The following is a 72,089-nucleotide window of genomic DNA, read 5'->3' as shown; positions in this document are numbered from 1 at the left end:
TAATTCGATTCTTTTACCAAATCTTCTTAATTGATATTGTACCTACATGATTTTTTTTTATATTTTATTGGAAATTCTTAGACAGAGTCCGAGTGTCATACCACTACTACACGTATATGAATTCTTTGAACGGCGTTCGCATGAAAGTAATAAAAACACGTTCTTATTTGAAAAGTACCTATTGCGTTTCCAATCAAGATTTGTTCGTTGGTCATAAACGCTTAAGTATCTGAAAACGGTCCAGGGTAATGATATCACCATTTCTGTCAAGAAACGAACTTACGGTAATTTAAAACCAGTGAAAATACTTGCTTATACAAAAAAAAACTTATTAAAAAGTAAATAATGCAAATGGACAAAAAAATTATATGTTAGAGGTAAAATATCTTCATATATCGGATGTATAAAATGGCATAATATATTTCAAATAATTGGGTTATATCGGCCCTTCAAAAAGAGTTACCCTCTGATTTTAAATACACACACACACACACACACACACACACACATATATATATATATATATATATATATATATATATATATATTATATATATATATATATATATATATATATATATATATATATATATATATATATATATATATATAAAGTGTACCAAAGAACGTTGTTAAACAAGTTTAAACTACGGATGTCAGGGGCGTTCCTGAGGCTATTTCAGATATACGCACGATCAAGATGCGAAGCTGCAAGGGGGGTGTTCCCCTCCTGCTCTTGGGGGATTGGGGTTTTTCCCCCAAGAAAATTTTGAAACATTCATTGCCAAATCGTGCGTTTTGGTGTTATCTTTCAGCCACGTTTTGGCTTTTTTTTCAACAATTTCTTGCTTGCAAAAGACCAATAAAAGGAAATATTTCATTAAACATTGTCAACAGCAAATATACTTTCGACCATAATTGATTTGCTTAGTTTAAGTGTCAATACTTAAAAATCAAGAAGCCTTATTGCAAGGGAGAATAGATTCGTAGTTGCATAGGTGTGCGAGGGCGTTCACATCTATTGCTAACGGTAGTATGAGGTCCTCCCCTAGAAAATTTTGGAAATTTGTTTGCAAAAGGTGTAATTTGGTGTTGCATTTCAGGCACATTTTGGAAATGTTTATCCTCGAATTTAAGCTTGTAAAATTTAAAAAAAATAAACATTTTCAATAAACATTGCCAACTGCAAATATACTGCTGACCATAATCTTTTAAGTTTTAGTGTCAAGGCTTTAAATCAAGATGTCCTTGACTGCGAGGGAAATGTAAGGAAATGTTTGACTCTTTCTTCCTCCCCCAATTTTTTTGGATTTCATTGCAGAAGGAGCGTTTTGTTGTTATCTTTCAGCCACATTTGGCAATGTTATCCCTAAATTTTTTCCTCTAAAAAAGTAAAGGATTTAGTATGTTTTACATGTAAAACTTTCCCATGTCCGTGTATTTGTTGCGACTCTGTAAAAATATAGTGCCACGCCCACGGCCTTTGTATTTGTTTTGACGAGTCATCAAACTTGGTGCGACGTGGCGCCAAAAACTAAGCCCGTCATTATTTTCTGCTGAAACTGATTTTATTTGGGGTTTTTGGTGAACAGAAAATTAAATTCGTTTGTAATTAAACTGTAAAAGAAACACTCTTTGAATGAAACAACAGCATGCTCGCTGAGTCGCGTATACCCACTGTCATTTTCTAAAAGTGGACGTCTTGTTTTCTTGTTTACATAATTATATCCCTAACCCCCCTTAGCCCTCACTTTTTATGGCATTTTTCGAATTTTAAGAGTTTTCATTTTCTTAAGTTTGATACTGAATTATACTCACGGGCGTACCGTATGCCTAGGTATGCCCCTGGATGTAATATTGTGTTTCAATCAAAAATCAATCACTGCTTTATTAGCATATGGATGTGTTGATGGACAAGCGTCGATTTAGATTATACAAAACAATAACATGCATATTTTAAACATCACAGAATGTTCTCTGTTGTCAACATATACCGTTATGGTTCATCCGTTTTTGCAATAGTGAAAATATTTAAAACAAAAGGATATACTTTGTTAATTGATAAATCAGTAATTTTGTTTTAAACCGTTTTCTTTTGTGATAATTCAGAATTTGAGTTTATGATTCGGGATGAAACATTTTCATTCAATGCTTTTAAAAAACACAATGTCACGTGTTATCAAAATGTCATTTTCACTAATTTACTGCTAAGGAGCAACACCGTTAACATTTTATAAAGACATATACTTCCTTTTTTTGCACTGTTTCTTAAAGTTCCAGTTTGGGTTGAAATTACCGGCCGCAGTGTGGGCCTAATTAAAAACCAATCAATATAGTATTGTCAAATCATACACTGTCTTTTCTCGCAGTTTTCCATAAGATCCAGTTTTCGTTGGAATAACCTGCCGCACGTAGGTCAGGTAAAGGGAGAGTACCCCGTGTGTTTCCGGCTGTGAGTGATCAGGTTGGAGGACTGGCTGAACCGTTTGTCGCATACAGAACACTTGTGTGGTTTCTCACCTGAAATATGACGTGATCTGTTACTAGACATTACACAGGTTTATGAGTAGTGTATGATATATGGTTGTGTTATTAGACATTGATTTATATGTGATGTGGGTTTCTCACCTGAAATTTGACGACATTTGCTTGTAGATAGTGCATTGGTTTATAGTTTATGTATGATTTATGGTTGTGGGCTTTAACAAATGATATATATGTTCTTTTAATAAATGTGTCGTTTGCATAAATATGCAAAATCAAATAGAGTCATATATGGTATGTGTATGTAAACGTGAATGACACCTACGTCATCATATAGTTTGTGTACAATGTAAACTGTTGAGTAGCTCTATATATTATATTAATATACCTCACTTTTATTCACAATGCTAAACTCCTATAGGCCATCGTGACATAGAAATACTGTCAGACCCGGCGGGAATAAATTTACTGTCCAAAAAATACTGTCTCCCGCTACCTTGGTAATCACCTGCCACCAGCGGGAAAAAAATTACTGTCCAAAAAATACTGTATCCCGCTGCCATAGCAACCACGTGCGAAATGTTCGAAAAATATACTGTCCCATTTGCGCATGCGCAGTACGCAGTTTTGCATATCCGTTTTATTTGGATAATTTATATATCGATTGCAGCTGAAACTGTGCTGTACAATAGATAAATGCCATTATTTTAGCATTGACTGGAGTCATAAAAAAATTCAATTTAGTATAAACGTTTTCCGATTATGGACGACGAATTTAAGGACGCACAGAACGTGTTTTTAATATTCTGTAATGGGTATGCCGTGTGTGATCCGATGCATCAATGGCGCCTATGTTAAAATCATTTCTCCGAGAACAGGGAACGACAAAAGTACAAACAAAAAGCAAAACGCGTTCGAAATAGTATCTTACCTTTAAAATCCATAAATACTCCATTTAAGTCAATGATTGACGATTGTACATCAAGGGTCTTTAATAATTAGTTTAGCATAATTAAATTAAGACCCTTATGCCATCCTATTACAGTATTACTATATTCAAACGAGTTTATGAACACGATAAACTTTCTTCTTCGTCACACGCTACGTCATGTACTCTACATTCTTGCTGTTCAAATGAACCGGAGCAGTTTATGAAATAATAGCCGTTTGTAAAATCGGTTGAATTTGCAGATTTCTGCATACAAACATATGTTTAAACTTGCACAGTGTTGTATTTGTCTATAGTTAATGCTCTTATTGTACACGAAAATAATTTAATATATAAAAACACAACGAATGGAAAACATTCCATTACACAACGGATAAGTTAGTGGATGATAACCGTGTACAAAATGGCACATTCCGAATTCCAGTGTGGTGCTATTTTTACCATCTTATACTTTACACATCTCTATGCCGGTGGTTAAATTCAACTTTGCGCGGTGAGGTTACGTAGCGGTATACATGTATCGTGTTTATACAATCGAGTTACTTTGAAGGTTACTAAACCTGAATAATTGCAAACTTACCAAGGTGTGAAAGTTACTGAGCGGTAACTTTAACCAGCGTTTATACAATTGGGTGCTGAACCACTCAATATATTAATTGTTGTTCATTGCTGAACTTAAATGCAATGATTGAATATTAAAAGTGTATATGATTCATATAAATGGCTCCTGTTTGAATAGTTTGTTCGGTATAATAAAATAAATATTACATGTCACCCTGTCAGACATGTAATATTTATTTTATTATACCGAACAAACTTTTCAATCATGAACAAATTAAATGAACCATTAACAATTTTAATATTCAATAATTGTATTTAATTTCAGCAATGAACAACCATTAATATGTTGAGTGGTTCACATTTTCGGGCCGAGCAAAATGAACTTCGCTTTATTCGAAACCGACCTAGCAATCGATTTATCCCATCATTTTTCTTAGTCGTCAATTATTTCTTTAAAAATATATTACCGAACCAGCTTTCTGTATTTTATTTTCATCACTTGATTACGCAATTTATGACGTACTCGTGTGACATCAATTTGGTGACGAAACATTTTGGGACAACAATATGGACGTGGTAGTTATTGAACAGTAAAATATTTGTTTAAAGCATCGAACGAATCCAAAACGTATTTCGGATTGTGTGTTTGTCATGCATAAAAACAGACACTTTAAGTGTATATCGTTGTAAATTTATTGTTATTAGCATGCGTTTAAAGTTGCCATTGAGGTAAGTGTGTCGTTTATACTAAATTGATTTTTTATGACTCCTGTCAAAGCTTTAATAATGGCAGTAATCTATTCTACGCACAGTTTCAGCTGCAATCGATATTTTAATTATCCAAATACAACGGAAATGCAAAACTGCGTACTGCGCATGCGCGAATGGGACAGTATAATTTTCGAACATTCCGCACGTGATTGCTAAGGCAGCAGGATACAGTATTTTTTTGTCAGTAAATTGTTTCCCGCTGGTGGCACGTGATTGCTATGGCAGCGGGATACAGTATATTTTGGACAGTAAATTTATTCCCGCTGGGTCTGACAGTATTTCTATGCCACGATGGCCTATGGGAGTTTAGCATTGTGAATAAAAGTGAGATAATAAATTATATTATTTTATCCCACTTTTACAGCGAAATCGGTTGATTAAAGCCCCGTTTATTAAATTTCATCTATAATCAACGGCAAGGCTATAATCAATGGCACGAAATGACGTCATCAACTGCCGAACCGGGACTACTTTTTCCCACGCACCTCGTCACCTGTGTTTGCCAAGTGCATCAATAATAAAAACAATCTCAAATGTTTGTCAATCTTAATGACCTTAAAACAAAGGAAAGTAGCAAAAAAAAAACGTGTTGTTTTGTCATTTATTTTTATTAAAACCTCAAGTATTAGGTAAATTTAACACTATGCAAATAGGTTCTGTTGTTGTTGCTCCCCTTTGAAGAAGTCAGTGCGAGTTGCTCCCCTTTGACCGTAGAAAACAATCGTCTGGACCAAGAAATCCTGTGTTAATTTACAAGCTGTACTCGGATATGCATCCATCTGATTTTTCTTCAAAGCATCTTTTCTACCTGGCAATACGCACGAATGACACTGCATCCCGGTGATTCTTGCGTCAACAATTGGGTGTCAACAAGTTAGGTCAGATGCTGAAGGCCATGGCAAAAGACTCCGGCTTTCTCAAGCACAAGAGAATAACGAACCACTCAGTTCGCAAATTCCTGGTCCAAAAATTTCGAAATACAAATATCCACCCACTGAAACCATGGCAATAACAGGGCACAAAAATGGCCAGTCCTTAACCAATTATTCCAACATATCTGTTGAACAGCTGCAAAAGTGTTCATTCTTGCTCAGTCCAGTAAATGTAACAATCCAACAGTTCCTCTTGTACACCTTCACGCACCGAAACTATGGCCGAAATGCAGCCTAGACAACCACTGTCTACCGTCGAACAAGTTGATCTTGATGTTCGCCCCACCCAGTCACTTCACGGTTCACCAGCGTTCGAACAACTTTGCCTCACAATTCTTTGGTGCCACTTTCAACGTTCAAAATGTTAATGTATATAATTAGCTTAAATCCAAGTAATCTTTGTTATTTCGTCACGAAATAACCACATATTATAACAAAGAAGCAAATAATGTGCACCTCGTGATCGACTCGATAGTTTGACATCGAAAGTGAATTGTGTGTGGTGTTAGGCTACGTTGTAAACAAATGTAGTTCCTTGTATATAACAACTTAATGTCATATTGATATCATAAAACTTAAAGATTTGCAATTCAATATGATTAAAATTGTAACTAATAACGCTCGACACTTTGTTACAGAACGATATTCTGATTTAAAAAAATGATTATTTGATCAGCGGTTATTTTTGGAACGCGGAGTAATACACTGACCTTGGTTACACTACAGTCATTATCAAAGTACGACAAACACTCGTGAAAACTTATTTTGTTTAAATAAAAAAAGTTTACTGAATAAAAAGTGGGATAAATAGAATAATAGGTCAGTGTTGATTATAGATCAGGTTTATCATGCTCGGCACGAAAACGAAAAAGCACTCGCCAAGGCTCGTGCTTTTTGTTTTCTAAGCCTCGCATGATAAACCTGATCTATAATCAACACTAACCTATTATTCTCTATATACCTCACTTTTATTCACAATGCTAAACTCCCATAGGCCATCGTGACATAGAAATACTGTCAGACCTAGCGGGAAAAAGTTACTGTCCAAAAAATACTGTCGCCCGCTACCTAAGCAATCACGTGCGGATGTTCGTGAAATGACGTCATTTTTGACGAAATGATGTCATTTACACAGTTTATTTTTTCTGTGATAAGAAATTGACTGTGTTAACAAGTGTACTTTTATTATTGTTATCAAAATATTAATGCTCTCTGATTATACTCCTTTAATTGACGTTTCGGCATAATGCCTTTATCAAAACATTGGAAATGATATGTTAACTACATTTTTACGTTTTTTGACTGCACAATTTAAATAACAAAGAAAAATGTTTTTAAACGTCAAATGACGTTGTACATGATGACGTCATAAATGGCGTTATATAAAATGGCGCAAAAAAATGAAAAAATTCGCCAAAAATGAAATGACGTTAAACACTTACATATTGTGTCTTAATCTTATGTTAAATGTGTGCTTTATATATTTAATAAATTGATAATTTACAATAAAACAATCATCATCATATGTAATTATTATCTACCTAAACTTATTATCATAAATTAAATAGGGTAAATTTATTCAATGACACTAATTATTTCAATCCATATCAATGTAAAATAGCATAATAATATTTGATTAAATAATCATATATACTTGCTATTCTATATATCATATACACATTATGGACAAGATAAATTGCATAAAGTACTATTATTTTTACATTCATTTATGTTGATGATTAATATAAAATGTTTTTCACATATATTTTTTACAAGATAGTTTCCCGTAGCAGGACATCAAGTTGATTTTTTGTATTAAGTCCATTTGGTGATTGCGTTTGAAACTTCTTTATGAATTCCAATTCTTTAATAAGTCTGTAATAACGGGAACTGTCTCTTATTTGTGTTAACACGGATACACCCATATCCTGCACTCTGTGGCCAGCACCATTGAAATGTTCTGAGATTGGTTTCTCTCTTCGTAGCCGCACGTCAGCCTCGTGTTCTTTGCCACGTTCCTTTAATGATCTGCTTGTCTCTCCGACGTATACAATCTTTTGGCATTTAAACCAAAATACGCCGTACACCAAGTTATAAATGTTACAGTTTTGTTTTATTACTTCGTTTGAAATTTCACTTTTTAGGTTGTTATGAAAACCTCTTTTCAACATTTTACAGACTATACAATTAGTCTTACACGATTGTGGTATTAGTTGAAAACGTTTGTTTATTTCTTTATTTGTTTTTCCATGACCTAAAATGTCATCGATATTTCTATCTCGTCTGTATGCAACTATTGGTACGTCTGGGAATACATTTTTCATTCTGTCTGAATTATATAGTTTGTCGGTATGTTTTCGATTTATTGAGTGGATATTTGGAAGGTTGTTAGAATAAGTTATAGCTAGTGGTACTCTATTATTGGCTGCTTTATTTGTTTCTTTTTTCTTAAGTAAGTCTTTCCTATTTAAATTATCAACTCGGGATAATTCATGGTTTACAAATTTATTTGGATATCCTCTTTTCTGTAGATTTTGTTTTAGTTCTTTTTTCCGATGTCTGTATTTGTTTTCGTCCGAACATATTCTTTTTAAACGTATTTCTAATCCATAGGGTATTGCTTTCTTCACATTTGTTGGATGGTCTGAGTCATATTGGACATATTGATGTTTATATGTTGGCTTTAAGTATAAATCAGTTGTTATTTTATTATCTTCTAGTTGAATGTTTGTGTCTAAGAAGTCTATCTGTGTTGTGTTCCATCTTAATTCTACTTTGATGTTTTCATGTATTTTGTTAGCATAGTCGAAAAATTTCATGAGTTCGTCAATTCCATGTGTCCATAGTCCAAACCCATCATCTATGAAACGTTTATAGAATATTGGTTGTTTATTGTATTCAGATAATTTTACATCCCATTTTCTCATGTAACAACAGGCATAATTTCTCCCAAGTTTCGATCCAAAAGCTACTCCCTCTTTGTGTCTGTATTCTTGTCCACAAAATTCGATCACATTATTTTCGAAAACAGTTTCAATCATTTCAGTCACCGCTTCAGTGTTGATGGTCTTAGTATAGCGTTTATTTAAAGCTTGTTTGCACACCTCTAGGCCCTCTTTCTTTGGAATCGATCGGTATAACTTGACAACATCAAAACAGTATAAGATAATTCCTTTTGGTAATGGTGCAGTTATTTCCCTCTCTATAGCGTTTAAAAAGGCTGTGGTGTCTCTTATATAGCTTGGTGTTTCTATAACATAGGTTTCTAGCTTCTTTTCTGCTACCTCTGCCATTCTTTCAGTACTTGTTCCAATGCCCTTTACGATTGTTCTATACGGGTTGCCTTTTTTTATGTATTTTTGGATTTCCTTTGAGTTTCCCTCTTGATGGATATTTGGGTATCAAGTATTGTTGTAAGTTCTTTGAGATAATGCCGTTTTTAAAAAGTTTATTTGCTAGTTGCTTCAACTTTTTGTTTGCATTTTCAAGTCCATTCCCATTAGTTTTTTCATATGATGTGCTGTCATTAAGTTCGTTCCGGAGTTTTTCTACATATTCATTTGCGTCTGTTATTACTATTCCAGAACCTTTGTCTGCAGGCCTTATAATTATACTGGAATCATTTAGTAACGTGTGCAATGCTTGTTTTTCTTGTCTAGTGATATTTGACTGTCCATTTTCTTTTATGCCATTTAGAATATCACTTTTAACTGCTTCTATATAAGCATCTAGCCACTTTTCTCTACCAGGTTCAGGAGTAAAACGGCTTTCTTTCTTTATCTTATATTCCTCCTTTTCATTTTTCCTTTCTTGATTTTCATCACTATGGAAATACTCTGCGAGTCGCATCCGTCTCTCCCATTCTGCTAGGTCCCTGTGTATCTTAGATAAATCTACGTGTTTTTTAGACGGTACAAAAGATATTCCTTTGGATAATAGACTTGTTTCTGCTTCTGTTTACTTTCTTGAAGACAGATTTGTAACTGTGTCAAGACTATTATTATTTGTTTCAATTGTGTATTTTTTTGCTGGTTTATTTTCACCCTTGTTTTTAGTTCTTTTATCATTTGATTTAAGTTTTTGTGTATCAGATTCTTGCATTTTTCTATTTTTCTTATATTGATAGTTCATTTTATGTCCTCTTTCTTCAAAATTGCAACAGGACTCCATTGTAAACCAATCTATTTGAACTTCCCTATTCATTCTCTCATATTCAGGAAGGTATTGATGTTTGTTTTGGTCAAATTTTATATGCAGTAAAGTGAAACGCTGCATTCTTAATCCTAGGAATATTTTTCGTTTTGTTTTAACTTCATTAAGTGGTTGGAAAAGTAGTTTACTTGTAATATTTTGGTCGTCAGCAAATATGCATATTTCACTTAAAAATAGGGTTGCTGCTGCATATATTTCGGCTTCAGTTGCCCACGATTCAACTTTTCCGTCACTAAATGAATGATTTTCTATATGTTTTATGATACTTCTATCTACGTATTCTTTGTAAACATCTTTTAAGTCCTTCATATGGTTATTAAATTTTTGTCTAACTATTTCGTGCTTGTTGTCATTGTTATATATTTCTTTTGCAATACATCTGTAGAAACAGTTCCCATCCATTTGTATGGAACTTTCTTGAAAATTGTCTATTGTTACTAATGAAGATAAAAAGTCTAACTTACAGTTTAACAGCTTGTAGAATTTTTCATTCTTTTTCTGTGTAAGTTCAGCTAGCTTCCGTTTTGAAAACAGTTTATGGTCCTCATTGTTTAAATCTTTTAAAATATTAATGGTTGTTCATTGCTGAAATTAAATACAATTAAAATTGATCATGGTTCATATAAATTGTTAATGTTTTAATAGTTTTTTCGGTATATTAAAAAAAAATTACATGTCTTGGCCTCGGTTTACAGTATTTCCTCAAGTTGACAAATTTACTTTCACCCTGTCAGACATTTAATATTTATATACTGAACAAAAGTAATAACACAAATAATATAAATCAGAGGTAACGTCAATGTTCTTATGAGAAAATGATTTATTGAATATTAGCAAAACAGGTACATAGAAAGAGCAAACAAACAGACTACCGGTGTGAATGTACGTATGTTTCTTCATGTCTTACTACTGGTGGAATCGTTTGCCGCAGTATGAGCATTGATACGGCCTCGTATCGCTATGGATCAGCAGGTGCGTGTTCCGCGTGGACGAACGGTAGGACAAAAGAGAACTGTACATGTTATTTGAAAGGAACTATGCCTCACACTAATAACTGCAATAGAACATTTATAAAAAATATGCAAGCATTCTTATGAATGTACATTATTAGAAATGATAATTCTGTTTTTTTTTCAGACCACAAAGATATTGTATTTTGAACAAGTTGTTTAGGCCTATTACGAATAATAGTATATTTAATTACGAATTATGTGTTGGTTGTTTATGTGTGAGTTGGGTGTGTACGTGTGAGTTCGGTGAGGAGGTGTGAGTTGGGTATGTACCTATGAGTTGGCTGTGTTGGATGTGTACGTGCAAGGTGGGTGTGCTGGGTGGTACATGTGAGTTGGGTGTTCTGGTAGGTACGTGTGAGTTGGGTGTGCTGGGTGGTACATGCGAGTTGGGTGTGCTGGGTGGTACGTGCGAGTTTGGTGTGCAGGGTGGTATGTGTGAGTTGGGTGTGCTGGATAGAACGTGTGAGTTGAGTGTGCTTGGTGGTTTGTGGGAGTTCGGTGTGCTTGGTGGTACGTATGAGTTGGGTGTGCTGGGTGGTACATGGGAGTTGGGTGTGCTGGATGGTACGTGCGTGTTGGGTGTGCTGGGTGGTACGTGTGAGTGGGTCTGCTGGTTGGTTCGTGTGAGTTGGGTGTGTTGGGTGTGTTGGTGTGAGTTGAGTGTGTACGTGCGAGTTTGGAATGCTGGGTGGTACGCTTGAGATGGGTGTGCTAGGTGGTACGTGTGAGTTGGGTGTGCTGCGTGGTACATTTGAGTTGGGTGTGATGGGTTAAGTGTGTTGGGTGGTACATGTGACTTGGGTGTGCTGGGTGGTACATGTGAATTGGGTGTGCTGGGTGGTACATATGAGTTTGGTGTGCTGGGTTGTACATGTGAGTTGGGTGTGCTAGATGGTACGTGTGAGTTGGATGTGCTGTGTGGTACGTATGAGTTCGGTGTGCTGGGTGGAACATGTAAGTTGTGTTGGCTGGGTGGTACGTGCGAGTTGAGTGTGCTGGGTGGTTCCTGTAAGTTGGGTGTGTTGGGTGTGTACGTTTGAGTTGGGTGAGTTGGGGTTATACATGTGAGTTGGGTGTGTAAGTGTCATTTGGGTGAGTCGGGTGTGAACGTGTAAGTTTGGTGTATACGTGTGTGTCGGGTATGTACGTGTGAATTGGGTGTGTACGTGTCAGTTGGGTGTGTACATGTTAGATGGGTGAGTTGGGTGTGTACGTGTCAGTTGGGTGTGTTTTTGTGTACGTGTGAGTTTGGTGAGTTGGGTGTGTACGTGTACATGTTAGATGGGTGAGTTGGGTGTGTACGTGTCAGTTGGGTGTGTTTTTGTGTACCTGTGAGTTTGGTGTGTACGAGTTAGCTGGGTGTGTACGTGTTAGTTGGGTGTGTACGTGTGAGTTTGGTGTGTACATGTGAGTTGGGTGGAGTATGTGTTAGCTGGGTGTGTACACGTACCTGTGAGCTGGATGTGTACATGTGAGTTAGGTGTGTACTTGTGAGTTGAGTGTTCTGAGTGTGTACATGTAAGTTGGGTGTGTATGTGTGAGTTGGGTGTGTACGTGCGAGCAGGGTGTGTTGGGTGTATACATGTAAGTTTAGAGAGTTGGGTGTGTGCGTGTGAGTTGGGTGTGTACGTGAGAGTCGGGTGTGTACGTGTGAGTTGAGAGTGTTGGGGTTGTACCTGTGAGTTTGGTGTGTACAAGTGAGTTTGGTGTGTACATTTGAGTTGGGTGCGTACACATGAGTTGGGTGTGTACGTGTGAGTTGGGTGTGTACGTTTGAGTTGGGTGTGTACGTGTGATTCGGGTGTGTATGTGTGAGTTGGGTGTGTATGTTCGACTTGGGTGTGTACGTGTGAGTTGTGTGTTAAGTGTGTACTTGTTAGTTGGGTGTGTATGTGTGAGCTGGATGAGTTGGGTGTACCTGTGATCTGGGTGATTTGAGTGTGTACATGTGAGCTGGGTGAGTTGGGTGTGTACGTGTGAGTTGGGTGTGTACGTTTGAGTTGGGTGTGTACGTGTGATTCGGGTGTGTACGTGTGAGTTGGTGTGTATGTTCGAGTTGGGTGTGTACGTGTGAGTTGTGTGTTAAGTGTGTACTTGTTAGTTGGGTGTGTATGTGTGAGCTGCGTGAGTTGGGTGTACATGTGATCTGGGTGATTTGAGTGTGTACATGTGAGCTGGGTGAGTTAGGTGTGTATGTGTGAGCTGGGTGAGTTGGGTGTGTATGTGTGAGCTTGTTGAGTTAGGTGTACCTGTGAGCTGGGTGAGTTGTGTGTGTATATTTGAGCTGGGTGAGTTGGGTGTACCTATGAACTGGGTGTGTATGTGTACGTGTGAGTTGTGGGTGTGGACGTGTGAACTGGGTTATTTGGGTGTATACGTGTGAGCTGGGTGAGTTGGGTGTGTATGTGTGAGCTGGATGAGTTGGGTGTGTACGTGTGAGCTGGGTGAGTTGGGTGTGGACGTGTGAGTTGGGTGAGCTTGGTGTGTATGTGTGAGTTAGGTGAGCTTGGTGTGTATGTGTGAGTTGGGTGTGTAAATGTGAGCTGGGTGAGTTGGGTGTGTATGTGTGAGTTGGGTGTGTACGTGTGTGTTGTGGGTTTACGTGTGTGTTTAGGGGTGTAGGTGTAAGAAGGTGGTGTTTAAGTGTGTGTTGGGGTTGTACGTTTGTGTTGGGGGTGCGTATATGTGTGTTGGGGGTGTGCACGTATGTGTTTGGGTGTACTTGTGTGTTGGGTGTATACATGTGTTGGGTGTGTACGTTTGTGTTAAGGGTGTATATGTGTGTTGGGTGTATGTGTGTGAAGGTGATGTACATATGTGTTGGGGGTGTACATGTGGGTGTGCATGTGTGTGAAGGTGGTGTTTATGTGGGTGATGGGGGTGTACGTGTGTGTTCGTTGTGTAGGTTTGTGTTGGGGGGTCTACATGTGTGTTTGGAGTGTACCTGTGTGAAGGAGGTGTAGACATGTGTGTTGGGGGCTTACATGTGTGTTGGGTGTGTATGTGTGTGTTGGGGTGTACGTGTGTTGTGGGGGTGTACGCGTGTGTTGGGGTGTACATGTGTGTTTGGGGTGTACGTGTGTGTTGAGGGTGTACGTTTGTGTTGGGTGTGTGTGAAGGTGGTATGTGTTTGTTGGGGGTATACGTGTGTGTTGGGGGGGTGTTGGGGGTGTTATGAGTGTGTTGGGGATGTGTACGAGCCCAATGCACCAAGTCCAAGTCCGATGCACCAAGTCCGAGTCCGATGCACCCAGTCTGATGCACCCAGTCAAAATCCGATGCACTCAGTTCGAGTCAGATGCAACAGACCGAGTCAAATGCACTCTGTCCGAGTCCGATGCACCGAGTACGATGCACCCAGTCCGAGCCCGATGCACCCAGCCCGAGTCTGATGCATTTAGTCCGAGTAAGATGCACCCAGTCCGATGCACCCAGTCGGAGTCCGTTGCACCCAGTCCGAGTCCGTTGCACCCAGTCCGAGTCCGATGCACCCAGTCCTAGTCCGATGCACCCAGTCCTAGTCCAATGCACCCAGTCCGAGTCCGATGCACCCAGTCCGAGTCCGATGCACCGAGTCCGATGCACCGAGTCCGATGCACCGAGTCCGATGCACCGAGTCCGATGCACCCTGTCCGAGTCCGATGCACCAAGTCCGAGTCCGATGCACCAAGTCCGAGTCCGATGCACCCAGTCCGATGCACCCAGTGAGAGTCCGATGTAACCAGTCCGAGTACGATGCACCCAGTCCGAGTCGGATGCACCCAGTCTGAGTCGGATGCACCCAGTCCGAGTCCGATGCACCCAGTTCGACTCCGAGTGTACATGTTCATTGCATCCAGTCCGAGTGTACATGCCCAGTGTGTGTGTAGGTGTTTGGGCGAGGTTGCAAGTCAATACGAAATGAGGCGCTATTAAGCAATTTATCCCCGTTATGACCATGAAATACTTTCGGCCCTATCTGGGAATCCTTCCAACACCACATTGTTGCGCTGTCGGAAGGGTGGTGGGAAGGCGACTTCTCTTGTTCTCAGACAAGAGGAACGGTCACAAGTCCGTGAAAACGCCGAGTGCCACCCACGAACTTTCAAGCCTACCAGACAAAAACTTGATGTAAAATGATTTTTGCCATATGGCTATAAACTGTGCTACTCAATGTTTCGTTGAACATTAATTGCACTTGATACACTTCTTTCGTTGAGACTTACAAGCAGTGGCTAGTAAACTCAAAGCAGTTACTAGCTTTTGACTACACACGCCTTTTGTACAAGAGCTCGTTATGGTATAACTTGTCTTTCAGTGAGGCACATCAACCGCAACTTTGAAAAATAACAAGACTTAATATTTCACTTGTAGAAAAGACAAAACAAACGCACACTATATAAATGACGTTTAGCGATTAATTTGACTTTTGCATAATAGCCTTAACATTGAAATCAAGAGCCGCAATATGTTTATAACATGAGTTAGTTCGGAGAAGAATAGGTACCTTGATAATCATGTCGTGTTTGCAAGTGATTTTCTCGATGTCTGTTTCACAAGAACAGTAATATGACTTCTAGAGAATACACTTCTTTGAAATATCAGAAGCAAACATGCAGATAGGTGTCAAAGATACGTTGTGAGTGCACAAACATATTGTGGTAAAGTGACTTCTCTTGTAATCAAGCAGGAGAAACGGTCACGAGTCTGTACACAAATGCTGAGTGACACCAACGAACAAATTGTGTTTCAATCAAATCATAGCACAACTACACTCTGCAGCTTGTATAAAACGTGTTTGTAAAACCAAAGTAGTTTAGAGCAAAACGCTTTTACTTCTTCGAGGGAGAAAAAATCTGGGTGCAAGTCCCGGCTCTGGATGCAACACAAATACTCGCTGCTCAGTAGCAATATTCAGCATCCTATCCTTAACCATGATGCTTAACGGGTGGGTACAAATACCACTAGGCTCTATTTCGAGTTGCTGAGCATGCAATTGCAATGTACTCATAAAGTTATACCAAGAGCATAGGTTCGATTTCGCTTAACCAAAGTAGACAATCAATTTCCATGATTCGTAGCATAAAGCGCTATGTCTACCTGGGGACCAAAAGCCACAAGGTTCGATTTTGAGTAGCTGTACTAATGATTGTAATGTACCAGCAATTATTCGCTAATCGGTATGTAACAAAATTATTTGACCAATCTATATTATAACAAACACAGTCCAAATTGAACGTTCGAACATTTGCTGATAACAGGTAGGTAATAGCTGAATCAAATTCTGAAATGATTCATATTCCTACACAGTTAATTCTTTCGCGGGACCAAATACCCATAGGTTCGATTTCGAGTTGCTAATATTTAATTAAATTAATATCAACACGACTTGTACCTGAATTTTACATGTTAAGTAAATCACTCAGAGTGAATACATGTGTACAATTCAAAATGGTCTTTTCACAATGAACATTGCTTGTCACCATAGGATGACATATGCCCCCTTTTTCTACATTTTTCTAAACCTAAACGCAAAGTGTTGTTACACATGTTTCGAAATCTAATCGCAAAGTGTGACGGAATTTCAGACGGACAGTTCAATCACTATATGCCCACCTTCGGGGACATGAAAACGGAATACTATGCGATCAACTATAAACATGTCTTTTTTAATATTTAAACATGTATATGCAGCTATATGTATTATAAAAATGTAATACATGTTTGTTTAGTAAGAACGTTAAGAACTTGTTGGTGTGTTTACTATTTACATGTAATTTTTAATTGTCCATTCTTTATCAGTATAGTATAACAGTTCATATTCCATCAGTATTATATGTACGTTATCAGTATTATATGTACGTTATCAGTATTATATGTACGTTATCAGTATTATATGTACGTTTTTCTTATATTTTTTACCGCAGTGTAGTATCTGGTAGTCGTTGAGTTTTAAAATGATCTGTAAGATACGGTTAAAGAGGTGTACGACAGTCTCCAAAATAGCGCTTTTTCTATGCGATAGAGATATTGATAAGATTTACTTTATTAAAATGTAGAGCTTAAGATCATTTGTTTATAATACTTCAAATAGTCATATTTATTAATGTGTAAGGTTTTATATTTATTGAAGTCGGAAAGATCAAGACCATTCAAAAACTTATTTCCTTGTTCGTTTCAAGATTTAAAAGCAATACCCAGCTAGCACGTAACGTTCAAATAACGTTACGCTTAAGTTCTATTTAGGTTATGATCACAGAACGTTTTCAGAACGTTGTAACAAAAATCAAACTATCAGTATTTGTAACTTATTTTAGTTATATGAAATATATATTATGTAAGTCACATTTAAACAGTATATTTGTACGATCCTATGATATATTGGTGGACTTTAAAGTGTAACGTTCTTGTCACGTTCTTACAACGATTTTGTCGGAACGTTATCGGGAAACCAAATTTCAACGTTGCATTCCTAACGTTCGCAGAACGTTATAAGAACGTTATAATAACTTAAAATTAAATGCATGTTTTCTTATTATTTCCCATGAAAAACAAAACAAAACTTTCTTAAAGCATTTTAAATTGTAAGGGTTTATGTTTGATTTCGATTAGATAAAAAAGTAATATTAATAAATGAAATACATAATACACGTCTTAACAAATGTAATATTGAAATAAGTTGTAAACTGCACAAAATTAAAACACAGATAAAAAAGGCCTTTGATGCAATGTCACTTAGCGTCTTTACGGACATTGGGCGGAATCGCTAGCAAGATATTTCGGAGTCGAAACTTTTGTGAAAAGTGGCAGCTAGTGCTCAATTAAGTCTGGCGCCTATAAACAACAACAATCAATAATATAACATCTTATTTTAAACTCAAAATAGAAGCTATATTTAGGTTCGTTTGAGGTTATATTGTAACGTTATTCCGCAACGTTTCGGGAACTTTAAAGGAACCATACATTTTAACGTTAGGAGAACGTTGCAGTGCAACGTTTCTGGAACGTTTGGGCTAACTTAGGGTAACGTTCTAAGAACGTTTTTGTGCTAGCTGGGTAGTTGTTTTTGTGGAAAACACATGTTAATAAGTTATTAAACTCTGGAGCTCCTAGAAGCAAGGTACACAGTTCTGTATACACAAGAAATGTTTTAAACTATTAACATAATATAGATATAAAGGTTGTTTCTTGCTGACCTTCGCCGTTGTCACAGAGTTGTCTTCCGTCGCTAGTATCGGGTTAAAGATGGCGGACTGTTTCACATGGGCAGCCTGAAACCATTGTCAATATATATATAATTTTAACATCATACGCCTCTATTCAATAATAAATTACTTGCATAATTTAAACTGAATCATTAATAATTTATTGCATCATTAACAGCTTCTAAATCTAGAAATTAGCCACAGGCGTGACTTAAAAGTTATACCCCCTACAGACACAGACATAGCACCCATGCCCATGGCTAAGTTCATGGGCACAGAACTCTGGTAAAAGATGATAATTGCAAAGAAATGTTGTGTATTTTACTTCTACAATTCATGGTGAAGATATATTTTCAAATTTCAAAGTAATCGTTTGAAAGATGTATACACGTGTATGTAGTTCTCGCCACAAACATAATTATGCGAAAATCCGACATATCGATTCAAACTAAGTTTGCGCGGGTATTGAGAGTCATCTTTGTCAAAAGAACGTTATTGAGAGATCAACATAAATGTATTTCACAATCATAGTTGTTCACTGTTGTTACTGGTTTACATAATTATAATTGTGCGTGCAATACAAACAGTACTTACCATATTGGTAATGTTCGTGTGGGTTGTTCCTTTCTGATCGACCGCTGCAGACGATTGATTCACCTTTGAGAACTTTAGAGCACTAATGGACTTCTCTCTGTCGTCATCGGCACGATATCTGGCGAGTTGAGAGCCGTCGTCTAATACTCATGTTTCTACCTTTGTCAGGGTGTATGTCACAATTTCCGAGACCGGTATAGATGAACTCTCAAATGGAGCTCTAATAGCTTCTTGAATGGTGACACCGGGATAGTTTCCTAGCATCAGGGCTTCAAAGCTTAGTGTTGGCTTCTTTGAACCTAGCCTTGACGGCAATGGCGGTTGTGGTAGCACGTGCCCGATGCAAGGCCTGTTACGTGGTTTGGTTTCGACAAAAACTGGGTTAATTTTCAATCCAGAATGGGACAACAGGTGGTCGATTTTTCTACGTGCTGTATATGCTTTACCTGTTAACATATAAAGAAATTTTAAAGAACTTCCAAAAAAATGCAAGTGATTGTTTCAACTGTAATAGCTAATAATTATTAGAACACACATAATTGAAAATTATACGACTATCTGTAGATATATCGTGATAAATTTATAATGAAATATAATATAACTGCTAAAATGCAAATATGTAAATGTAAATGTAAAACCTGTTCTCAAATAATCATCCAATTCCAATCTGCACAAAGTGTAGTAGTTATCGAGGCCAAACCGGCAACATATTCATCAAAAGTGATCCCTCGATTTTTCTGGATTTTTATCTCGTGATATATTTTTCTCTTGCCTCCGGAGCATATTTAGCTTGAAGTTCCAAAAGCTGTCGTAGTCTGACAGTCGGCTCTTCAGAGAGATTTCGAAGTTCAAAGAAATAACGTTTGTTTTCCATAGGTTTTGTTTTGGGTCTGTCTCGTGCAATAATGCGATTGCGACTAAGACGTAATGAACGTCAGTGGCGGCAGTTTAATCTTTTATTAGTTGTACAGTTTGTCATTTTCTTTAATGTTATTTGAACTTTTGAAATATGACACCGTGTGCATGTTCTTGTGATTAGGGCGTTCGCTTACGGTGCGGGGAGGTCGAATATTCAAGTTGCACAACGGGCTCGTACTGGCATGGCCGGCATAACGAATATAAATCGGCGATAAAGATGTTCATCTTTAAACTTGTCTCTATTAGCTAAAACTTGGTGGCCTTTACTCGGACAAGGCTTTCGCTTGGATTGATAATAAGCTAAACAAACACTTAACGTGGCATCGCTTAATTAGTGTGACCAATTAAGTTCCGCATAACCATTCTTGGAATGTTACAAGATATTACTGACAATTAATTACAGGCAATCTGTATAACTTGTGCAAACATATATGAAAGTTCATATGAGTTCCACATTGGGAAAATGGGCCTTAATGCATGTGCGTAAAGTATCGTCCCAAATAAGCCTGCGAATTCCGAACAGGCTAATCAGGGACGACCTTTGCCATCTAGACCGGATTTTCCTTTATGGGAGACTTTCTTTAAACAAAGCGTTCCATTAAATTGGAAACAGTCGACCCTGATTAGCCTGTTCGGACTTCACAAGAAAATCTGGTACGACAGTTAGCGCACGAGTATTAAGCCCCGTTTTCCCAGAGCGAGGCTTATATAGATATACAACTTCCCCCTACTTGACAAGTTCAACCTAACTTCGTTGGTTTAATAGTTCGCAATTTTCAGACATGTGATTTAAAATGTGTAAATTGGCACATATTTTCATTAATTAAAACAATGCTTTTCCCTCGTGGCACGCATATATTTATGAAGTAAAATGATTTTCTTTGAACTCGTAAAGAACAAAAAGATCATGAATACAATGCCACAAAACTATTTTTGCAACAAGATTCAAACTTTCTGGTTCAACAAATCGCTATCTTTAGGTTACACTACACTAAATAAATGAGTCAACTAAGGCTTTAGTTCTCAATATTCTATCGATATCTTTAACAAATTCAATGCAAAAGCAATGACTTCACTCATAATTGCACCATATTGCCCTCATAACCTGCTCTTTCTAAAATAGAGTTCCAAGCCGATTTGATTAAAAAAATAGAAATAAGATAGGTCACGCGATACGTAAGAAAGAACTCGACGCGAATTAAAATTCACTGTTTTAAGGCCTTAGTTTTACCGGCTTCTTTCGAGTTGAAGATATACCTGCAACTGTCGAGGTCTCATTATGTAGTCTACAACGTTTAAGAAAAATGACCCATCCCACGGTAGTTACGTTTAGAAATCATTTTCAAACTATGCTGAGATATAAAACGGACACACCAATGCGACTTAATTTATGCTAACACGTATTCACTAAAGCCTTATAATAAAAACAGCAATTTTATTGAACGGACCAACACCATATTCGAAATCGTTCATGATATCACAACAACACATGGTCAATGGTTATTTCATGTAGATTAAAGGAAAAAGTAATGTATAGAGAGTTAATAAAGCAAACAAGGAAAACTTCCCTCACACCTGGCTGACATGTGTGTAATGTTGATCGAAACAATTATTTAACCTGGCCGAAATATCCTGAGAACAAATTATCTGGACAAGTTTCATGATGATTGCGCACATAATGTTAAATACGGTTGAACGATGGAACTATTTATTTTTCGTGGAATGTCCTCGTGTCCGTTTCCTAAGTATATTTGTAACGCACTTTTTTAGATTCAAGAAGAACTTTTATCTTTTCGGAAAAAAAAATCAGGAGAGTCTGTCAGAAACTACGAATAATAAGTAAGTACATGGTAACCCATGTGATAGCGAAATATCTTGTACAACATCATATTATCATAAAATATAAATGGTTCATATTCACGTACAAAAAAGCTTTCGTTTTTTAGATATCACGTCTGCATACATTAACGTTAGACCAAAAAATTGACCCACCAACACCGACTTTACATCGTTGTCCTTTTTTGCGGGTTCTTGTCGCCACTGTGTATCTACGGGAATGCTTAATGATGTGATGGATCATTCATCAATGTACGCAATCCGAAAAGTGCCATCTATAATCTCGCACTTCTTTCATCAAGAGCGACACACGACACACGAAGCGATACACGATATTTTGCGCGACACACGAAGCGACACACGACATTTTACGCGATACACGAAGCGACGCGCGAGAATGTACCACAAAATATCGCCCTTGTGTAGGTAGCCCAAAAGGCGATATATCGTGGTTAATATCGCGTTTCGCTTCGTGTATCGCGCAAAATATCATGTGTCGCTTTGAGTATCACACAAAGTATCGTGTGTCGCTCTGAGTATCGCGCAAATATCGTGTGTCGCTTCGTGTGTCGCGCAAAATATCGTGTATCGCTTCGTGTGCCGTGTGTCGCCCTTGATGAAAGAAGTGCGAGATTAGCAAACTATATATCCCCATATAGTCGGGTCATTTTTTCCTGTTACTACCGACCGTTGTAAAACAAAAAGTGTTATTATAACGTCTAAGTAGTATCATAATCTCGTGTATCGCGCAAAATATCGTGTGTCGCTTTGTATGTCGCGCAAAATATCATGTGTCGTTTTGAGTATCGAGCAAAATATCGTGTATCGCTTTGTGTGTCGCGCAAGATATCGTGTATCGCTTCGTGTTTCGTGTGTCGCCCTTGATGAAAGAAGGGCGAGATTATAGATGGCACTATCCGGATTCCGTATCAATGAGATTGGTGAACGACATTGATTACCGGTAAGTCGCATGAATATGCGACACTCAGTTGTGTATTGGTTAATACCACGGTTATTGGAAATTCGCAATATTTGTGCAAGACTCATACTATCATATACTATCCGATATCGTAAAACGCGCAACGGTTAAAGGGGCCTTTTCACAGATTTTGGCATTTTTTAACTTATTCATTGAATGCTTTATATCGATAAATGTAAACATTGGATCGTAAAAGCTCCAGTAAAAAATCAAGAATAAAATTATAAAAAAGGAAAAGAACATTGACCGGACCAGGTTTCAAACCAGTGACCCCTGGAGTCCTGCCAGAGTCCTGAAGTAAAAACGCTTTAGCCTACTGAGCTATTCCGCAGAGTACACATACTGAACGTATTTTATACCTTATATAAGGAATCTTCGTAGTTTCACAAAATTTAACGACAAAAACAGAACTCTCCAAATTATTCAATCGTTTCGCGTTGCAACGCTTTATAACTTTTAGGTTTTAAATTCGTCAAAAGATGCATATAAAGGCTATATTAGACCATGGTAAATGTTCAGTATTACTGTTTCCTCACAAATATCATAACTAAAACGAAAATTTGCGAATCTGAAACAACTTTTTTCAATTTTGTCAATTTACCAAAGCGTGAAAAGATCCCTTTAAGAATAAGGTCTGAATAAGTTTAAGTATTCAGATCCGAATATCAGCAGCTGTGCCAGCTGGGAAGCCCCGTTTTGGCTTTAACAACCGCAAGCGAAACAACATACTTTTTTAAGTCTTGCACTTAGACTCAATGATCACAGAAATAACACTGAAATCCCCAAACCAAGATAATATTTGCATTTAGAGTAAGGAGTATGCACAAGAGTTAAATTGGTTGATAGAACGAGAAAGGGTAAATTATCTAAAGGATTTAAGTATAGTGTATGTCCATTAATACAGTGTCGGAGACTTTTTTCGCTTTTAATGAACTATTCGATTATCAGTATTATGTTTCGATGATAATTATGTCTCACTCATAATGAGCTTCTCCACCTTTATTCATGATTTAAATTTTGTTCATGCACGTTTATGTATGTTTTGTTTACTTGTGAGTGTGTGCGTGTGAGCATAGGGCTGGTGCGTATTTCTGCATTTTTGTTTTCTTTTTGTTGATTTCTTATGAACATATGTTGTTCTCGTGGGCCTCATATGGCGTATAAGATCGAAATAAACACCTTCCATATATTCTTTAAAAAAATGTTTTATTAAAGAGGCCTTTTACAGATTTTTGGCGTGTTTTGAAGTTTGTCATTAAATGCTTTATATTGATAAATATAAACATTGGATCTAAAAAGCTCCAGTAAACAATCAAGAATAAAATTTAAAAAAGGGAAAAAAAGTAGCCCGCATCAGGGCTCAAACCAGTAACCCCCGGAGTCCTGGAGTAAAAACCAATTTGACCGCTCGGCCATCCTGCCAAGTATGTATAAGCGACCTATTTTAAACTTTATATGAGCGATCTTCGTAGTTTCACAAAATTAAACGACAAAAAAACAGAATTCTCCAAATTATTCAATCGTTTGCGTTGCAACGCTTTATAATTTTCAAGTTTTTAAATCGTCAAAAGATGCGTATAATGGCTATATTAGATCATTGTAAATGTTCAGTATTACTGTTTCCTCACGAAAATTTGCGAATCTGAAACAACTTTTTTCAATTTTGTCAATTTACCAAAACGTGAAAAGATCCCTTTAAGTATTATTCCGTGTTTGCTGTCAAACACATTTTTATTGAAGAATACATTTCATAACGTTGCGCAACAATTAATGATGCTTACAACTGGTAGTTTTAACACACACATATAGGTTTCATTTAATTAAAGAGTACAGAAAGCTAAAAAGTGATGTTTTTTGTTGTACAACAACAATTGGTTATGTGTAACCTATTCAAAAAATAATTTCGTTCAAGATAATTCAATGTAATTCTATAAACGACAAACACACTTCGTGTGTTGTGTATGTTTATTTTTAAAATGTACAAAAATGGTGTAAAAGCACAATTTTTACACATTTTCGAGGTAATCGCTCACATTTATGTCTAATTATTGATAATGTTATGCATTAGCAAAGATTTAACGAGAAAAACTGAAGTTTAAGTTGAAATCAATTTGCTATAGGAAAACGATGTTAGGCGTTTAGACGTAATCGGTAGATTACGTCTAATTATTTGGACTAACCACACTGATGGAAAAGCATATATTTTGTGAAGTCTAACTTGTGTATTTTTCACTGCACTGAAAGCCGATATAGCAGTGGCATTTTAATAGTGAGCAATATGCTGACCTACATGTACACATGTAAGCAGTTTAAACCGATGTAAAGAATTGATACTTCCGTCTGAATTTCCGCTGTAAACTACTGAAACGATTGTTAAACTTCCTTATTGATCATATTTAAGTTAAATTTTGCTTTTGAAGATGTATTGTTTAAATTTTAAAACTGTGTGGCTTAGTATATGGATTATTTGCTCTAGTGGTAATGCTTTGATGTTATCAAACCAAGCTGTAAAGTTGTTAAAACAAGCGTTACTATAATTTATAGAGGTACGACGATGTAAGTGAGGTGTTCTTGAGCTTTTTTTTTCTAAACGATATCTCGATCTCATTATACATGTATGTGTGTGTGCGTAAGCATGTGAATGTAGTTTTCATGATGCACGCGAGCGTGGTTGTGTGTGAGTGTGCTTGTACGTGCGCGCGCGTGTGTGTGTGTGTGTGTGCGTGCGTGCGTTTTTAACAACTATGTTCCTTTACAAAATTATTTCATACGTTAATAAGTATAAATTGCAACGTAAATAGAATCAAATAGAACCATGCTTGTTTATAGAGTAGTTCTGTTTGGGGTTATCGAACAAGTTCTTGAAATAACATTGTTGTAATGTTAGGTTATAAACCTATAGCGCTGATAATTAGTGTTGAAGTTTAGTGGAATATTTACCCTGTGTGTAAATGGTTAATATCGTAACAAACTTCAACTCTAATTATCAGCGCTATAGGTATTAGTATTACTAATAAACTTCAATATCGTAACAATGTTATTGGTGTTTACATCATTAGTTATGCTCTTTAAACCATTGCACGTGCATGCCCAGACATTTCAGTTATGCATGGAAGAAACATATTTATTTCCAAATCTTCATAAAATACTTGGTCGGAACCTGTGTCCCAATAATATCTAGACCAATTCCGAAACAGGTTCACGTTGGTTAAAACACTATATCAATCAATATAAATTAAATAATATCTCTAGAAGAAACATTTATTGTCCACTCTTAATGAAACCTTTTTTTCACAGCATATGTCCCAACAATATTTATCCAAGTTTGAAACTTCGTCTTATGGGGTCAAACGATTGGTTACATTATCGTACAAACAAAGTTTTAGAAAAAACTAGAGGCCACATTTATTGCCTAATCTGCATGAAACTTGGTCGGACCATTTTTTCCTAAATATATCTCAGCCGAGTTCGAAATGTTTAAAACATGGTGTAAATAGGTCATAAGGTCTTATAAAAGAAAAAGGCTTGTGCATACTCCTAGAGGCAACATATACTGCACAAGCTGCATGAAAATTGGTCACAACATTTGTAGCGATATCCTCTCGACTGAGATCAAAAGTGGGTCTCAGCAGAATTTAAAGTTGGGTCACATTGAGTCAAGATATACCGCCATCTCTACCTGTGATATCCAACACAGAGTCTGGTGATATAGTCAAAGGTTCAGAGGGGACACCTCTCACATTGGTGCGTACGTCACAAGGAGGACACCCAGTGCATACTGTGAACTGGTACAGCGGAAATACGTATAACCCTGCGCTGTAAAGAAATATCATAGTTTTAACAGGATGCGATTTGTAGAAAAAAACACACTAAGATTAAAAGTGGTTATCATATTGCAACTGACAATACAGATTAATTATTGAGTAACATGTTACTAGAGTATTGTGTCAAGAAATGAAAATACAATTTCACTTAATTGTTACATGTACTTTTGTCTTTGCAAATCTTTGAAAGCTGTTTTATGCATTTATCATATATAGTATATATTGTCTGTTATGTTAACCTGTGATCCTAGACAATGATTCTCTATGATTGACAGTTTTTGTTTTGCCAATCATTTGTGTCAATTAAACCTATCTCATAATTGCAGTGTTTTTGCAGTTATAATGTTCATTAATTATATGTTATGTTTGTCTGTGATCCTAGTAAATGATTCTCTGTGATTTACAATATGTGTTTCGCCAATCATTTTTTTCGATTAAACCATATGATCTAACCAAACGCGTTTGTTGTCAAGTTTATTTATTACTTGCATTTGCCAGTACATTCAAGTTATTTCAGCATTTATTTTCGTGACTCCTAATATATTTAAACACCCAAATGCCATCACTGGGTAATATTTACTGCATAATGACCTATTTGTAGACCTATCTTGAGAAAAACCCTAGCACGTTATACATGCAATCCGATAAAGACCTAAGCGATCCGATAATGGCTGAATCAGTGTACATTGACATTCGCGCTGTAAACAAATATTATTTGTCGGAAATTTAAAACCGCTGGCATGTTTCAATATGAAAGACATTTATCAGTCGAGGTTTAATGGTTGAAATACTGAAAGCATTATGTATACGTTGAAATGAGACTCGGAGCCCTTTAGCTATCCGTTATACACCAATCGACTGAACTTCCGTCTGAAGGTTAGAACGGACGATGTAAAACTTCCTTATTGATCATATTTAAGTTAAATTTTGGGCTTGTGAAGATGTGTTATTCATATTTAAAAACTGTGTGGCTTTGTATATGGATTATTTGCTCAAGTGGTAACGCTTTGTTATTATCAAACAAAGTTGTAAAATTGTTAAAACAAGCGTTGTTATTATTATAGAGGCACGACGTTTTAAGTAAGAGGCACTTGTGCTATTTTGTCTAAAAGATAGCTCAAATTCATCATGCATGTATACGTGTGTGCGAACGCATGTGCGTTTAGTTTTTATGATGCACGTGCGCGTGTGTATTTATGTGTGTGTGTGTGCGATCTGTGCGTGCGTGTGCGTGCGTGCGTGTGTGTGTGTGTGTGTGTGCGCACGTGTGTGTGTGTGTGTGCGTGCGTGCGTGCGCGTTCGTGCGTGTGCGTGCGTGCTTGTGCGCATGTGCATGCGTGAACATGCGTGTGTGCGTAAAAATCACACATTTTTGTAGTGTATGTGCGCATATTTTTTATCCATGTGTGCATGAGACTGCGCTTTCTTGTTTAAACTTCAAACTATAGCCACTTTTCGGACGGTAATACCAATTTTAATCTTATTGAAATTATTTTGAAACCGATTATGATATTCAAAGTATCGGCGTATTGCAGTAGGAATCTGTAACACAAATAATTTCCTTTACAAAATTATGCCGAACGATCTTTATCAGAGGGGGTAATCACGTGACAAACAATATGGCGATGTCCACGCTGAGGCAGGTATTTTTCGCCGTTTTATACCCTTTATTACTTAAAAAAAATGCCGCTAACTTCCCAACCATATCAGCAAGAAAGTCACTAACGATTTTTTCGTATTAATATTCCTTCTATACGTCGACTTGCTCGCTGTGAAATTTCTAAGCAGGATTACCTTAGTACAGCTCCACCAATAACATTTGCAGCGAGTAAAGTTGAGATATAAAGCAAATTTTTGAATATGAAATAAATGCCTATCACTTTCTTACTGATATGGCTGGAAAGTGGGCGTCATTTACTATTTTAACAAACATAATCAAGGGTATAAAACGGCGAGAAATACCAGTCTTGTTACTCTAGAATGAACATGTATTGTCCAAGCTTCATGAAACTTTTTTTCATAGCATATATGTCCGAACAATATTTATCGAAGTTTAAAACTGGGTCTTATGGCGTCAAATACTTGGTCGAAACATTTTTCATAATGATATCTCGGCCGAGTTTGAAACTTTGTCACATGGGTTAAATAACTAGGTCACAGCGTCTTATAAAAGTGAATCGCTTGTGAATACTCCTTGGGGTTACATTCATTGCAAAATCTGCATGAAAATTGGTCACAACATATGTACCGATGAAATCTCGGAGCTCAAAAGTGGGTCTCAGCTGATTTCAAACCTGGGTAAAATTGAGTCAAGATGTAGGTCACTAAGTCAACTTTTAAACAAAACACATGTGGACACTTTAGAGGCACGAACTGTATTATGCTTAGCAAGAAAATGTGGCCAAATTATATCTCGGCTAAATCAACTAGGTCACGTGGGGTCTAATACTAGGTCACTAGGTCATATTAAAGAAAATCTTTTGAATACTATATAAGCCACAAGTATTGCCCAATCTTCATGAAACGATGCAGTTTCCATTATAAATCTATTGTGAAACCTTGTGAACACTTCCTGCTCAGAACAGTTAATTACGATGAGGTATCACGTTAGCTCCTTAGGACCTCTGGCCATCTTGTTTCTTAGAAATTGCAATAAAATGCAATGTATTGTATTTTGCTTCGGTAAATCGTCAGGTTGTCTGACCTTTGAGAGCTTTAGAGCAAGTTTTTCAAGCGGAAATAATAAGGATTAAGTCATTTTTTTACATTTTAAAATACTTTTCAGGTGTATGCTCAGCATTGACAGTCCTTATTGATAGCAAACTAACTTTATCATGCAGTATCGCTGGCGGAATTTATCCCGGATGGACAGGGCCTGCTGATGATGGGAACACGTATGCTTATTGCTATCAAGGAGATCCTACTTTTAACCCTAATCTTGGTGCTGACAAGTTAAGCCGCCTTAAATGGGCAAGCAATAAGATAGATCTACTGTTGTTAAATGTGAAGAGATCGGATGAAGGAAGATATTCATGCGTTTATGTTGGAGCATCGAGTGGAACAACGTCATTTAATCTTACCGTCGTTATACCGCCATCTCTACCTGTTATTTCCAATACAGAGTCTGATGATATAGTCAGAGGTTCAGAGGGGACACCTCTCACATTGATGTGTACATCACCAGGAGGATACCCAGTGCATACTGTGAACTGGTACCAAGGGAATACATCTGTCGTGCAATCGGGATCTCCGTCTGTGACAGAGAGCAATGGCTTGTACAATGTGTCACGATATGTAACATTCACTCCAACCAGTGCTGATGATGGAAGGATATACATTTGTCAGTCGTTTTATTCAGGCTATCCGCAACTCTTACAGTCCAGCAGTGTACGTTTTATACTTAATCGTAAGTGATGCTGCAGAGATTTGTTTCATGCTTTTGAAAGGATTTATGTTTCCATCAAATGATTATTTTAAGCCTGGTTTTCTAGGAAGTTCAAAATCCTGTTCATAACATAGGGGTATTGCATGTGGGCTTACGGTCAGTTGCAAACGGGTGGTGTTTGGTAGATGACTTTAGTTTACATTGACTTACATAATAATTAAACTAAATAAACGGCAAGCTCGGACATAGGCTTATTGTCAAGGTCAATGTAATTATTAATTAAAGAAGGAAAAGTTTTCCCTTTATACATTTAGTTTAGATTGAGATATTGCACTACAATTTTGTATGTTCGTAGTTTAAATTCAGACCTATGTCGTAATTGCATTTGTGGGCAAGTGGAATTAATATCAAGGTCACTTTTTTATACACTGAAAAGATGGTTTACTTTCAATTCATTTCGTTGGTAGAGTTTACACATACCTAGCGTAGGATTTCATTTGGGGTCAGCTAGGTCAAGGTAACTGTGACTAAGAATAGAACAATGGTTTCTCAAAAATAACTTAAGTTTTGTGAGGCTGAGCGCTCGAAAACCGATTCAAACCCCCAGTGCTTAGCATTGACCGTTCCAAGGCGATGACCTCAGCTTTTTTCTTCTAAGTGTGTTTGTTGTTTCGTATTGTGCCGTACTGGTTTGGCAATTGGTCACTTGCCATAAATAAAGGAACACGAACGTGTGTATAATAGGAACGCAATACTGATGGAGAAAATGGAGTTTCACTTCTTGATATTGATGCAGTTATTGGGCGTATATGTTGTATGTGGGTTGCTTATATGCATACCTATCATGGGAGTTCCGTTGCGGCCTGTCAGGTTAAGGTCAATGTACTGTTATTAAAGTAAACACAATGTATCATCTCAATCTCGTATGTTTGGATAGAGATATTGTGATATTGTGCTGATATAGCTTATATATATTCCTAGCTTGGGATTCCATTTAGGACCAGTTAGGTCAAGATCAAGGTCACTTTTTCCAAACGAAAACTGTACACTTTCACAAGCTTGAGTTTTTAGGTGGGTATTATTATGAAATGTGTACCTTAGTAGCTTACACCTGGCTGGTGATTGCCTTTGGGACCATCTGTATCAACGGCAAGGTCACTGTTACAAATATAGTTTTTCCTCTAAATAACTTTAGTTTGGATAGAGGTGTTGTGCTGATTTGTTTTTTCGTGTAGTTCACTTATATGCAGACTTAAATTTGAATTGCTCTATAATGTGAATTAATATCTTCAATGTTGAAAACATGTTTACTGGCGTGTCCATGTTTCTTGTTCTATCATAACATCTCAAGAAACGCATTTAAATGTATGACTAGTAATAATGAGTCTTCTTTTTATATGACTTTTCAGTAAACAATTCACGATACCGTTTATTCTTATCAATGAACTTAGTGGTCATGTACAAAATTGGAATATTTCTCTATAAAAAACAATCAAACGCAACGAAATTATTTCCCATTCGTTGCAAAGCTATCCTCAAGTAACAAAATACTAATCGGCGTGGTATTCACAGGCGCGATATATCATTAATATGTGTTAGTGTGCAAAGGAATATAGTCACATCTTATGCATCAGGTATATTATATTTTTTCTCTAAATTTTCGGATTCTGTATTGTAGGTTTATTTTTGAGTATCGAAATTTTCGGAATCGAAATGAATCAATTTATGTTTGCAGTGTCCAAAAACTTAGAGTTATTATTGTTCATAATTATCACATACGCACGTATTTTGATAAACACACAAACCATTACAGAGCGACCACATATTTCCCCTATACTGTCCCAAACAGCCGTTGAAGGGTCCTCACATACGTTACCATGTGAAGCTCAAAGTAAACCTCCCGCAACCTTCCGCTGGTACAAGAAAGGGCTCAATGACATCATATATCAGACGTCTGGTACGATTGCATTTAACCAGGGACCATACACGATAAGCCTAGTGAAACGGTCACACTCAGGGATATACACGTGTACAGCAGATAACACCATATTGAGCAGGGACGAAAAAGACGTTACACTGACAGTGCAGTGTAGGTAACTCTGATGTATTAGGCATATTGCTCACTTTTAAGAATTTCAATACGTATTTCAATTCTATATTATGTTTAAACTATGTACTTTCAGATCCCCCTGATGTCACAGTTGTTGTTGAGAACACAACAAGCTTGATGAGCGAATCTCGATTGATTTGTAAAGCCTCTGGTGTGCCTAATACATACACATTCCACCCGACGTGGTCACAACATTGGCCTGAGTATGGAAAGATCAGGGACTGGACTGGCAGTTTAAATACACTGACACTGAGCAATCTTACTTACGCACATTCTGGATACTACACCTGCTCTGCCACCAATGGTATACACGTGTCTGGAACTGGCCATCAATACATGCCCGGATCGGGGTATCTGCTTGTGAAAGGTAGGAGATTAAAGCATTGACACTTTCTTTCTACTGTGCACTTGTATACACAACTATGAAATACAAATATTAATATAAAAGGTCGCCATGGCGTATTGGTTATGGTATCCGATGAGCGACCGAAAGTTCACGGGAATGCTGTACAGTCATTCTGTAGACCCCCCGAAATACACCAAATACTGTTTATAGCCAGGAAACGGACTCGAGACCTTTACAATAACAATGAGGCTTAGTGTTAGACAAATGATACCTCTGAGTTTTATAAAACTGGGTCACATGGAATAAAACACTAGGTCACTAGATACCATAAAAAATGCTTGTGAAAACTATAGTTGCCACATATATATAAAAATATTGATGAAACCTGGTGAAAACATTTTTCCCTTTTATATATCTGTCGCGTTTGAAACTGAGTAGCATGAACTAACAAAAATAAGGTCACAAGGGGGAATTTAAGACAAAGCCTTTAAGCACTCTAGATGCCACAGGTTTTCAATCTATCCTCTTGGAATTTTTGATATCTCAACTGAGTGTGGTAGTGTGTCAGCGGGGTTAAAAACTAAGTATCTTGGCCTTGTGAACATTTATAAAAGTAGTGACATTTATTGCCGAATCTTCATGAAACTTTGTCAGAATATTCGTCTTATGATCGAGTTTGAAACCTGGTCACTTAGTATCAGTAGGTCAAATTAACTTAAACGCTTGCAAAGACTTTAGTGACAAAATGTGTTGGCCCATGTATCATGCAACTTTTCATATTTGTTACAATGATAACTTGGTTGAGTGCTTCTTAAAACTTCTTAAAAGCTAATCAAAACTGAGTTCACTTCCTTTGAGTACTTTTAGGCCTCTGGTTCTGTAATTTTGTTTGAATGGAGCTTACACGAGCACCTATGTTGGGATTGCATTTTGGGAATGTTCGATCAAGGTTACTATAGAAAAACAGTTTTCACTCAATACCTTTGCGTTTTGATGGAGGTTATGCGCTATAGCTGTGTTTGTAGGTAGCAACATGTCACAGATAAGCGACCTAGGACATTTAGACCCTCTTGTTTTGATATAGTAATTATTTTTTAAACTATTCCAAATTTTATATATTTGAAAGTAAATAACTATTAAGACAATTTTCAAAAATAGACAAACCTGTTAACAAGTCACTTTAAAGTCAAGATAATAATAAATAATAAGCAGGATGTGTCACAACTGTTATATAGGTACGTGTCTTGTATTTACTTTTATCTTTGATATGATAATTGATGCCGTTTTTATACTCTATTATTCACGAATAATATGTCAAACATCTTCATTTTTGTGTTAAGTGACATTCAGCTTTACTAAATACCTTGACAGTGCTGATGAACAGTATAAGTTGTTTCTCTTAAAAGTAAATTAGAGTCTTTTACTTAAACGCAAAAAAGACATAGGTACAGGAACATTACATAGTTTAACGATTTATAACCACTTAATAAACATACTTATCAATTCCGAATCAGCTGTTTACTTACTCTAGAATGAAACTGAATGCCATTGGACATTTTAAATTTCCATGAATCATTATTATTTCAGATGCACCAGTCATCACATTCCCAGCTGATACTTCACACAGAATTGCCTCTGACCTAGGGCAAAAAGTATCTTCGACTCTTTATGTTTACTCGAACAGTGGGGATGTAAATGTTTCAGTATTCAAAGTCCTGAACGACTCTAGAGGAGCATCTTCTGTAGGATCGGTCAACATCTCATATTTAACTGTACAGCTGCCTGTGTTTAACAACATAGTTCCCATGTGGGGCTTTCTGGTCAATATTTCACTGTTCATGGAGGAGGCAGAAGACTTTGGAGTGTATGAAGCAATAGTATCAAATGTGATAGGAAACAGAACCTTACGCATCAATATTGAAACACAAGGTACAGTTAATATGGATTATATATTTAATGACCCCAAGGCATCTCCGGGGTATGCAGCCATGAATATAAATTCAGGGTATATGGTATTATTGCTTGTCGATAATCTGTTGCATTTGTTACAGAATATGCACATTATGCATCGACTACCTCCGAACATTACTTTGCGCATATTAACGTATTGTGTTTCAGATTTTCGGTAAAACCTTTTTAGAAATAAAAAATAATAATAAGAAAGCTTATTACAACTAACAATATAAGTTGCGTTTTCCTGCTTGTTGAAAATCGGACCAAACAGTGATAGTTTTAAAAGTTAAAGTAATTTGTTTTCTTTTAGAAAATACAGCAACTGCTGGAAGTTTCGTTGCAAGTATAGCAGGGGGAGTAATTGGTGGCATTCTGGTCTGTGCCATTATTGTTTTGTCTATTATTTTATTATGGCGTCGAGACGAGATTCAGTGTTTTTGCAAAAGAAGAGGTAAACATATACCATATTTATTGATTATATAATCTTAAATACCATATATTGACCGATCATACTTGAAACGTCTGAAACGCTGTCGTTTGCAAACATGATTGTTGATTTAATATAGTCATTAAACTAAAAGAGACTTAACGGTCATATAAAACATGTACATACGAGCCCTAGATGATTTCTTGTACATGTTAACGGTTTACTTTCCACAGCTCTTCAAAATGAAGGCACTTACGAGGCATCACATGCAAGGCCTGATAACAATGAGCGTATGTACACACGTTTTTATTGACAATTTACGGAGTATGATTTTTTGCATTCGTTGTTATCTATATCAGATCTACTGGCTTTTATTGTGTTATAATGGATGTAGCTATATAAACAAATTGTAAAAGCATTTGGTGCATATGTTTGATGCATTGAAATAACTGCTAAGTGTTGCAACCGTCGAATAGAAGAATTAGTTATAATAATGGATTGCATCATCTAAATTTACCAAATATATTGATAGTTTTTTTAATACAATGGGAACATATACGTTCATTTCGTGTTTTCCTCTGCATTTTATCACTTCATGTTCTTTTCAGACCCGTATTCTGGGTGTCAAAATCAACCCAGGTAGGTTTTATTTTCAATTTTTATTAGTATAGGTGTAAACGTATGAAAATTGCAGATATATCTTTCTTTGTTCGTTTACATAAGTTGTTCGACGTTTTCAACAGTATTTCAGTCATGACACGCATGTCAAATAACCAACTAACAATTTTTCTAAGTTAGCTGGTTTTCCAGTATTAAGTGTACACACAAATCATATTCCAGTATCTGACAACTGCCATTCTAAATTCAAACAAAAGGCGGAGAATGTCTGTAGACAAGATTTCATTTTCAAATCCCAACATAAATTTATGTCGCCGGGCATGGGATCGAACACGCGATCCTCGGATTGTGATTTGCAGTTCAGTGCTATACCAACCGTGCAAACCAGCCCGGTGCAAAACTCACGTTATATATGATTGCTTTTTACTAAAACAATGTTCTTAGTATATCTGTATCGTTCGAACATTGCCCATGTTCAGTTCATATATTTCATATGTGTTTCGGATATTTCAGGATTGAAAGCACCTCGCATTTTGATACAAATTCGTTTCCAACGAATGGCCAGCTATACGAGCAACTACGTAAGCTTGTGTTTGAATTAACCACTGTTTAAGTCTATTTAAATAATTATTTCGAAACTTCTTTGTCCTAAGCTTTATCTATAATACATTTTTTCCGTGTTCCCTGCATTTCGCTTCAGAACAAAGCTTCAGGAAATTTTGACTTGAAATAAAATCGTTCTTGACTTTCTATTTAAAGGGAGTGATTGTCATAGTAAGTGTTCTCTTTTGAGAAATACTATCAAATCTTATGTATGGTGGTATATGTTTATTTTTGCACAAGATCTCAAATGCAACATATATAAAAATATATATTTGAGTCATTCTGGTCTGATGGTTTTAGTAAATACACTGCTGGACCTTATTCTTCACAAGTCACGTGTTCAAAATATAATCTAACATTTCATAAGGTGAAAACATTGTCATCATCTTTGAAATGGACTTCTGTTGTCTTTTAGTTCGCTTTTAATGCGAAACTGGATGGTTAAATATTGTGGTAGATGCACTCAACGTTTAGTATATGGTATGATTTAGTTTGTGTACTAATGACTATTATTTAACTTGTCCAAATAAGGAAAAGGATTTAAAACTTAAAATAACACTCGAATTGTTAAACAAGTTTGAGTTTAATAATCACAAATACTTCAATATTTGTAAATGTTTGAGTTTTAAAATAGCAATAACACACGATTGCGTGATTCCAGTTTAAGAAAATTATTTATTTAGAAAGTGTGTGCTAAGAAAATGTAAAATTGGTAATGAGAACACAATAAGTGTCTTGTAAATTTACCCCTCGTCCCATCTGGTACTCAGTGTCGAAATCTCATCTCTGAAACCAAGAAATGGCCTCAGTGGTTATTATTTTTGGAATGAAATGAAAGGTTTGTGTTGATACGTTGTTGCGGAATAAATTAAAGTTAATGATGTCATTTGCTGGCAAATAAGTAGCAAAACAACACGATCAATAACAACTCTATTGATCGCGCAAACATTGTTCATTTCGCAGTAATTGTATTTTTCTATTATTTTATGTTTTTGGTTAAATCGTGCAGAATGGTTATACAATTAGTATTATTATAATTGTACTGATGATTTTTATTATTATTATTATTATTTTTTTTTTTTTTTTTTAAATAATAATTAGGACAATTTTTCATACATTCAAACATAACGAGCATATGCTTTTAAGATGTTATATGTATAGTAATTATACTGCAGCATCTTATTACACCATATCAACACACTTCACAATATCAAAATATAACGGAGACCTACCAATACTATTGATGGGGTGGACCGTTATTTAACGTAGGGCGATGCAATATAGTGAGGTGAATCGTTAAATTATCGTCAAATAACTCAATATACACAGATGTCAGCACACAAAAAGAATCCATTAAAATAGGGTCTGTCTATCCATTAAAATTACGTCTAGTTTGTCAATGAACAGTTGAGTATGAGCTTTTAATAAGTTTATCCATACACACGTGTGTTTACATCGGCTGAAATCCCCATCACATGTTGTCGTTGTTTGCGGAATTTTCGTCTGTGGCAGACACACCCACGTAGTGTCAGAGGCCATTAATGCAGACTAATTACCTCAGAAAGTTATAATTATGTTTCATTCGTGATTACTGAACATTTAGTAACTTATATTACCAGTTGGTAGATTTACTCTTGCTTTGCATTTAAAATGCGGTTCTAAGAGTTTACTGTTAATGACGTGCATATTTTGTGATTAATTCTGTTTTAGAGTGAAAGGGTAAGGTTGACTTTTAACGGGTTTAAACTTTGCAAGACTTTGGCCGTTTCAAGGCGGTTATCCCAGCTTTGATAAGTGTTACGTTCAACGCTGTGTTGTATTATTGTCTAGTACTGTATAGGAAATTGGTCACTTGCCTTTCATAACAGACTAGTGGATGTGAAACAAAAATTACTCTCTTGATAATGTATTTTTTTATTTGGATCATAGAAATTTTACATTGTGTTGTATTTTTATTTCTGAGAACATCTTATTTGCAAATGATGATTATAATGACGAAGATGATGATGTTTATTATTTGTATAATTTTTTTATAGTATACTAGTAGTAGAAGTAATGGTAGTGTTAGTAAAAGTATTATCAGTAACATAAGCAGCAGTAGTAGTTGTTGTTGTTATTGCTTCTGTTGTCTGTGTTAGTGTAAGAAGTGTGTGGTAGTAGGTAGAAAGTAGTAAGAAACGATTAATCTATTATCTTTCATTAAATGACCATAGAATATGTGAACATGTGACGGTCATATACACTTCAATTATGCAATTAATAATCCTAACATTTAAATTGAGAATGCATGTAAACTCATCAAAACTTCAATGAATTTTAGAACAAAGCAGTGGGTATGTATAAAATTAGATCATGTGATATACTTGATATGAACATCCATTTAAATTGTTCAAATTTGTCATTTGCTTTAAAAATACATATTGTTCGTAAGTGATTCTACAAAATTGTATAACACTGATTCTGCTGCTTCTGCTTCTGCAACTTCAACGGGTACTGCTTCTAGATCATGATAATAATCAAAACAATAATAAAAAAAGTTAATAACAATAATAATAATAATAATCATTATAATAATAATCATGATAATATTAATGTTTTATTTTTCAACAGGAATCGCCAGGAATACGAATTGCTTGAATCCTCCACCGCTCGGCAAGCACCTTCATCCAATAATGGTAAAACAGGAAATAACGTGTGCTGTATGTTTCTCTGCCATTTTGATAACAATGTCGGGAATTAAACAATTTAAAAAAAAACATACAATTGACTTTCTAACTTAATAGAATGAATACTGTATTCCAAAACAAGGAAGCCAATTATTCATGAAATAATGCATACTTTCAATTCACCTTTAAAGCTGCCAATGTTGTATAAGTAATATATTCATATGGTTTGAAATATACCTGCTTTCAATGCATTTTGAATAACAGATGTAGTGTTTGTGCAAAAATTATTTAAGTTTTACATAAAGATTCATTTACTTGAACGTTTTTGTTACACGCACTTCAAAATTTTTTTTTTACTTAGCATGCAATACATGTCCGCATTTGTTGTTTATCACTCATTATCCGATACAAGACATTATCAGATAGAAATAACGAAGAATCGCCCAGTTGTCTTCATGATATGTGTTTCTATATATATATTTATGTGTTGAACTTATAATACAAATATTAAGTGTTAATTGCAATCTGTGATAATGCGAATTGTTCGAGTCTAGGAAGTACCACGATTGACAAGTATTTTCAAAATAAAAAAAAACAGGCAGATTTGAGAAAATTGTCGTTTTTAATGCATTTCTATCAAGAGTTACATCTTCAATACTTGCTTTCAAAACTATCCATATTTTTTTTTTTTTTTTTTCACAAAAAACAACATATACTTTAATGTTGGTACGCATCATTTCTATATAACAAATGAACGTTACTCACATTAAATTGAACATAATGACGCTAATCCGTATGATTCTGTGTTTTATTTTCAGATCGAGTTTATGAGAACACAACCTCTCGGTAGATGACAATGTTCACCCAAGGATATGATGTAAAGATACATCATATACATTCGGTATACATTTTTATAAATAAGAAGGTAAAGTGAACTGTATAACGATAGTGTAAATAATCCGATTGTGTTGACAATTGTATCTAGTTATTTATATAAATTTTATGAACGTGCATACCATATCTTTATTTCTTTGATGTTTTTATAGTATTATACATACATTATTGCGTCTTATTATTGCGTTGTATACTATAAAAATACAGTACTTATTATATGTCTGGAATGATTTCTTATATGGTCTTAATATATCAAAAATGCCAAAACACGAGGTCATACACATCACAAAGAACCAGGTATATTCACTTTAATTAAAAGGGCCTTTTGGAAGTTATACTGATTTATTTTCTGATTCGAACTTTTCAAATGTACTTTTGAAGTTTGCTAATTTATATAATGTTTTATTAAACCGGTGGGTGTATGCATGATGCGTTATAACATGATAGTCGCTTATCTGTTATAGATCAAGACAACACTTAGCACTGTAAAACAAACTACTCATATATTACGCATAAGAGGTTTCCAACCTTACACCAACAAAGTTAATTATATTTGTTATTTTAATTTCACGTGCATGTATTTATGTAAGAATCGAATTAATTGTCGCACATTATAAGTCAATAAACCGTTCTTAGTCATTCAGATACATTGCGATTGAACACAAGTCTTTACGCTCTATTGATCAAAAGTCTTTACGCTCTATTGAACACAAGTCTTTACGCTCTATTGAACACAAGGCTTTACGCTCTATTGATTAAGTTCTTGCACCCGAAAAACTATAAATAGTTGTTCCATAACCGATAACTTCAAACCATATATATAAAGGTATGAATGCTTTATCACGTTCACACATTAGTTGTAAATGTATGTGTTTAGTCAATGTACTACGTACAATTCTGGAATAAAATGTATGTCTTTATGTCTGTCTATTTCTTGAATCAAATCAAATTCATAGTTTTTATTGTAAGCAGACATATTGTGAACAATTTCTTGAAAGACAATTTAAATCAATGATAACGTAACTTGGTGTCGGCTTGTCGAATCGTATTTTGATGTGTTTTATTTGCGATCAGTCTTTGACCGACGCCCGTCGTCATGTGTCGTGCTTTGAGTGCCCCATGTCGTGCATCGACAATTGTTAACTCGTTGAATTAACACTTAAGAGGACGCAATGTTGGCTAATCTCTGTCATTGCTTGAATGTTCATTCTGACAATATATGGAGCAAGTTTAAAGTTCGGCAAAGTAAGGTAACACAATAAGTAAAATCTTGCACACATTTTGTTAAATGTTGGTTCAAAATAACCATCTGAAACGCGGTCGTACAAATGAGCATCAAGCGATACTTTTGGAATATATTTTAATGTTGTTTAAAGCAATATGTATAAAATTGTAAAATCTCTGCTCAATGATTATTTGAATTGTTGACAGTTTTGTGACATATTCACTTCTATGATACGATGAACATTTCACGTGAAAATATCACTAATAGAATATTTTATCTTGACACATGGGGAAGTGTAGGTTTTATTTATTGGTATTCCGTCAATTCTGTATTACCATATACTACTTAAATGCTAATGAAGTGTTTGACGTACAACGTTAAAACATTGCGTAATCTAGTTTGTATATGTCAATTTCACAGAAAATACCGGCGCTTTATTGAACTTTGAAAGCACGATCGTTAAAAATTGATTATTGAATTGTAATGAATAAGTAAATATGTTTCTTCCATCGTCGTATAAAACACAATATGTTGTTTTATTGATAAGTGTTTGGTTAATAATAATTTTATAATCAAGCACGGTATATAAACAATACATCAACGACTGTCCTCTTTTGCGGGACGTCGTCAAATTAACAGTTTGCAGATTAATCACATATGTCAATTAGTGCCAATTAAACTTAAAAGAGACATAACGGTTTTCACACCTGCATTTTGGGGACCTTATTACTCAATTGTTACTACTAGTGGACCAATTGCGCTGTGATTTACAAATATTGTTAAAATAACATTGATGGCAATTAGCGAGTGGGGACCCACAAGTGCGCCGCTTTATCGCTCTTATCGACAATTATCGGCAACACGTTCATGCTTCAGTGCACATTAACCTCAAGTCTTGCTGTCAACACAGATAAGCAGATTATGCTTTATTATTACTCTGGTTGTTTTCATAAAATCTTAATAATTATGACGGTAAGTCTTCTCCGAAAATTTGAAATTCACGAAATTACGTATCAACGAATTAGTTGTTTTTTATTTGAAATCCACGAAATTACGTGTCAACGAATTAGTTATTTTTTATTAAACCACGAAATTTCATACCGACGAATTTCTATACGTTTACAGTAAGTGACGACATATGGGTTTCTTCTCGACGGGTAATTAACTTTAATGGAACATAAATAACTGCCCATCATGTAGTAAAGGGCTTATGACGACAAGTAGAACATGTGGGAAAGGGTAATTTATTTTACCAAAACAAGAGATCAGCTCTCTCCGAGTGGTAAAACGTACATATGGTCTTATCGTTTTTCTTTAAAAAAAACTGGCAACAAAGACAATATCATTGGTATAGTGTTCGGGTAATTTATTTTTCCCGATACATATCTTTCGTTCAATAATAAAACTCGAATAATGTCAAAGAATATAGCACACGATCAATCTATGAACTGAGGCTTCTTGGTGCAGGAAAAGAAACGTCGCAGCCAGTTGCCAATTCTGGTCGCCACACTTCGCTTCTTGCTGACCTTTGGCGTTGACACAGCTAGAATCGGGTCAAAGGTGGTGTACTGTTTCACATCGGCAGCCTGGAAACATTGTCAGAATATATATATATATATATATATATATATATATATATATATATATATATATATATATATATATATATATATATATATATATATATATATATATATATATATATATATATATATATATATTTATATATTTTTTTTTTACATTGGTTAAGATATCGGCACTAGGAACAAAAGTAATTCGTTATAAGATTATGTAACAATCCTATTTGCGGAAATCTATCTCCATTTAAACGTATGTGCCCGCTGTTGTATATATTCGGTACATAATATTACTATGCATTTCGTCTAATTCTCTTTTAAATCTAAAAAAAATCAGACTGATTTTCTTTGCGATTTCACACACAAGGCCGGTTTGTTTTAAGAAATTTAAATGCACTTATGCATAAATACGTTTTCGTTTGAAATGTGTGATGAGAGCATGACTGGTATGCATATAAATTTACGAGTTACACTTACACTAAGAACATAGTATATGCAAACAAGTATAGTCAAATCATAGTTAATACAGTATTTTATTATTGTTCGCGAATACATTTTAGTCTGCAAGTAATACACAACATATTTCTAGGATCGTTACCAAAATTAAAAACGGAACATTACTGTATGATTTATTATGTATACGTTCCTTTTACAATAAGTGTGCCTTGGCGAAACGTTTATTAATGTATATTATTTTTAATCAATATTTTTTCCGTTTTTTCAAAACTATTATGAATAATAACTTATGTTATATTAAAAGCGTTATGATTCATTGCACTTATCCAAGCGCTGGCGTAATAAAGAATTTTCTGCAGTGTAAATTCGTATACGTACATCAAATCATGATGTTTCTGTAAATTGTTAGTTGCATGCGTTACTAAAATGTGTTATTCAATTGGTGTTTGATTAAAAATAACTGACGTTAAACAGCAATCAAATATAGGTATTCCTGTTTGCTTCATGGGATGTTTTTAATAACGACTTGTGCGGGCATATAGTTTGATCACCCTATCATGGTGTGGCGAAATTGTGGATTTTAAAATCAATTTACATGTGTTCTTAGAGTAATGAAGTCGTCTCTGTTGTAGTTTTCTTTGTCTTCTCTTTTCTCTTTTATTTTCCCAATCGCCGCATAATTAGGATAATTCTCCTGCAAGTTTGCAGGCTCTGGCCATACATTTTCCGTACAGAGTGTGTAGTCCCTGCATTCATTGAGACGGATTCTTCTACTCCCGCTTTTGATATTATGTCTGCCTATTGATATTCAAGTAGTCCGCGGTGTGTGAAAGGACCCACTGAAGTACACGTGTGAGCAATTTATGTTTTGGTAGCAATGTTAAAAGTTGTTGGCAGTTGTTTGTTCAAGGAATTAAACAACTTTTGTGCATATACATGGAAATTCATTGTTATGATGTTTTTACTACGACTAAAGGCAAGACTTACGGCAAGACATTTAATTGTAGATATTGCGATATTATTTGCATATTTATGAGCCTCTGAACTTGTTGCTGGAAATGTTGGATACTAACAAATTTGTATTTGTGTCGTAAAATTGTCTCTCAGTTTGCTGCCTATCAGCATGAAACTTAAGATATTTTTTTCTATATTATTAAAATTTGCAAAACGCTATTTTCGTGTATGCAAAGATAATACTTGCAGAGTTTAATACTCTTGAACTTAACCTATTTCAAATACTAAACATCACTGTGTTTTGTGTCGCAAATTTGTTTCTCAGTTTTCTAGGAATTAACATGAAATGAATATTACAAAGATATATGTCTGTTGTGATGCTATGTAGACATGCAAGACGTTATTTTTGTGGATCTCGCGATTTACTTCACAGAGTTGAACACTTCTGATATTTATATCATTATAATGTGTACTCTGTGTGGCAAACTCCTCTCTTAGTTGTCCACGTATTAATATGAGTGTTTTTTAGATGTCTAATTTATATTGTATACGTAAAAAGGTCAAGACGATATGTTTTGTGTGTCGTTTATTATATCAAAAACTACAAACCCTTGACATCAGACAATATGTGTATTCTTACGTCATTATACATGAGTAAGTTGTGCCGTAGAGTTAATGAAACTTCATAAAATGTAAAAAACGAAAAATATTAACCATCTCTATAAATATAGTTTATTGTTTTCTTAACATACTTAAACTTACATGTCTGGACTAGAAAAAAAGTTTGCTATCTAAAACGTTATTCATTTCTGGTACAGCGTCTTACAGATAACCGTAATAAGCAGCGATGCTTCGTCATTTAATAACTTGTTTGTCAGCTAGATCGCACCAAAATTAATGCGTCTGCGCAATTGAATCAAGAAGAGATATTGCAGTCAGTAGCTGAGATCATAGTGTTACGCACGTTATGAACATGTAGAGACAAAGAGAATCTAGAGTCTAATTGAGTTAAATGACATTCCATCAAAATGTTCCTAACTATTATAAATCCCGATTCAGTATTTTCGGAGGTCTATGCACTTTGGTATATTTAGGGAAACACATTTGTAACAGAAAATGTTACTCTTCAGATTTTAAGATTATTGTTATTTATATTCCTTACCGACTGATGCACTTACCGTTTTAAAGCACAAGTTCATTCCTTTCTTTCAGATCAATAATTATTTTTGAAGGGCGGAATGCAGCGATCACTTTAACGTTCTGAGCTGACATTTGAATCTACAGAACAGAACAGAACATATCTTTCTTTGGTTTGATTTGGTCACATAATGCATGATTTATATATTGTGACAACAGGTGAGCGTATAGTTTACAAAAAAACAACAATTCACAGAACAATAGGGATAGCAACAATTTAGTCGATGAAAAGGAATTAGATATTCCAACATTTATGAAAGCAACTTTTAAAGGTTATAAGGTTATCAGAGAAAGCATGTATTGCAAATAAGTCACACAATAAACGGTCGAAAATCAAAACAATCAAATAAATTCAGCAAAGCTCAACGTGAGAAAATAGGAGCTTGGGTTTAAGATAAATTAGGGTTACAATTTAGTAGTTAAAAAGTCGATGGCATATTGGATTCGAACTATTTACCTTGTTTATTTTAGAGAACACTGCACAACATTAGACTTAAAATGGGTACAAATTAGTGCAAATAGTATCATGAAAGGGGATTAATAAAAGCCATTTCTTATTAGCACATCCTTTTTAATGTTATAACTTCCACTATAGAATGTCATTTGTAACATCATAGAAATCATGGGGCATCAATTATATTATCAGTAGGTTAATTTATGGATTTCATTTAAATGCCATAAATAATATACAGCAAAGATCAACATGAAACGAGTTGGGTTTTAATTTGGCATTTCAAGTACGTTGAAAATTTTTAACTGAACTGTGTCCCCCTTTAAAATTGTAACACATCATTAAGACATTAAAAACATAACATAAATAACAGCATACAATTGTTAGGCGAACACAATACACAAGGATTGTCAAAAAGGCAGAAACACAAAGTACTGAATCATATACATTATAAAGAAGTAAAACTCCAGCTGCTGGAGCAGTATTGCATTGTCATTATATACAGTAATTGGTTCTTGATTGGATGCATATAATTTTATTTGTAAATCTATAGGTAAATCTAAATAGTTTATACGTGTAAACAAAGTAAACATGGCTTCATTTGCCTGTTCCAACAGATGATTTATAAATTGATGATAACTGCCCGTGGAATAAAATACTACTAAGTTTTTGCATTCTATACGTTATTCTATATGTTTCAAGTGGCTGGTCGTTTAAGTAGATTTGATGTTTACTTGGTTTGTTCGTGCCAAAAACCATAACTTTAGTTTTAGTGTTAAATTTCCATTGTTTGCAAAAAGGTTAAAAACAGTAAAGACTAGCATTTTTTAAAGTCAGCTTCATTTTGACCGAATATTTTTGTGTCGTCTGCATACAGCAATACAAGGAGTTTTAGGAAGTAGGTAGTGTCGCCAACATGTATTTCAAGATTAACTCCAATGGAATGTTATTAAAGGTAATCTTCAAGGTCATATACATAGAGAACGAAATAGGGGATATATTTTCTCCTTGTCGCAAGCCACATGTGCTGTGAAAAAATGAGATTTAGTGCCATTGGAAGACACCACGATTTTTTTGATTAAATACATATTTCTAATAACATCAACAATCTTTCCTCTTATACCCAGTTTGAAGACTTTTGTTTTCGAGACCAGCTCTCCAGACAGAGTCAAAGGCAACTGAAAAATCTACAAATGAACAAAACAGTTTACGTTTTTCAGATCTTAGTTTTTGGAATAATAAATTGATTGCAAATATATTGTCATTTGTTAAATAGCTAGCTCGAAATACGGCTTTTTGTTCGTTCAGCAAATTGTTGTTTTAATTATTTTTGTAAATTGTTTTCATTATTTTTATAAATTGATTTTGTTGTTCCGACCAACCAGGTGTCTGGTATGATTCCGGTGTTTTGTCATTCATTAATTGAAAAATCCTTTTTGGGATTTTTTCACTTGAAATAGGTCTATAAAAGGTTTGAATGGTTTGAACGGTGTGAATGGACAGCGTTTAGTTGTTCGGGGGGGGGGGGATATTAGTTTTATATGACTGTTGGAGTTGGTATTTTTTAAGAAAGTATAAAATTGATCAAAAGTCGGATTATTATCAGTTATTGTTTTCTTATTGAAGCTGTTGATATATTTACAATAGTCTTTAGGTTTATTTGAATGCATTGACTGTTTTTTCCCCAGCAGTATATTTATGTTAACCAATTAATGTATGCAGCAAGTGTTTATAGTGTTGACTGGCCGATTTAAGCTTGTTTTTGTTTTGATTGGTTTATTTATTAGATACGCTGGGCGAGCACAATTATATTTATTGCGGGCAGAATAACATTGGGGCCCGTTTGTGTGTAATGTTATCATTAGTTCTTGCTGTTTTATTATAGTTTGTTTTGAGGTTTGAATGAGATCTAAATGATAATTCTGCCGAGTCTTTAAATAATTATGATCTTTTATGGGAAACATCGTTTAAGAACGTTTTAATGTGGGTTTTTGACACTAATTTAACAAACTGGTTTTCTCAGTTTTTTTTTTTTTTTATTTAGATTATTAACAAAGTCATCACTGTTTTCAGCTTTCCACTTTAGGGTCTTTCAATTTGATTTGCCTTCTGGATTGATTTTAATATATTGATTAAATGCTGGTGATATTTGTAATACCATTGATTGTAAACAGTGGCCATCCGAGAAGAGCTCATCTTGATATGTTATTTAGAATTCCTTACATTGGTGTAATATTTTTCGGAAGTTAATGTGTAATCGATAACATGAGTATTTCGAAATGTGTATTTACCGATACTTTAATCTTGGCCTATCCTTCCGTTAAGGACAAGAAGATTATTTTGTTTTCATATTTCAAGCAGTTTTTAGTTCCTGATTTATTAACGTGTATGCACTGGAATAAAAGAGTTATTGGGACTTCAAATTGGTGCAAAATGTTTTCATTGTTACAGGGGAATACTATATCTTGGTCAAGTTGGAATAATTTATGAAGAAAGATATTTGGGATCGTATAATCCGGTTAATTTGATGTGTAACTATTAGTGTCCCCAGTAATAAAATGTTTATTATATTGTAGACATTTGGAAGTTAAATGAGTTTCATAAAGAAACAATTCATTATCATTATCAAAGCGAGACTGTTCATGTGGGATGTAAACGTTACCTTTCACATAATTATCAGTTCCATTACAAATGTTTTACAAATAGACATATTTACAATTAGAATCAAGTGCAATGATAATAAAGTTTTTTTTCAGATTATTGTTCAAAAAGAAACTCAGTCAACAATATTTTCGTTTATTATTATCTTGCTTAGGTTTGGAGAAAAAATAATAAAAAGGCACAGACACATTATCGTATTGGTCAATTTTGGTTTCTTGGATACATAGTATGTCAAACATATTTACAAATTAAATGAATTCTATGCATTTGGATCTGGCTTTGAGACAACAGACATAAAGAAATAATATTTTCAGCCCATATTTCTTGGAGAGCTTATCTTTGCCTAACCAATTATTTTCTTTGTTTCATGTGGAGTTTGGTCAACACTATGGTTGTGATTGAATACACGGAGTTTAAACTTTTCACAGTGCGTTTTCGTTGAGGAACACGGTATATGGAGACATTTTTCACAGAATGCCACATTCCCCGTGTATCCCTACACAGTGAAAGTTTTAGCCTGGGCGTAGTTGTTATCTGGTGGTATTTCGTTAACGTCATCGTCTAGCTGGACCACAGCGGACATGCTGGCCTTAGCTGGATGGACCATGAGGAGGTAGCCGGGGTTCTGGTAAGTGAGTTGTTTCCAGGATTAGTGCTTAAACGCGGGCGCTGTGATTCTGTTGATGAATCCGATTCAGATTCACCAGATACAGCTTCAGTGGTAACTTGTTCCTGTATGATCTTGTGTGAGTCAACGTGTTCCTCTGTCGCGTGTGAGGGTAAGCATCCCCAAGAGTTGCTGGAACCGCTCTTCTACATGAGCCGTAACATCAGCCTTTGTGGAGCCGCGAAGCGTGCTGTTCCGATCTGAAAAGATATTTTTAACCGATCCTCTGTGAATCACTAGCGCTGAAGGGAAGGACATTTTGACATTATTGGCGCCGTATTTGTCGCGCGCCGCATTGAACTCCGGCCATAGGTTTTTACGGGCGTCGCTTATGTCGCGGGGATAATCACGAGAAATGTCAAATGAAGTGCCACCTATCCCACAAGCCTCAAATATTCCAACTTTATCTGGTTCCATGAGAAGCTTGTTCTTAATGAATTCGAGGATGATGCGGAAAAGGGTTTCGTTAGGACCACTTGGTGTCTCGGAACGGCCGCTAAATATCAAGTTTGTTCGCAGCGAGCGGGCTTCCATATCAATACTTTTATGTTTAAGTAGTCTAAGACGGACCTTCGTGATATCGTGAATAGCTTTTGAGCGAAAAAAGTTTAGATTCAAACATTCAAGATTATCATTTAGGGAATATATTGAGTTGTTTGAAGAAATCATATCAAACAGACATGTTAGTGTTTGTTCCATGCTCATTTCAGTAAATTGTTCACGTGTTGTTTTCACTTTTCCATGTAAGTCAAAGTCACCTTATGTAGTTTTAATAAAGCTAGAAGATATTATTTTTTATTTATTTAACGGAGCCGATTGTAAACACGTCCGCTATCGATCACCTCCCCTTGTCGATCTCTCATACAAGGCTGCAATACTTCAATGTTTTGGTTACTAGATTCATATGAAAATGAATGAATATATTAATCAACAAAAGTATATTAATGTTTTAATTTGCTCATATTTTGAGCGAAAAGATTTATGTGATGAGATACGATCTGTAAAATATGTAATTTTGATATTCTAATAAGCGTTCGATTATTATTCTTATTGAATGTGTCTACGAGCGGCAATTTAAAAGATATTTACCATTTATATAAACAAACGGTATATATTTGTTAACGAGATATAGTACGTTATACGAGGTATAAAGACAATGCAACATTAACAGGACAAGACGTTACAAATATTGTTCATTTACATAAACACACAGAACCTTTATAAAATGAAAATAGAAATTATATTGTACATGCCTTTATATTAGATATTTTATTTCTGAGAGGAGCACTTAGAGGTTTTTAAATTTCCCCTACAAGTACATTTTAAAGGTAGGGTACGCTTTCCCATTTGGTTCCAACATTTATCTTATTGAAGCCGTAAATTATTTTCCAACTGCATGTTGCTAAGAGAGCGTTTACAGATGTTATCCGTTTTTGTAATTCTTGTCATATAATTTTAATGTTTATGTCTCACTTATAAAACTCATTAAGAAAGACAGTATATGCAATTTTTACTTTTGCCTTTACCAAAAAAGCTTGCGACGCCGTGATATGGGTTTTTGATTGCAATCTATCTCGCTTAAGTTTGATCGAAACGGGGTAGTAAATATATAATATAAATAAGGCAAACAATTCAAATTGTAATTGATAGGACTATACTTCTCATGACTGTTTAGTGTTTTTTCATCAGTGCTTATAATTCATCTTTGTTTTGCGGATTCATCGGTCAAATAAATTTAAGCAAAGCAACAACAACATAATCGTTAGTCCTAAATTGTCCTAAATTGTTAATACGTGTAAGTTTCAGTTTTTTAATACTTTATTAAATAGCATCGTCTAAGACATATTTTCCTGGTGAACACGTATTTATATACATGCATTTGAGTGGAACTTCCATATCTTTTTATTTATAGCAGAAAACTTACATTGACATTATTTGATTTCATTTTGGATAAGATTTCAAAACGTACTTATAAGCAAGGGCAACACATACATAAGAATGGCAGAATGAACATTCTTTACGAATGTTCATTGTTTATATTTTTCAAACAAATATGAAAAAGTTTAATTTACAAATGAAAATAAAAAAGCATATACAAGTAGTAAAAATAATGAGCATGTTTATTTAGAAAAGTTGATCCTCAGGGTTTTTAGTTGTAATAATTCATTGCCCCACCAACTAGTTAGTGAAAGCATAATTTGTAGGGAAAGAGTAATGTATGTATCACTTCCAAAGTATTTTTGTCAATATTTGGTGCAAATATATGTTTGTTTCAGTAATTAACATGAATTAATAACAGATAAGTATTATTTAGGCGCATGTGCTGCTCAGTTTGTTTTTGCTTTAACGATCACCATGAACACGTTTTTACTTCTGTCATCATAACAATAGATTGCTTATATGAAGATACAATCACATATCTTATTGTTTTAGTATTTTCAAACACACATTAATAATTTAATTTAACCAAAATACAATTAGAAACATCAAAGACATATAGGAGCAAATAATTTTCATATAGTGAATTTAATCACTTCGGTTTTTATTTGTAATAATGCATTGCCCCACCCATCAGTTAGTAAATGCATAATTTGTATTGTCAGTGTTATTAATTTCTCACTTTCAACGCATTTTGTAATCAGAATTATTTGCAAGTACATTTTATTAGTAATAAATGCATTTTTCGAAGATAAGTATAATTTCTCGGCGCATGTTATGCTCAGTTGTTTTTTTTTGCTTGAACGACAAATAAATATAACTGCCGTTAAGTAGAAACGATCATGCATACTAGAACATCTCAAAGCCTGTATTTGACGAATCGACAAAAGAGCGCTCGTTTCCAGTATTGTCGATTCGTCAAACACAGATTAGTATTGCCCGTAGCAGATTTTGGAATGTTTTGAAGTTTGCCATTAAATGCTTTATATTGATAAATGTAAACATTGGATATAAAAAGCTCCAGAAAAGAATCAAGAATAAAATAAAAAAAAAAAACCTTCAGCAGAACTCGAACCACTGACCCCTTGAGTCCTGGAGTAAAAAGTATACGACTTAGACCTCTCGACCATCCTTCATATACAATATCATACGTATTTTATACTTTATGTAAGCAGTCCTCGTAGTTTCACAAAATGTAACGACAACAACAGAACTCTCAAAATTATTAATTTGTTTCGCGTTACAACGCTCTATAATTGTCGGGTTTTTAAATCGTCAAAAGATGCATATAATGGCTATTTTAGAGGATGGTAAATGTTCCATTAACTGTTTCCTCACAAATATAATGACTAAAAGGAAAATGTGTGGATCTGAAGCCACTTTTTTTCGATTTTGTCAATTTACCCAAACGAGAAAAGGCCCATTTAAAGATATATTACTAATTCGTTCTACACGACGTCAGTACAATTTGATAACAATCCGTAACTCTTTACCAATACATTCAGATGCTGAAATTTATTCGGTCAGACGTTGCATTTAGATGGGGTTGCTATGATGTGTATGTCTATGAACTAAGTAATTCTACAGCGGTTATTAATTTAAAAAGGGATGGCGTTCCAAAATCGTGGAGTGGGACAGCCTCGTGTGCAGTAAGTCTTTGTGTATCATTTTAATTGCCGAAGCTATCTGAGTGATTTATACATATAATATTTCTACAGGACTGTTCATGCAAAGGATAGGGCGAGTGAGTCGACGAAATGGTATGTTCAACAACTCTGTGAACACGAATTTCTAGAATCATTATAAGAACATACATTCATGCAATTAATAGATTTACTAAATAAAACCAAGTAATTAAAGAACACCTGTTTCTCGTAAACTTAGTTTCAGGTTACATGGTAAAAAATGTATATTCCAAAAAACACGTAAATAACACGCTAAATTATAGTGATGCATGCTTTTTGTCAGGAAGAAGAATGTCAGAATAGTTTGCAACTATAACTTAACAACGAGTATGTCCCTGGAAAGTGTGAAGTAATCGAGATAAAGTCATTAAGCGGTGAAATAGCTATCAAAAATGGTTCAAATGTTGTTTTATTTAAATACAGCGCATTTATCAAAATGTAGCACTGCATAAACTCCGCCTAAGACTATCTGCCCATTACGAGAAGTTGAAGAAGGGTATAACAATGTCCTAAATGTAAAGAAGTGAAACAATAATCGATCTTTAAAAATCATGTATACATTTGTAACTTTCTTGGGGACAAACTTCCATTTTTTTACTAGAATGTCACCTTTTAAAAATAACAAACATGAACAAATATTAAATTATTGCTCGAACTAGATCATCAATATTTTTTCTATATATAACCATTCATATTGTATATGTTTGGTTTCCATAAGAAAATATCATTTTAGTAGCATCCCAATGGTATGAATACTATTAAAACTAGCGTTCTTGATTGATTGTGTAAATTCATGTTGTTAAATTCATTTTGAAATGAACTATACTTATTCTAATAGATTCGCTTCAAATGTGAATAGCGGGTTTAAAGTTTTACTGCGGTCATTCATTTAAATTAATTGGAAAACTGAGCATTTATTCGCTTGCACACATGTTGAATTCTAATGCAAGATGCGCTTTATGTACTTATTTAAAAAATACAAAAATATTATAATACGATACATTAAACCGAAATTTTTCATGACCGCGATCCTGTCGCTGGCATGATAAAAACATCATTTAATGTTAAACGCAAAATTAAAAAAAATAAAGTGGTTTAAACGTGTCTTTGGTTGAAAACGATGTCTTTGACTCGTAAATTAAAAAACAGACGGGTTATCTCGATCCACTTTTCAGCAGAACCACCAAAATGCCAGCGCATTGACTGGACGCTGTCATTGTGGTGAGTCTACTGAAAAGAAATCACGCAAGTTATACTTTTTGAAATGCACTCATTATGAATTGAGTGTACATAACGAACCTAAAGGTACGTAAGCTTCAAATCAAACACATAGCAAAAAAAATTATGCGAAAAAATGACTTATCACGCAATTAGACAATCGATGTTATTTCTTTGCACTGTTCGAACTTTTATTTTTTTTATATCTAACTGACCTGTTTTACCGATTTAAGTCCAGACGCCTTATTAAAATACATACATACACTAGAAGGAAAATTGATGTAAATCATTTTAATTTTCTTGTCGTGTAGCATTTTTCAAATTGGAAACCGGGAGCAAGATCAACAAATATCATGTTCTATTATAAGATCGGCCATGTCGACGAAGCAAATAAACTCCAACTAAGTTCTATTACACCTTGTGTCGGACAAATAAGTTATACACACCGTAGTGGAATCCGAAGTAATACACAATAACACCGATAACTGCTGATCATGACACAAACATTCTTCATTAATAAACAACATTAAGGTTTAGGTTCGGATCCAGTATTAAGATCAACGGCGTAACAAACACTAACAAATTTCATTACCGTTTGCAATGGTCAGCATTTCTCCTGATCAAACATTTTAAAATGACAACATTTACCGAATGGAAATAAACGTATCTTAAGAGGTTTGTCCCAAATGTGTCGTTGACTTAAAAACAAGTTTCAAGCATGAGAACTGTTTTGTTTTACCATGTTATGTTTTGGAAATGTGTTGGGTTGAAAAATGCATGATGTTGATATGCATGCTGGATTATAAATACGCTTTCGTTTTTTTTCACGAATGATGCATTTACGGATAAACAATACTATTCTATCTTATCAAAATCTATATAGTTGAACCTTACATTGATGATGTGACAGTCTGTCGCTACGAAATACATACAAATGCAAATACTAACATGATAAATGGACAAAACACATTGTCACGACAAAGTAATTCGAGCGTTGATTTCCAAAGGTCAAGTTTAGAAGAACCTTTTCAACATATTGCGAACTGTTTCCGTTAGTTTAATGAAAACGCAAGTCAATCTGGACTCCCATTCAGTGATGACATTTGATTTAACGTCAAATATTGCATCACAAAGTATTACGCAAAGGAAATATGTACGAATACCACGAATATCCATTACATAGCACGTTTGATAATGTTGTGCTAAGTGAACGCACGATGATTACGGCACAGTTGCGCTTTTTTGTCATTTTCAATCTATACTTCAATGAAAATGGATATACTTTATATTCTTAAATCAAATAAATATGCATATTTCAGAGAAAAAATAATATTAATTACTGACGTCTCTTCTGACATCAAATGCAGATTTTTATAAACGTATTGTTTCAGAATACAAATCTGATAAGCTTTTTTTTACATCCAGGCGAGAACTTAGTATATTTTAACTCTTGTGTAAATATAGTTTGCATTCAAATGCATGCTTTTTATAAATGAAAGGCGAAATTTCACGTCTTTAAGTATTTCCTTTGCTCTCTATAAAAGAAGTAAATAAACATAGAATTTACTTCAATTAGCCGATTGCACATGTCATGGAATATGGATTGAGTTTTATAACCCTAGTCTTAAGATTCGTATTATTTCACTGTTCACAATCGCATCGATTTGGACTTATGCTGATCATATTGCAGACCTGTGCAATTTATTACATCAAGGTTATTAGTTCCGGATCTATTAATTCAGTTAGCAATTAACATATCAACGGGTTTCTCGCAGGGTGGAAGAAACCTATTATATCTTCAAAAGAATTAAAAAGAATAAAACCAGCTTAAATCAGGTAACGTTTTGACCGATAGCCCGCGTTTAAAAAAGCAAGCCATCTTAGTTCAACGAGGAACAGTTATTCGACTGACTGACTAATGTGCTTCAAACAACAGTGTTTTAGATAATATTATTTGTTTTGTTTTTAAACCTGTTCGTTGGGTGATTATATTAAACTGACTACTGTACACTTATCGTATCAGTTCAATGGCGAATTTGTATATGAAACAAAGATATGTTTGAAAGTATCGAGAGGGCCAACCTTATACCGATAAAATCGTCACAGGAAAAATTTATTTACATTTTAATTTGTTCACAATAAAACACGCAAGCGATACACTCTTAATGTGTTTATATGTTTGTATAAATGGGCCTAAGAAACAATGTCCAAGACTTATACTTTTCAGGATCGTAGACGAGGAACGCTCAAAGAGTAGTCGACCAGTTCCAATAATATGTCGATAAATGTCCCAAAATAATTGAATATGCATAACCACTTTTGCCCGTCTAGACGGACATAACATAGCAATATTTAACAGGTTCACAGCGCGTTCATTTTCGATTATCATAAGCCACTTTGGATAGTATAACTTTGCCAACTAACTGTACGAGGGTTTCTTCACTAGCCCAATGTTCGTCAATTATGAAACTAATAGTACACCGTATCAAAAATGCGTTTATCACTCAGGATTACAATTATATTGGCTCAGTCCAATATTGGTCTGGGAGCGATTGCATATCAGTTTAGACTCTAAACATGTTTAATTATGATGTGTCAAATACACGAATTACGCGTATCCTTTATTGGACTGTTTTGCTAAAGGAACGACAAAGTAACGCTTGTCCATCGACACTATTTTTAAGATCTGTGTACTTCATAAGTTAAATGCTAAAAATAAATAACCGAAAGTTCACCTTTGCTTAAGTGTAATTATTTTTATAATTTTTGTTTACGTGTAATTAATTTCAGAATTGGATTAGCCTTTCAAAACATGTCATGTGCAAAACCTGAGTTTGGACAGTAAGACAAGGGAAAGGTACATATGCACACGTGTAAGAATACACAATCATGTTTTGTTTACAAAAGTTAAATACATTCTCTTGTATTCTGTTGCTTGATATTATCATCATATTGGTGGTTTATTGTGTAAGCAGGCCTTTAAACACTGTAATCACAAGATCTATTAGTAACATTCTTTGGTCCCCGCTTGTTGGTTACTGTGGCATATTGTCACAGAAAACACGTCGTATAATAAATTGCGGTTTGGATGATCATTGATTTTATCACGGATATTGGCGAATAATTTTAATTCAAAAAAAGCTTTATAATCCTGCCTTTCACAAAGCGTATTATGGTTTCTTACTAAATTTACGACATTAATCCGGGGAAAGCACTTTTTATAATCAGTCTATCACTCTTGATTTAATTAAAATATAAATAAAATCCATTTCATCGTGTCTTATAAACTTGTCATTCTTATGCTCTGATGCACATTTAATTTCTCGTGTATTAAATTCATTTGAAGAAATAATCTTCATCTTGGCAAGTGCATGAGTAATAATTGGCCATGCGTTTGATGTTTTGAAACTGCGTGTTTCTTTGTCATGACATTGTTATATGAACATTACAGATAATATGATTGATACTTTGTCAAGCTATTTTTATAATGCTTTTGCAATCTAATGCATACATTTTACTTCTTTAAGTTATATGGTCTGATAGTGTAAACGTATAGAAATTCGTCGGTATGAAATTTCGTGGTTTAATAAAAAAAACAACTAATTCGTTGACACGTAATTTCGTGGATTTCAAATTTTTATTGGAAGACTGACCGTCATAGTAATTTAACTTTTATAAAATCAACAAGAGTAATAACGAAGCATAATCTGCTAATCTGTGTTGACAGCAAGACTTGACTTAACGAAGCATAATCTGCTAATCTGTCTTGACAGCAAGACTTGAGGTTAATGTGCACAGAAGCATGAAAGTGTTGCCGATAATTGTCAATGAGAGCGATAAAGCGGCGCACTTGTTTGTCCCCGCTTGCTATTTGCTAGCAATGTTGTTTTGACAATATTTGAAATTCTCAGCACAATCGATCACCTAGTAGTAACAATTGAGTAATAAGGTCTCCAAAATAACGTGTGAAAACCGCTGTCTCTTTTAACTTTAATTTGCACTAATTAACGTATGTGATACATCTGCAAACTGTTAATTTGACAGCGTTACGTAAAAGAGAACAATCGTTGATGTACAGTTTAAATACCGTGCTTGATTTAAAAAGTATTATTACCAAAACACAAGAAAACAACATACGGTATTAACTAGCATAGCTCAATCAAACAATGTCTCTTTCAAAATGGTTGAAAACGGGAACAGTTCAGACACGTACTCCTACTATAGCACGATTGCCCGACATGACTTTCTGAAATGTACGATTTCGGATTATAATGTATAAATACTCGCTGGTACTTGAATTCGTGGTTCAGCGGACCAACGAAATCCACGAAAATTCGTACCAAACGAAATTTAATGGTTTTACAGTAAGTATCATAACATATCATAGATGAAATAATAGCAGTCACATGCTTAATGACACAGCAATGACGTTACGAAATTCGTGACGTCATTAGATCGTTCTCGACTTATTTACAGACGTATCTATACCGTGTATACGGATAGTTATGGTTGTATGAAATATAAGCTTTATAATTTGATTATCATAAAGACCGACGTGTAACCGGTAAGTAGAACGTAAATGGTAGAACATGCTTAATGTTTAATTCTCAAGTTCATCATATATAAAATGATTCTGGGTAGCATACTAAGACATTCAATATAAATTAAAATAGGTTTTTATTAAAATTGATTTAGCGGACAATTCTTGACTACTGATTAGATAGATGCACCCACAAATCCAGGTGGATGTCGTTTAGTTGCCGTGTCTGCGGATACATATACTAAATAACTTAACACTAAATAATGTTTACGAATTAAAACAAAACACGCATGATACAATTTACATATATTAACATCTTATGTAAATAATATTTTAAAACAATTTCATTTACGATACATATGCTAATACTATCTGAGCCCTGTCAGATTGATAACAGATATCACAAAACATAAAGTAGCTTAAGATCGCAGTAACGTTTGGCACATCCTTCCACTAAAATAATAATACATGACACACATTAGAATCAATAAATAACGAACATTATAAAACATACACACTTAAGTGGCCTAATCTAGTAAATAATTAAACATGATGCAAGGAGATACGAATAATGGAACTTTAATTAAAATCATGTAGATATCTACATTATATCAATAGGAAAACATGAGATGAGAATTTTAAACGTGTGTATTAGAGAAAAGTATGCATTATCAATAGACCGAAAAACAACAACACAATTTAATTCAAACAATACCTTTACAACCTTAGCTTTTATTTATATATGGGTTTGCTGTACTAATTGTTCACAACTTCTTACGCTGTTTGTGTACTCATATGTTTCTTTTCGTATACGTAGTACACATACGCAGTTATAAACTTTATTTATATATGTCGGTTTCGAAACATTATTCATGTTTGTTTTATCTGAAACACGACACCAGCAATTAAGTTTCCCGTCATTCACACAGGATTTGCATATCAGTTTCTCAAGTTACCCTTTGATTGTTATACGCACACAGTTCGTCAAGGTACAACAATCCCAGACAGAAGGCCATAAACGAAGATTCAGTACAGAAAGGCAAAGTAAGAACTAATTATGCGAATAAACAATGTTGGCGTTTATATGTTGCGACAGAATATGTCTGTTTGGCCTGACAAAAATAAGCGTTTTAAGTATCGCATTCACATCCATACAAAAGTGTATGCACGAACTCCTGAAACATGTGGGATGAATTTGCTTAAACCAACACAGCTGATCGACCTTGAATGTATTGATCATGACTGCTTAAACCAACACAGCTGATCGACCTTGAATGTATTGATCATGACTGAAGATTTGTTGGATTATGCTACCTCCGTTTAATGTTTGTCACACAGAATATATAGAGTCTTCAAACTATAGCGTTTTATTTTATTGTTAATTGATCGCAGAATTCTGCTTAAATTGTAAAAACTTCAAAGAACATTTTTTTACTCTGAAAGAAAAACGAAAAAACATCGTCAAACTGAATTTGTAACATATAATCTGCTATTATGTTATATAAGCATTGTACGCGTTAGAAAAACATGTTACAGATGCTCTCCGATCATAACTGTTATAAGATGCTCTTTCTATATTTTGACTGTAATGATATTTACTTTAAATTGTCAAAACGGTTAGATAAAAGTGAATTCATATTCATTGACGTATTGTTGTGTTTATTTCCATTTAAATACCTTTTGCAAATAACTCCTATGGAACATGCAACAGCTACCTCTGGAATATGACGTTTTTGGATAAAAATCGAGAATAAGCGCACATTGTGATGCAGTGTTTGCCAAACTATGTTTACAATCGTATGATTTTGTTCTTTAAAAGTCACACTTCGCCTAAATGTTGGAACAATGTATTAAAAGCTCGTTCTATTTATTCGTTTTGAGGTAACTTTGTATGAACACCTTAAACTTCCTGGATTCCGGAATTATGCAGTAGTGCGTAATGATATGTTGTCCGCCTTTTATTTATATATTTTTGCAGTGTTTTTGATCTTAATGACTAATTTTATTAGACAAATAATGATCATTTTCCCAAGAGTGACTCATAAAAGGAATTGACAGGACATACTTGTTTTTTAAGCTTTTTTGTATAGCCTTATTAGTTACTACTTATTATGTAGATGCCGAACGTCTTTTTCATGGATTTTGACCCGCCATGGGGCATTCCATTGGGATACTTACATTTCGATTTAAAGCTTTCCTATATGTCTATGACACGCACATCTGATGCCGCTAGGAGAAGGTTTAGGTTCTAGTTAATAAATTAAATGTACAGACCAGTGTCGTATTCCAAAGGCTTGTTTTACTGCAAATGCCTTCATATGGGAATTTGAAGATTACTTGTTTAGTAAATTAAACACGCGTCTAATTTATTTACTTCTCAAATGTTTTCATTGAAGTAATTCGACACTTTTTATTAAATAAAAGTTTATATATGATGCTTTGTTCACATGTATTGTTATTTTAAGTTAATTCTTATGTTTATAACGCTATTTACATATAGCATAACATGAAATTTGACGTTATTATATCTGAATATTTATAGATTGTGAACAAAACATACAAATTACTAATTTTTAAAAATATGATGTTTTAAAATAAAATCCTCTTGAATGTTGTTTGCAAATCATGTTATGTATGTTTCTAAATCCATAAACATAAATCAAAAGACTAATTCTTTTGGATTGCGTTAAGTTCAATGCTTTCAGAATTTACTGGTTACGCGAACGACTGATATAAACTGATATTCCGCATACCTTGGACGCATGACAAAAACATGCATTTGTTTGGAAAGTTCAACGAATGAATTGTTGTCTCATACGTAGTTGAATGATACGTTTCTGAGATGAGTGATATAAAAGCTAAAATGAAATGTAATAAAACATGCATTTCTAGGAATGATGTTGCGACATTTAACCCACACAGTTATCGGTCGAAATATATCAACTGGAGGCATAGGTGTTTATTAAGATGAGTTGATTGATAATTGGAATCAAACGATGATCAGAGGCCAGATGATATGTATCGTAATACAAATAACCATATGCATTCGTAGACAGTACTATTTTAAAGTGTTAAATGAGGGATCGTTTGTTTTAACATTATTGTTGTATAGTGAGCAAATGTTAATCCACGCAATTTAATAAACATGTAAATGTTAACAAAGAATGTATTTCAATAAGGGGATTACATTTATAACAGAGTAATATGCGTACCGTATTTCATATTGATTCAGTACCACTATGTATTGTCCGGGTCAGGAATGCGGAATAAATATATTAAGTACATATACATATCCACAAGTATCAGACATAAAAGTGCAGCTCAAATGTAGCTAATGGTAATTCCACATCTATATCGAGCATAACATGTATTTGAAACAAAATTGAATAATCATTGCCGTCACACCGATTATACATCAACTACGAGTAAAGCTGCTGAACCCTTGCGAAATCCGAATATTTTTTTTTTACATATAATCGATTGCTTTAACGCTTGAAGTTCGACGGTTTAGCCTTAACAAATTTCATAATGACATGACCTTACCAGTTTGCAATGAAGTCGCGTAAAATAATCACTCAAAGCAACGTGTTTTCGCAAATAATTTTATGATTTTTTTTTAACAACGTGAACATTAAGACCTGAATAGTCGTTGTGATTCTATATAATCGCAGTCCTCAAATAATTATTTTATCAAGCTTCACTAAGGTACTCTTGTCAAGCTAAAATATATTTTTATGAAGTGCAATTAAGACAATAACTCATTCATGGCGGAGTACTTTGTGTTATATGGTCAGGTTAACATTTGCAAATGAAATCAATCCACGGTCAAACAGTTGGCTTTTATGTTTTAAAATGTTACTTTGTTGCTGTTAAGCTTTATCATTAATGTCCAGAATATTTTACTTCCAGCTTATGATGCGTTGACAAATTGTATGCTTTGCATTTGTAACAATGATATTGTAATTGTTATCTCGCAAATTACTCTTGTCCATGTCAATCACAAACTAGAATAAAATAGTAAAGCAACTGAACAGCACTTACCCCTAACAAAAAAGCAACACCAAAAACGGCTTAAACAAAACATCAACACAAAAGTATACTTCAGACGTTTTTGTAAGCGTATACATGTACTATACTCAAATGCTATATAAGTATAGTTAATTTGTTGTTTTTATTTTTATTTTCTGAATTGCAAATGTTTGTCTTGAAACAACCCATCATGCGTAAAATATTATTCCTTATATGATACTTTATAACATCTAATTTACTTGTACGTGGGTGACCTTTCTATCTTTCCGTGTGCACCCATTGATCTTCGCGTCTCTATGAAGAAAAACAAACTTTTTACAGTAGCGTTGTTAACAAGATGCTTTCAGGAGAAACGCTGCTCTTTGATATCGGACGTGAATGTATAAATTATCGCACAAATGACAGGTGTATATTGTATCATTATGTGCATATTGTAGGACTTTCTTTATAATACTGCTATGACATTCAGTTGTATCCATTAGTATTTTGAGAGACAAATGTGCTTGCGCTATATTTATTATATAAATTGTAATACCGTGTAATTCGTCACGTTTACACATTGTCTATAAATATGTATTGATGTAATACCAACACTTTCCTAAGTACAGACGCTCATTTGAATATTAATTGATTTCATTTAATTTATTGTACATTTTACAATCGCTTAAAAAGAATACTTCGCAAACAATTGTTGAAATTACACAGTTTGAGTGTGTTGATTTGGCTCATTTGCTCTTGATTTGACAAGTACACGTGCAATGATCTGCAAGAAACATGAGATCGGGAATTTTGTGAATATCTATTGTGTTGAGATCAGGTACTATCGTTACAATGGCTTTGCCTAGTAAGCATGTACAAGGTCATACGTTATTCTACGTTTATGACGAATTTGTGCGGTCCGTTATGTTATGCAACTAATGTGGTTTCGATTTCACGATATAAGTGATGGCTTTTGCGATAACATAACGACTGCAACCGAATTATATATATATCGCCCGATCGACTTAAGATTCAATGTTTTATTGCGATTATAAAATATCGTATCAGAACGTGACGTTCAACTTGCACATAATAAAAATCGAACAACGTGTAGGTTCGGAAAGATAAGTTTTGTCGAACTTGTTTGCAAAACAATACAATCTGATATGATTCGAAGATCCTGATGAAGCGAACGTTATTGTCGTTATCGTTATCGTTATTTAAAACCTTTACAAATGTTCTACTATTTACTTGATAGAAAATGTTTCCTTTTATCACTGCTCGTCCTCTGATGTTAATAACTTAAAAGGTCATATTGTCCATCAATACATTTATGGTTTTCCCGATTCCATATCTATATTTCCGAATATGATTTTGAATTTCGGACTTTTTTTAAGAGAGCGGTTAAGTACAGACATAAAGGGTGTTAATGAAGGTTGATAAAGTGTGTAAATGATATAATAACCAGTTACTGATATGCGTATACGTGTGTGTTCGACATAAATTAAATCCATTATTTAAAAATGTTTATAAAGCAAAAATAATGTTAATTTTCACCTATATATATCATATTAAAAATGGCGAGAAAAATATCACACAATAAGTCCAAACGCAATATGGGGAATAAGATGTAAATTATTCCTGATTACATTGCCGCATCTTGCATCATTAATCTGAGGAAATATATGCATGTAAGAATTGTTATTGTATTTATATTATGTATATAATGTCAACATATTTTAACTTGGGATCAAAGTAAAACCGTGGCCATCGTTAACATAACTAGGCTTATGCAGGTCATTCAACATTAAATAGATGGCTTCATGTACTACATTTATAAGCACGAAAATACGTCTAAGACGTGATCAAGAGTGACATATAAACAAAAACGGGAGAGAACAATTCAGATTAAAAAGTTAGATGGTGCTGACCGATTATGAGCCACTGACCAATTTTGTATATGTTACCTTTGGCTTAAAACAAAATTTATATCTTGATCAGGTAGTATCAATTTTAATATCACTGTTTTGCTTACCAATAAATATTACGTGTGTATATATTTGAATGTTTTAAGAGCTCATAAATAGCTTAACAGTCGCAAATTATGGTCTTTCATGTGCAGCGTTTATACTCAGACACTATCGAGGTTAAAATAAGAATATATGTAAAATTGTCTTTATTGAAGCATGTGGTTTACACTTATTTTTATAAAAAAAACAAACATGCTCTCGACAATAAGAATTTTCTATTACAAAAGAACTTGTTAGAAATGACTCGCATGACACGCTTTAAGCGTTACGTTCTTTTTGCACTCTATCTAATAACAATACAAAGTGTAAACTATTATTGGATACAAAAGCAATAATTCCTGTAATCTAATGTCTTTATAAATAAAACTGCTAAGAGCATTGTATCAAATCCCATTAGTTTTTATATGCATTCTTTTTTCGGAAAATGATTGCGTGGAAGTGTCTTCTAGTATTAGATGTTTTTCCCGTAATTAGTCTTTACACAATTTTGGTGTATAGCATCCTTTCAGGCGTATTAGGCTTTTATTCGGAGTGAGGAATTTCTCCACAAAAACATGGGCTTCATAAACAAATGTAACTTATTTCTATCTGCATTGTGTTTTATCACATTTGTCGTCCAAATACTGTATTAAATGCAAAAACATGAACGTCTATAACCATTTTCAGTAGAAAAATATGTTTATAATCAGCCAGTCTTTTACTTGTGACAAGAGGATATACGCATATACACCAAACTGACTTGGAACGATAAATGAAAGCAATTAGGTGCTGAAACTTGTTGAAAGCGCCCAACCAACTGCACACTCAGTAAATAATCAATCACAAAACACCCGAGTGCATTTTTAATATTCATTTACATCATAACAAAGCACCAGACTTTGAATTTCTGTGTGACGTGATAAAATGAAGTAAATACTTTGTTAAGATTTTTACAATCCATAATAATAAAGTTATAATTTCAGATAATGTATCTCAAAAAGAAAACGTAATGAAACTTTCCAACTGAAATAAAAAGAAGTGACTAAACTATGGATATGAGGCCTCCGCAGGATGGGCTTCTTAAATGATTACTTTGTAGAACTTAAGTTAGTATTCAATAGTTACTATAATCAACATAATAAAATTACATGTCCATGGCTTAAACCTGTGCTGGTAGGAGGATGCTAATTTTAAACATTTGAACTGCCGTTATTTTATTGTGCTTAGATTAGTTTCGTCCAAACAACCAACGAAGAAAATTACGCATCATACACACTATGAAAATGATTTGGTTCAGTTGGTTAATAACTGAGTATGATAGACATTTATACATTTTGTATAAATACTTCAACATGTGATTATATACATTAAAACAAAGTGAAACTCCAGTTGTTGGAGCAGTATTACATTCTCATTATATACAATAAGTTGGTCCTTTATTTAAGGCAAGTGACCAATTGCCAAAACAGTACAAAACAGCACATTACAAAACAACATTAACACATATAAGAATAAAGAACGGGTAACCGACAAGGAATGGTTTGTTCATTTACATAAAGGCATCAAACTATAAATTTGATTTAGTTTATGCAGAGGTCAACGTACTTCATTTATGTCCTTCTAAAAGTGTATTTCCATTAAAAACTTTCACTACATATTATTGTATGGTATTTGTTCGGCTTTCTGACCAATCCAATTACAACATATATTTTAGTTTATTGCATGACTTGGAATGACAACGCTAATGCCTGTATAACTTTCTATCTAGGGCAGCTACTAGAGTCATAAACACCATGGAATAAGATAATTTTGTTCCCATTGTAGTTTTCAATGAGCCGGGAGAGAAATCCAGGCTTATATTGTAATTGTATTGATCATATTATTTTTCCGAAAAAGCCAGATATGTCTCAAATAAAACCTCGTTCTAAAGTAGCAACATCAATGAAACAAGAACATGTTTCTTATCGCAATATTAATAATGTTATGATTCAGTGAAGTGTTTGAATTTGAATGTAATACCGAATAATTCTCGTGTTATAAACTAACACTTCATTTCAATTATATTTTACAGATTATGCCGAAACAACGATAACCATGAAACAAAATGTCAACCGTTCATGTTCGTTTTTCCATGATTGACGGACATTTGAGGTTTTCAGCTTAAAGAGTAAGATGATTACATGAAGGTAAACATGTACTTACGGAAGCCGTTTGAACCTTTTTAAATGAACTATATCTGTCTTCATGCACACTTTTTAAAAAGATGTCGAAATTCGTTTTTCTATGCATACACTTTAAGGTTAGATTTGTGCAGTACTACGTAATGCTATGTTGTCCCCCGTGTATATATTTTATTGCAGTATTGTTGATCTTAATGATTAACCTTATTGAACCCATAGTGATCATTTTCTCAAGCGAGACCTTCAACACACATTCATTTCAATCACATAAGGAGTTGACTACGGAGACGTGTTTGTTTATGCCCCCGGATCGAATGATCGGGGTATATTGTATTTTGCCTGTCAGTCAGTCAGTCAGTCAGTCAGTCAGTCAGTCAGTCAAACAGTCAGTCAGTCAGTCATTAATTCATTGTGTGTGTCCCAAAACGTTAACCTAAGTAAACACATAAATAACGGAGTGACGAATTTTCGAGATACAATTCATGAAAAAGAAGCGAACCCATTGACAAAGTTCCCATTTCTAGTGGATATTATTACATTATTTGAACCACTAGAGAAACCGCTTGGGATAGCCTAGAGAAGTAAAATTTGGTACATATATAATTTGGACCTAGCTGAATCCTTAATTATCAACAAAAAAGTAGTGTCGAATTTTAGGGGTCATTAGGTGCCCTCGACTTGGACAGTAAAAACGTCCGTAAATATTCGACCGTAGTCCAGAAACTGGTGTTCGATGGCTCCCTTTAAGGGTCCATAACTTATATACTAATCATACACCTTAACCCCAGAAAGAGTAAAAAATGTGCCCCTAAAAATACAAATTTCGGTCACATAGGGTCAAGGGGGATAATATTCACAACTCATTTTACAAGCTAGATTGTTGCAGCCTAAGATGACCTTCATAAAGGTAGATATACCCAATGGAAGTTGGAAAGGTCTTGCCAAGCCAAACCAATAACAGTTTTAGATTTGGGAATCCGACTTTCCGTTCAGGAGTTATGGCCCTTAGCGCATTGCAGCAGGTAAAACACAGAGTCTGACATTTTTACTTTCAAACTATCGTTTGTTATCTAATGCTCCTGAGTTGTGATACTGAGATACCTGATATCGCGTATATAGATAGCGGGGCTAGATATCTCCAGCGTCAGAGGTTTACAGCCGGGGGTAAGGTGGGGGGGGGGGGGTAATAAGAGAGTTATGAACCTTTTTCCGGCCCGTTTGTTTAGTCTTTTTTTACAACATGTATCACTTTGACGAACTATGTTGATTTAATACCGCAAATTAAGCCTAAAAAGTACATGTTTTCTAAATTGTAATAGAAATTTATTGAAAGCGGCACTTGATTATGGCCCCTGTGCCCTTAAATAAGACAGTTATGGCAAAAAGAAGTCACCGGAGACCCTTGTTTTTCGTAAAAGTTTGCCAAAAGTAAGAAATTACTCACTATACAGCACTATCGTAGTCAACGAGTGGCCTGTAATGTTATATACCATTGGAAAGGTCTTAAGACATCAGGTAGGATTATTAGAAAAACAAATATGTTTTGTCTATGGTGTTCCGTGTTCCGTTTTTCACGTTATTTTTACCGGTTTTTGGACGGTTTTAATTTTCTATAAATACGAATTGTGACATCATCTGCCTCAAAATATATCTAGATTTGTAGGAAATGTAAGACGGACAATTTGAGCTTCTCTTAGGTTTGCACAGGTGCCAAGGGGTCAGACGAAGGCGTGGCCAAGGGAGGGGCTCTGGATTTTGTTTGCATTTTTTAGCGTTTTGTCATTTAAAACTACCTTTCTCCTACATGGTTGCACTTTTAGGGCTGAAACTTGGCACAATTAATTATATTCGTATGCCGAACCGAACAAAATAAAACTTTGATATAAATATTGGTTCGGGGGTAGTCTAAGGGGATCAAAGTCCCCTTTCCTATGATTTGTGGACACTTTTTAAGCCTTTTTAAGCCTTTTTGGCTATGTACTTGCTCTTTAATGTGGCTTTTTGCCTCTGACGAATATCTAGATTTGTTGGAAAAGGTACGACGAACAATTTGACATGCCCTTACCCTATGGTGCCCAGGGGTCGGACTAGGACGTGGCCACGTATGGTGTTATTGATTATGAGGCATTTTTTAGCGTTTTGTCATTTAAAACTACCCTACTCCGTCATTTCCGCACTTGTAGGCCTGAAACCTGGCACAATTAATTATATGTGTATGCTGAACCGAACAAAATACAAACGTTGACCTTAATATTGGCCCGGGAGTTGGCTAAGGGGAGTCAATGTCCCATTCCCTATGTTTTTTGGACACTTTTGTAAGCCGTTTTGGCTATGTATTGCTCTTTCATGTGGCTCTTTGCGTCTGACGAATATCTACGTTTGATGAAAAATGTACGACGAACAATTTGACGTGCCTTGACCCTATGGTGCCCTGGGGTCGGACTTGGGCGTGGTAAAGTAAGGTGTTATTGATTATAAGGCATTCTTTGATCATTTTGGTTCTTTAAAACTACCCTACTCCGTCATTGCTGCAATTGTAGGGCTTAAACTTGGCACACTTGATTATATGTGTATGCTGGACCGAACAAAATAAAAACTTTGACCTAAATATTTTCCTGAGGTTAGGCTAAGGGGGATCAAATTGCCCTACCGTCGGGCGTTTTGTCCATTTTTTACCATAATACATGTACTTTTATGTAAATCTCTTGTCTATACCCGGAATATTTGGTATTATTATTTAAGTATATGTTGGTGAATATAAAAATAAATCGAAAACAAAATCAAGAACAGTTGACATTTTTACGATAGGGGTCTCATGTTATATATTGACAGTACTTTTTTCCGTTTAATCATTAATTTACCTGACCTCTGACCCCTACCACCTTTGCAGCTCCATAGTTCCGGAAGGGGTCCAGATATCGAAAAACATGACAGCGGATTCGTGCGCAGCAATGAACCCTGCACTAGAGTACCGAGTTTCGGGCGGTTTGGAGGGGGTCACTCTCAGGTAGAAATGTTCACCCTGAATTATTCATCAGGGTAAACTTTTAATCCAGACGTCAATGTTCGAGGTAAGGATTGAAACTCGGTTTATTGGGCAAGGATAGAAAGCTGAGCACAAATCTGAAGTCCGTTTTCTGATATATCAAGCCCTTAGGGTTAAACCCATCCCCCTTGCCATTTTTACTGTCCAAAATCCCGATATACAGACATGTTTTATCACCAACTTTGCACCATCCCAGACCGAAGTATACACTCGAAATAGACTGCATTTTCTACTAAATAAGCGTATATAGCTGCACACGGATATCTGATTCGTGCTCAGCGGTGTCATTTGACCTTAAAAATAACCATCTATCCATCGGGTTTGTGTATATTTTTGACAGTAAAAATGGCAAAGGGGGAGATGGGGTTAAACCTAAGAACTTAAGAAAACGGACTTCAGATTCGTGCTTAACGATAAATCCTTACTGAGAATACCAAGTTTTGATGGTTTCACCCTCAGGGCTTAGCACGAATCTGAAGCTCTATCTTGAGCCGTTACGAAGTAATGGCTACTGGCTGGCCGGCACAAGCGTGCGATTTGCTAATGGACGGCATGGTGGTCTTAATACGAATGTTCAAGAAGCAGCAATGTGTTGCGAGCACGAATCCGATGTTTTTATTTGTTTACCTATTTTTGTTGAATTATTGAAGCCCTTGTCCCACAACCACCCTCCAAAACGTACCCGGTCCTTAGTCAGATGGACGTGAGGACGTTAACGCACGTACCCATAGGTAAGGAGCACGATGGCGAAAACCGTTTGCGGCTATCTCTAACCGTTCAGGAGTTATGGTCCTTGGCACAATACTACCATCAAGCCGAACGTACGTACGTACGGACGACCGGACGGGCATCGAACATAAATGTCTGTTCACTCCCGAACAATTGTCACTTATAGGTTGCCAAATTGTCTAGCAAATGTTTTTTTTTTACCCTAACCCTTATAAACATACAAATTCAACCTTTAACCCTAACCTTTTGGGCGACTCTAGAATAGCAAGTGTTATGTTAGAAAAGCCTCTGTCATGTTAGAATAGCGAATGTCGTGTTAAAATAGCGAGTATTATGTTAGAAAAGTCTCTTTCTTGTTAGAAAATCAAGTGTCTTGTAAGAATAGCGATTGTTTATGTTAGAAAAAAGCCTCTGTCATGTAGAATAGCGAGTGTTATATTAGAAAAGTCTATTTCACGTAGAATAACGAGTGTCTGTTCAAAATACTGAGTGGTATGTAGAAAAGCGCTTTGGATGTTAGAATAAGCTAGTGTCTTGTTAGGAAGAGTGTGTGGTAGAGAGAAGAGGAGAGAGAGAGAAGGACTAGAGAGAGAAGAGAGAGATCCTCGATTTAGAGAGATAGCTTAGATGGGTACTGGTGAGAGTAGTGAGATCAGATGGAGGGAGAGAAGAGGTGGTAGAGTAGGAGTCTGTATATGGGTATGTGTACTCTGCTCTGTATACGGTTCTGGCTCGTTACTCTCTGTACTCACGTGTTTCTATGTGTCTATATTTGCTCCTCTTGTCTCTGTGTCTGTCTCTCTGTGTATCTGTCTCGGTTTTCTGTAGATAGTCACTTGTGGTAGGAGAGCTTGTTGGGTCGGAGGGCGGAGGAGGAGAGAGAGCTGAGGGGGAGAGAACTCTCTTGAGAGGAGAGGAGCGTCGAGTCGAGGAAGAGAGAGCGAGAAGAGAGAGGAGAGAGCGGAGAGAGAGGAGAGAGAGAGCGGGGAGAGAGGGAGGAGGGGAGAGAGAGAGAGAGAGAGAGAGAGAGAGAGAGAGAGAGAGAAGAGAGAGAGAGAGAGAGAGAGAGAGAGAGAGAGAGAGAGAGAGCGCGAGCGAGAGGGGAGAGACGAGAGCTCTTCGAGATCAGCTAGGGCGGAGAGCGAGGAGAGAGCGAGAGCTCTAGAGGCTCGAGCTGAGCTCGAGCTCGCTCGAGCGACGCTCTCTTCGTCGATCTCTCTCTCTCGCTCTCTCTCGCTCTCTCTCTCTCTCTCTCTCTCGCTCTCTCTCTCTCTCTCTATATATATATATATATATATATATATATATATATATATATATATATATATACACATTAAACCTTTAGGCGAGCCGACTTTGCATCCACACTAAACCTTTGGGCGACACGAGATATACTCGCGCCAAAATTGTCGCCTAACGGTTGCCAATTGTCTACCATAGAATTAATGTGCACAAATATTTGTTAGTATGTGTTTAACGGGCAAAGAACCCAAAGGTCTGTTCACTCCTTAGCACAATGGCGATAACCGTTTGCGGCGTAGATTTGTTGGCATACAAAAAACATTTTGAGAACATATTATGAGTTTTTCTTAAAATGTGTAACTTTCTCTTCAGAAAATGTCAACGTGCCCTGATCTTAAGAAAAACAAATCAAAGGCTAGGGTTTGTCCATTGTGCCTCAGTGAGAAGGGGATCAGGGTCGCCCGGATCAGACTGACGTATGTTGTACGAACGATATGACAACGCACGAGTGTAGTTCTATGTGTTGCTTTTGAGCATACTTCACTGTACACACTCCAAGTGACAAAAGAGGAAAGACCTCAGGCGATATCAGGTGCTGGGGGCGCACCCGCACCCGCAACCGCGACCGCCACCGCACGAGAACATGACCAGGACTCCAGTGACTCGGAGGAGGAGAGGAAGGAGGAGCAGGAGGAGGCTCAGTTCCTCACCACGGAAAACTGCAAAGGTCTACCACCCAGCGCACTAGTAATGAAGGGCCGACGAAGCTGTAAGTATAACGACTAGTGACCGTTGATATTGTTTACCAACGCCAAGTATTGTATACGTGTTGTTCCATTATATATCCCTTTCAATCAACATAGTTGAGGCCTGATTCCGGCACCTGTCTTCCGGATGCGGTTGTGAAATGGCGGCCCCCTGGATAAAATAGCGCAGTGGAAGGACGATCTGGAAGTAGATGACGGATAATTTCAGATGCAGCCAGGAACCGTAAGGAGCACCATTGGCTCCACCGTGATGTTCCTGCGGTGGGCCCAGGACGAGGGG

At 35.2% G+C, this 72,089-nt stretch overlaps 1 protein-coding gene, 1 long non-coding RNA gene and 1 other non-coding gene across 4 annotated transcripts in view; all 3 read left to right on the top strand.

Moving 5' to 3' along the window:
- The first annotated feature begins 17,610 nt into the window (after positions 1–17,610).
- LOC127846800 (U11 spliceosomal RNA) lies at positions 17,611–17,739 on the top strand. The gene has a single exon (XR_008033681.1). It is a non-coding gene; the product is annotated as a U11 spliceosomal RNA (small nuclear RNA).
- Positions 17,740–29,051: 11,312 nt separating this feature from the next.
- On the top strand, positions 29,052–35,709 carry LOC127846190 (carcinoembryonic antigen-related cell adhesion molecule 1-like). The gene is made up of 8 exons (XM_052377364.1): positions 29,052–29,663; positions 31,456–31,731; positions 31,826–32,119; positions 33,686–34,027; positions 34,362–34,502; positions 34,712–34,768; positions 35,087–35,117; positions 35,610–35,709. Exons 1-8 carry the CDS (start codon positions 29,426–29,428, stop codon positions 35,707–35,709), a joined length of 1,479 nt encoding a protein of 492 aa, XP_052233324.1. The 5' UTR covers positions 29,052–29,425.
- Positions 35,710–65,914: 30,205 nt separating this feature from the next.
- LOC127845609 (uncharacterized) overlaps positions 65,915–72,089 on the top strand; it is an 8,635-nt gene continuing 2,460 nt past the window's right edge. For both annotated transcript variants that reach the window (XR_008033282.1, XR_008033281.1), the window contains exons 1-3: positions 65,915–66,031; positions 71,415–71,811; positions 71,906–72,089. The exon at positions 71,906–72,089 is cut by the window's right edge and continues 27 nt beyond it. This is a non-coding gene — a long non-coding RNA (uncharacterized LOC127845609). The remainder of the gene's footprint in view (positions 66,032–71,414; positions 71,812–71,905) is intronic.

This window comes from Dreissena polymorpha, chromosome 9 (genome assembly GCF_020536995.1).
Source record: "Dreissena polymorpha isolate Duluth1 chromosome 9, UMN_Dpol_1.0, whole genome shotgun sequence".
NCBI classification, from domain to species: domain Eukaryota; kingdom Metazoa; phylum Mollusca; class Bivalvia; order Myida; family Dreissenidae; genus Dreissena; species Dreissena polymorpha.
The sequence above is the reverse complement of the archived record's forward strand: the minus strand, read 5'-3'. Positions and strand labels throughout refer to the sequence as shown.

Coding starts and splice junctions, on each gene's coding strand:
- LOC127846190 (XM_052377364.1), top strand. CDS start 29,426: ATGTGTACATCACCAGGAGGATACCCAGTGCATACTGTGAACTGGTAC. Junction 29,664..31,455: donor TGTACGTTTTATACTTAATC/GTAAGTGATGCT, acceptor AAACCATTACAG/AGCGACCACATATTTCCCCT. Junction 32,120..33,685: donor GGGGTATCTGCTTGTGAAAG/GTAGGAGATTAA, acceptor TTATTATTTCAG/ATGCACCAGTCATCACATTC.